Source organism: Miscanthus floridulus, chromosome 17 (assembly GCF_019320115.1).
Source record: "Miscanthus floridulus cultivar M001 chromosome 17, ASM1932011v1, whole genome shotgun sequence".
Taxonomy (NCBI): Eukaryota; Viridiplantae; Streptophyta; class Magnoliopsida; order Poales; family Poaceae; genus Miscanthus; species Miscanthus floridulus.
In genome coordinates, this window is record NC_089596.1 from 10,966,701 (window position 1) to 11,038,789 (window position 72,089).

The window sequence follows — 72,089 nt, forward strand, 5'->3', positions numbered from 1 at the left end:
TTAAGCCCATATAGTGCCTTGGACAACATATAAACATGATTAGGATATCTAGGGTCTTCAAACCCGGGAGGTTGATTAACATAGATTAGTTCATTAATAAAGCCATTTAAGAATGCACTTTTCACATCCATTTGATATAGTTTCATTTCATGATGTGATGCATATGCAAGAAGGATACGTATGGCTTCTAATCTTGCAACCGGTGCAAAGGTCTCTCCAAAATCCAAACCTTCAACTTGAGAGAACCCCTTTGCAACTAGTCTTGCCTTGTTCCTCACAACAACACCTTGATCATCTTGCTTGTTGCGGAACACCCACTTTGTTCTAATGACTCTTGCACCTTTTGGTCGCTCTTCAAGAGTCCAAACTTCATTGCGAGTGAAGTTCTTCAACTCCTCATGCATGGCATTGATCCAATCCGGATCTTTAAGAGCTTCTTCTACCTTGGTAGGCTCATAGCAAGAGACAAAAGAGTGATGAGCAATAAATGAAGTAAGTTTTTGAGATCGAGTTATTACTCCCTTTGATTGACTCCCTATGATGAGATCTTGTGGATGATCTTGTAGGAGAGGTGTATTTCTTCTATTGACCACTTGAGGAGGAGGTTGTGGAGCATCAACATCTTGTGCTTATACCACCATTTGCTCATGGGAGATATGAGTATCTTCATTTTCTACTCTTCCATCTTTTTCACCATCTTGTGGTACACTTGATGAAGAAGGTTGGTTAATGACTTGTACATCATCTTCATCATCTTTTGGCTTGATGTCTCCCACCGAAATATTCTTCATAGCCTCTCTCAATGGTTCATCACCTACATCATCAAGATTCTTATGTGCTCCTTGGGAGCCGTTAGATTCATCAAATTCCACATCATATGTTTCTTCAACCAAGCCGGTGGCATGATTAAATACTCTATATGCTTTGAACTTCAATGAGTAACCAACAAGAAAACCTATATCACAACATCTTTGAAACTTCCCTAGGTGTTGCTGCTTCTTGTAGATGTAGCACTTGCAACCAAACACCCTAAAGAAGGAGACATCCGGCTTCTTCCCATTGAGCAACTCATACGGTGTCTTGACAAGGAACTTTTGAAGAAATAGGCGGTTGGATGCATAACATGCGGTATTGATTGCTTCCGCCCATAGAGCTTCGGGGGTGTTGTACTCATCTAGCATTGTCCTTGCAAGAGTGATCAAAGTCCGGTTCTTCCTCTCAACTACACCATTTTGTTGAGTATAAGTTGCGAAGACTTCATGTTTGATTCCAACTTCATCACAATAAGCTTCTATGTTTGTGTTGTCAAACTCTTTGCCATTATCACTTCTAATCTTCTTGAGCTTCACTTCAAATTCATTTTGAGCTCTCTTGGCAAACTTCTTGAAGCAAGATGCAACTTCGGATTTGTCATGAAGAAAGAACACCCATGTATACCTTGAATAGTCATCCACAATCACAAGACAATAGAGATTTCCTCCCAAACTCTTGTATGTTGTTGGTCCAAATAAATCCATGTGTAGGAGTTCTAGCACTCTTGTGGTTGACATGAAAGCTTTGGTTGGATGAGTGTTTGCAACTTGCTTGCTGGCTTGACATGCACTACAAAGCTTGTCCTTTTCAAACTTCACATCCTTCAATCCTCTCACCAAATCATTCTTCATAAGCTTCTTGAGTGAGCTCATTCCAACATGAGCAAGTCTTCTATGCCATAGCCACCCAAGTGTTGTTTTAGTGAATAGGCAAGTCTTCAAGTTTGCATCTTCGGAGGTGAAGTCAACTAGATATATGTTGTTGTATCTAAATCCATTGAATATCACTTGATTGTCATCTACCTTAGATACAACAACCTCCTTCTTGGTGAATAAGCATTGAAAGCCAAGATCACACAATTTCCCAACGGATAGCAAGTTGAAGCTCAATGAAGCAACATAGAGCACATTAGAGATGGAATGATCATTTGATATTGCCACTTTGCCCAATCCTTTAACCTTGCCCTTTGAATTATCTCCAAATGTTATTTTCTCTTGTCCATCTACCTCTTCATCTAGTGAGATGAACATACGAGGATCACCGGTCATATGTTGAGTGCAACCACTATCAATAATCCAATGATTTCCACCGGTCTTGTAGTTCACCTACACATAAGAGATTCAAGCTTTAGGGATCCAAACTTGTTGAGGGCCCTTCACCTTCTCAACAAGTGACTTAGCCACCCAAATCTTCTTAGGCCTACTCTTGTTGGGGGGTCCTAAGAACATGACTTTCATCTTTCCACTAGAATCTTTTCTAAGCATATAGTGAGCATTGAAAGCAAAGGGTCTAGCATGCTTGGACAAGGGTTGTGGTGGTGGAGTTTGACACTCATGAGCAAAGTGGCCTTCTTGTCCACACTCAAAACATCTCTTTGGCTTTGGCTTTGGCTTTGATTGTTGGTGTTGAGCTTGGGCCTTCATCTTCTCTACACTTGCCATATATCCAATGCCACTTCTATCCATCTTCATGACGGTATTCATGAGTAGCTCACTTTGGAGATGCTTGCCTCTAGCAAACTTGCTCAATCCCACCTTGAGATGCTCTTTCTCCATTTTGAGCTTCTTGTTCTCTTCCTTGAGAATATCATTGTTCTTCTCTTCCTTGAGTTTCTTGTTTTCTTCTTTGAGCTTCTCATTCTCAAGGATCAACTCTTTGTCATGATCAAGAGTTTCTAGCACAATGGTGTTGTGACGTTTCATCTCTTCAAGATCTTTCATGAGCTTCTCATTGTCACTCTTGAGCTTGACATACTCATCATAGTCATTGCACTCAACCACTTGCTTGCCTTTGCTACTAGATCCATGCTCAATGCTTTCATCAATTAAATCATCACATGAAGTAGCTATATCAATCTTGACAACATGGTTAGCAGCATCATGTGGCTCATTTGGTAAAAATTCTTGAGCAATAACAAGAGTATCATGATTAATCTTAAGAGTAGTGTATTCATCTTTTAGCTTGTTGTGGCTAGTGATGAGTTCATTGTGCACCCACTCAAGTTTATCATGTTTATCTTTAAGCTCTTTCTTGGAGGATTTGAGCTCCTTGAGTTTGGATGATATAGCATCATTAGTTTCTCAAAGCTCATCATTAGCCTTTTCCAATGTATCACACTTAGCTAAGAGTGAATCATTTTTAGCATCAAGCTTTTCATTTGTAGCTCTACTCTTTCTAATGATCTTAGTGTATTTTCTTAATATTTTGACAAGATCATCATATGTAGGTGAGTCATCATCATCGTTATCGCTATCATCATCACTAGCATGTTCATCATCACTACTATCATCACTCTTAGTTACCTTGCGTTCACCCTTGGCCATAAGGCATAGGTGTGTAGAGGATGATGGCAATGATGGCGGTGAAGATGCAAGATCAATAGCAATGGCGGCCACCTTTTCATCATCACTATCATCATCGGATGATCCACTTGATGAATCAATGTCCGTGAGCCAATCACCGACAATGTAGGCCTTTCCACCTTTCTTCTTCTTGTAGAAGTCCCTCTTTTTGCCATCTCTCTTCTTGTATGGCTTGTTCTTTTTCTTCTCATCTTCATCTTCATTGCTTGAGTCATCTTTCTTTCCCTTGTTCTTGTTCTTGAACTTGTCTTTCTTGGGCTTTGTACATTGATGAGCTAGATGACCAAGTTCGCCACAATTGTAGCAATCCATCTCGGAGATTGGCTTTCTTCTTGAGCTAGTGAAGAACTTCTTTTTCTTGCCGTCAAACTTGATGCCACTCTTGTTTAGCCTTTTTAGCATCTTGGCGGTCTTCTTCACCATGAGAGCAAGGCTTTCTTCATCATCTTCATCACTTGAGCTCTCATACTCAAGTCTTGCTTTGCCCTTATCTTGGCTAGCTTTGAATGCTAAGTCTTTCTCTTTCTTCTTTGTAGAGGATGAGCCATCTTGTGGCGTGATGTGCATGTACATCTCATGAGCATTGATCTTTCCCAAGATTTATGTCGGTGTAGCGGCGGAAAGATCACCTTGATGTAGCACGGTCACAATGTGCCCATATTTGTCAATGGGGAGGACACTCAAGATCTTTCTCACAACGTCGGATGGTGACATTTGAGTAAGTCCAAGCCCATTGACTTCCTCTACAAGAACATTTAAACGAGAATACATTTCATTAGCACATTCTTTGGGAAGCATCTCAAATGAATTTAGCTTTTTAATCACAAGATGATAGCGTTCTTCACGCTCACTCTTAGTTCCCTCATAGAGCGCACAAACGTCCGACCATAGAGCATGGGCGTCTTTGTGATTCCTTACACGATTGAACACATCTTTGCAAAGGCCTCTAAAGATGGTGTTGCGAGCCTTTGCATTCCATTTTTCATAGTTCACTTCATCGCCTTGAAGTTCTGCGGCATTCTTAGGTGTTGGGAACCCTTGAGAGGCAGCTCTAAGTATTCCAACATCTAGAGCTTCTAGGTAAGCCTCCATGCGAATTTTCCAATATGGAAAATTATCCCCCTCGAAGATAGGAGGAGGTCCATCCCCGTGAGACATCTTACTCTAAGCGGTTAAGCTTAAAAACGTGAGCACGAGGCTCTGATACCAATTGAAAGGATCAAGATGCCCAAGAGGGGGGGGGGTGAATTGGACTAATTCTAAATTTTCTTGCAATAATCAAATTCTATGGATAGCCCAATTAACCCCTTGTGCCTAGAAAAGTGTTTCTATCAAATTAACGCATAAAAGACTTGCAACCTATGTTCCAAACTTACTCTAGCATGGCAATTCTATGAATGTAAAGACAAGTATTGAATTGCTCAAAGTAAATACTTAAAGTAAATGCTCAAAGTAAATGGAGAGAGAAACGCGGCGATGTTTTGCCGAGGTATCGGAGAGTCACTACTCCCCACTAGTCCTCGTTGGAGCACCCGCGCAAGGGTGTAGCTCCCCCCTTGATCCGCGCAAGGATCAAGTGCTCTCTACAGGTTGATTCTTCGACACTCCGTCGTGGCAAATCATCCAAAGCCGCTCACAACTTGAGTTGGGTCACCCACAAGCTCCGTTGGGTGAACACCAAGCTCCCAATCACCACCAAGCCATCTAGGTGATGGCGATCACCAAGAGTAACAAGCACGAACTCTCACTTGACCACGCGAAGCCTAATGAGAAGATGGATGCACACTTGTCTACTCTTGATTCACTAATGAGGTTTCACTCTTGGATTCTCAAATCACAAACACCTCACTAGGACCTTGCTCTTCTTGGCACTCACAAACGTGTTTCTCAGCTGTTGAAATGAGCAAAAGTGACTCCACACACGAGTGAAGCTTCTATTTATAAGGCAGCCTAAAAAACGAACCATTATGAGCTTCTGCGGGGTGACCGGACGCTCTAATCGAGTTGACCGAACGCTCTGGTCAGTTCAACCCATGAAACAGTAGTAATGAGTTGACCGGACGCTGGCATGGTCCGGTCAGCACTGACCGGACGCGTCCGATCGCATAAAACCCTTACTGGAACCTTACTGGACTCGACCGGACGCTGAACCCTTAGGGTCCGGTCAGTAATGACCGGACGCGTCCGGTCACACTTTCTCAAGTCTGGACCCTTACTAGAGTCGACCGGACGCTGGCCCTCAGCGTCCGGTCACATTGACCTTCTAGCGTCCAGTCACACTAGACTTGTTCACCTCGGTCAAATGAACTGACCAGACCCTGTGGCCAGCGTCCGGTCGCACCGGAGCCAGCGTCCGGTCAGTATTTGACCCTCCATTCACTTTCAACTCTCGATCATTTGTGAATGAAGTTTGCTCCATGGGATCAAAGGGCTTCGTAGGAGCTACCTAGAGCTAGTTTTAACAAGTGTGCACCACACCTAATTCACTAGACTCAACTAGGTCAAGCTACCCGTCCATACCCCCCTTAATAGTACGGCCAAAGGAAAAACAAAGTCCTAAACTACTCTAAGTGTCTCTCCAACTCCAATCGACACTTAGAACTAGTCATCCTTAACCTTGTCGTCCATCCTTTGAAAACCGAAACGATTTCCATCGTAGGGGCATACAACTTTGATTGCCCGATTGATCTCCATTACTATGACCTAACTTAATTGCATCTGCAAAACACACGTTAGTCATAGTAATCTTGTATTGTCATTAATCACCGAAACCCAACTAGGGGCCTAGATGCTTTCAAGGTGCATGTGGGAGGTTGAGCTGCTTTCTTCAAGACTGGAGGACGTCGGTACCTGCAAAAGTGTTGTCTCGCCGACTGGAGGCATGGCTTTACCACGTTCACCTGGTACGGTGATTTCCGGCGCCCACAATACTGTTGATGCCCAGAGGCACATGGGGGTCTTACCGTACGGGTGTTTTGACTGGCGCCTACAATACTGTAGAGGTAAATGTCGGCGCCTACAATACTGTTTGTGGTAGGGCGGTTGTAAAGTACTGTTCCGCAGGGTATGGTCTCTGGTGCCGTGGTTTGACTTGCGAGCCCCGTCTTGCCTTCCTTTGTACGCCTTCTGGTTCCTTCCGAGCGGACGTCCCTGGTCGGATGCCCCAGTCGGTTTTGGTGCGCCAGTCGGAGAATAGCGATGGGCAGGGTTTTCTATGAACCCCGGTCGGAGACACGGGGTCGGAGTCGGAGGCGGTCCTCGGGTCAGGCTTTCCGAGCGGAGGCCGTGCGAAGGCGGCTAGGGCCTGACGCTAGCGCTCCGATCGGAGGGGCCGTTTGGAGTTGGCCTGAGCCTGAGCTAGTGCTCCGGTCGAAAAGATGGGCCAAAGGCGGCCAGGGCCTGAAGTGAGTGCTCCGGTCTGTTGAATTTAGACTCTTGGGCCGGTCCAGAAGAAAAAAGGCCGTCCTTCTAGGCCGAGCCCTGGCGTGGAAGCCGGTCCCGAGAGACCCCGGGTTTATGAACCCGACAAGACGAATGTGAAAGATGACTCATCCAGTGATTCATACGTGAAGTACTCCTCCTCATGGTTGTTGACATATTTGGGTACGAGCAAACCTTTGGTCCGTGCATCCGAGTCTAGCAGCCAAGGTCTGGATCAATCAGGTTCTTCTTTGAGATGAACCGGCGGTTTAGACCGGTGACCTTGTTCCGGCCTAGCTTGGCGCCAGGAAGCCCGACATCTGTTGGGTAGTCAATTCTGCTGCTATGATGAGGGCAAGATTTCCATTGTCCATGAGAACGGCGGTGGTGGCGGCGGCATTAGGAGTAGTGTTTGTGCTGGTTTCTGCTGTCGACCTATTGACGACAAAGTGAGCAGTGGACCAAAGTATGGACTCAGCAGTGCTGGCATTATTGTTTAAGATGGCGATGATGAGATTGCCATCCCTTGAGAATTTTAGCTGTGTCAACCTTAGCTCAGGATATGTGATGGGCTTGTCCCTATTAGCAATCCAGACAGGGGTAGAGACTGGGATATTGTTGAACCATATGCCAATATACCAGCCAAGGGAGGACAAGGTGGACTTACTGATGATGGTCGTCCCTGGAGCTGGCTGGAACTGGAAGAAGCCAAATGCGAACTTGCCATTTTTTGATATGAGCTTCTCGCCAACGATAAGCGTCTGGCCTACCAAGAGAGTATCACCATTATTTGCCATGGTGGTAGGAGGGGTGTGCAGGGAAGAGAAGAGAAGGAGCCCACAGATTAGCATGTAGCGGGGAACCATCAGATCAGGCATGGAGAAGCAGAAGAGAATGATGCCGGCCTAAAGCGCAGATGGGAGGGGAGAGAGGAGTGTCAGTCTATGAGTTCATGGATGGCTCCGCAGGAGTGCAGCATAGCGTGCTGCTCTGCTGTTGAGAGAAGGAAGAAGAGCATTGCATATATATAGAGAGAGAAAGATGTTGAGCGGAATTCACATGCATGCACACAAGATGTAGATATGAACCCTTAGCACGCTACGAAACAACGTATTCAGAGTTTCAGATTGTTGGTCACGAAAAATAATATAGCAGTTCAGACTGCTGATTAGGACAGTAGTACGTATACCTAGTACGATGTACACACTTGGTCTACGTACCCACATGTACTAGGTAGTCCAGGTAAGACACAGCCCACATGCAGGCAAGGTAATCATGATTCATGCATCAAGCTGCCGTCCAATGCAATCCGCGTGTTCTGTTCTGTTCTGTTCAGACTTCAGACAACACAATTAAACGAGCCACCATTATCCATCAGTTATCAGAGTTGTACTCTAATCGCCACCATTCCTAGAAATCGCCATAGAGAAAAATGTTGATACCCAAATATGGTTGTACTCTAATCGCCACCATTCCTAGAAATCGCCATAGAGAAAAATGTTGATACCCAAATATGAACTCCATGGACTAGATGGGGGGTATCGGAGTCTGGCGGCGCACCTCGCAGCGGTGTCCTAGTGTTCGACGCGCCGCGCCATTAGCATATCGCATCTATCGTCATTTTAGTTATCCTTGCTGCACCGTCAGAGCCGGTGATCTTTGTAAGTGTGCAGCCGTGCAGCGGCCTCGGCATCTCGCCGTCGCTCGGCTATGGCTTAGCCTCTCTTAATGAAGCACGTGCCTGTTAGATCGAAGGATGTGTATGTACCTTTCTGTGTAACCCGTATATCCGGATAGGCTCCTCGCCCTTTCAGTAGATGCACCGCAGCCGGTGCCGCGGTGTAGAAGACGTTCAGCTCCGGCGAGATGAAGTCCAGTGACGCCGGCGGTGTCCTGCAGAGGGAGACGGCGGTGGTTGGGGCACATCCCGTCGCTGGCAGCATCTCTTTAGATCGGTATTAGGGTTTCTCTTTGGGTGGGTGTGGCGGCTCCGGTCAACCTCGTAGTCCGAGCCCTCACCCCCACCTTCCTTTTATGTGTGCTGTGCGACAGGGGCCCTCCAACCGAATTAGGGTTGGGCTCCCCCGATCAGGGAGCAGAGATAGGGCCCAATAGGCCGTTGGGCCTATTGGTGGAGATCAACTAACATTCTCCCCCTTGATCTCATTCCATCTTTCACTTTCATATCATTTGCTTTTGTTCATTCCATTACAGATTAGCTCATAGAGCATGTCTCATCGTCACGGTCCATTGCCGATAGACTTAACAGCTACAACTCACTACTCTGTTCTGAAATAGATACTTATCTTTGGGCCTTCTTTTGTCCAGGAATATTTTAGGCTTTCCCTTAAACCTAAGCTAGCTACATGTTCTCTGAACACCACGTCCTCTGAACATGTTGGGTGGTAAGCCTTTTGTAAGCGGATCCGCGAGCATCCTTTCTGTTCTCATATGCTCAAGACTTATGACTTGATCCTGGACTTATCTTTCACAACATAATACTCTATGTCAATGTGTTTGACAGCACCACTTGACTTATGTTGTGAGCATACTGTACTGCCAGATTATAATCGCAGTATTACTTTAAGTGGTCCATAGATGTCGTCAACCACCTTCAAACCGGGTATGAACTTCGTTAGTTAGTTCACCTGCCCGTTGCCTCATAACATGCTACAAACCGTCATATATTGTGGACGGTATAGTGACAGTTTGCTTTGAGCTTTTCCATGAAATAGCTCCCTTTTGCGAGATGATAGAAAATCCACGTCTGGATATGCATTCACTCTCGCATAATCAGAATCTGAATATCACACCATGTGGAGTGAATCAGATCTTCTATATGTCATCATGAGGCCTTTCGTTCCTTGCAAATAACGCAAGATTTTCTTTATCAATTTTAATGTTCTATTTCAGAGTTCCTCTGGAATCTGCCAAGTAAAACCCGGTAACAAATGCCAAGTCAGGGCGTGTTCATACTTGAGCATGTTGCAAGCTTCCGACAACTAAAGCATATGGAACCACTTTCACTTTATCGATTGAGCTCATATTGGTTCCTGTGGCATTTAAAATTCCCATATCTGTCGTCCTTGACTATAGGAGCAGGTGATGGACTATATTTGTGCATACTGAATTTCTTTAAGATCTTTTCCACGTATGCCTTTTGTGACAGTCCTTATACCCTTTTTCTTCTATCTTGGTGAATCTCGATCCCTAGAACGAACGAGGCTTCATCAAGATCTTTCATATCAAGTTTTAAGGACAAAACTTCTTTGTCTCCTATAGTAGACTGACATCACTACTAGCAAGTAAGATATCATCCACATACAGGACAAGGAAGATAAATTTCCCATTCTTAAACTTTGCATAGACACAATTGTCCTCTACATTCTCTTTTAAAACCCAAAATTCTTTATTGACTGATCAAACTTCAAGTACCACTATCTTGAAGCTTGCTTTAATCCATAAATGGATTTCTTTAGGCGGCATCTCATTCGTTCTTTTCCTTCCATGACAAAACCTTTCGGTTGTGCCATGTAAACATTTTTCTCTAAGTCGCTGTTGAGAAATGCCGTCTTTACATCCATATGATGTAATTCTCAATCGTAATGTGCCACTAATGCCATTATGATTCTGAAGGAAACTTTACATGAGACTGAAGAAAATATCTCATTGTAATCAATCCCTTCTCTTTGCATATAGCCTTTTGCCACAAGTCGTGCTTTATATTTCTCTATATTCCTTTGAGAGCCAAGTTTTGTTCTGTAGACCCATTTACAGCCTACTGTTTTGACTCCTTTAGGAATTATTTCCAAAACCCAAACTTTATTGACATTCATTGTTTTCATTTCATCTTCCATGGCTTCAAGCCACTTTGATGAATGATCACTTCTCATGGCTTTTTCAAATGAGGTGGGATCATCCTCCATTTGAAATTCCTCAGTGTTGTACACTTCATAATCAGCAGGAATAGCTGATTTTCTAACTCTTTGAGACCTTCTAGGGGCCTCCACATTTGGCACATCTTCTGTTTGAGGCTGTTGTTGCTCCCCCTCATGTGTGGCTATTGGTTCTATTGAATCCTGAAGAACAGGTTCCTTATTTTCATTCATTGTTGCCACAGGTGGGATAACAACTGGTGCTGGCACCACAGTATCTAGCACTGTCGGTGCAGCTACAGCAGGTAGTGAGAAAATTGGCTCATGAATCATTGGAGTGGGCGCTTGCACCCGCTTCACTCTAAGGTCAATTTCTCGAGCTACCATGCCCCCCCTCATTAATTCGTCCTCTAGGAAGACAGCATGTCTCGTTTCCACAAACTTTGTATGTCTCTCTAGACAGTAGAAACGAAAACCTTTTGACTTTTCTATGTAGCCAAATAAATGACAACTTACTGTTTTGGGATATAACTTCCCAATGTTTGGGTTAAACACTTTAGCCTCAGCAGGGCTCCCCCCACACACGCAAGTGGTTAAGTGAGGGTATTCTTTCTGTCCACAACTCATACAGTGTTTTGAGCACCGACTTTCTTAATACTCTATTGAGAATATGAATAGAGGTTTTAACGCCTCCATCCACAGGCTCAACTATAAGGTGGAGTAAATTATTATACTACCCACCATATCCATCAGGGTACGATCGATTCTTTTAGCTTCTTTATTCTACTGAGGTTCGCCCGGTATTGAATACTGGGCTACTATACCATTCTTTTAGGGTATGTCGACCGTAGTACTCCACCACGGTCAGACCTGACTGTCTTTAATCTTTAATATCTTAAATTTATCCAATACATCTTTTCTTTCTTTGATTGGATAAATATAGTCATAATGGGAGTAATCATCTGTGAATGGATCATAACCATCTACACTCTTTACAGGAAACTGACCACAGATGTCTGTGTGAATAATCTATAAAATTCCTGCGCTTCATTTAGCATCTTTCTTTACATACTTTTCTTTTATGCATTCTCTGCATTGTTCTTAATCTGAGAGCTCTAATGGAGGAAGAACATCATTCTTAACTTGTCTTTCTATTCTCCCCCTTGAAATATGGCCTGAACGATAGTGCCATAATTTCGACAACGCATCGTGAGCTCTCTTATGCCACCATTTCCAGAGTTACACTCTGTCACCAGCTGCTTTATCAGCTGAGTAGCATATGTCTTTGAAGTGTCAGTGAACTGACTCTTTATTCTATCGAGGTACTCGGTGACCGTGTCACACTTTGAGATTTAGCCTACAATTGCAGGTTCAATCATGTTCTTTATCACAGCCAAACTTTTTCTTGTTGGTAGTGATTCATTTCCTATGCCCAAGGAGTCATAGGATATCTTTTTGGGATTCAAAATCCCTCTCTTTAGTTGCCCAAATGGCATCATTCACTTTTGTCTCCCTCACCGGTGCCACAAACTCAGTGGAATACGGTGAGGTGACTACCCAGTCCACCTTAGACAAGATGAGAAAACCAGGTTAAAACTTTTCTTAACATAAAATAACACATCATTTGCATGCCTTGATTCCAACGTTGGTCAAAATCAAAACATACAATTATTCTTATACACTAATTCTACATCACCGTTGGGTAGAAATAGAATTAATGCATAAATCTTTAACTTTCACAAGTGTTCTTACACACTAATTCTACATCACCGTTGGGCAGAAGTAGAATTAATGCATAAATCATTAAAATTTAACATCTGTTCTTATACACTAATTCTACATCACCGTTGGGCAGAAGTAGAATTAATACATAAATCATTAACATTACGATATTGTTATTATCAACGTTGGTCAGAAAATAACAACATCATAATCATGTCAAATCTCTTTTTCTCTCCAATTAAATACCACATTGGTTCAAAATAACTGGAGAATCAACGTTTTCTTTAGCAGCGGAATAACTTTCTTTTTCTCCGATTAAATACCACGTTGGTACAAAATTAATTGGAGAATAAACAATTTCTCTTTAGCAGTGGAAAAACTTCTCCTTTTCTTGAATTTTACCCACAGGGAAAAAATGTATTTTCTATTTCCTTTAATCTATTAATCAATTTCCAGGGAATAAACGTTTTCTGGAAAATCTTTTCTTTTCTCCAGTTAAATATCATGTCGGTTCAAAATCACTGGAGGATGTACTTTTCTTTCGCAGCGGGAAACATATGCTCAATTTCTTGAATTTTACCCATAGGTAAAATCACTTTTCATATTTTCTTTGATATATTTTTCATTTTCCAGAAATTAGCAATTACTGGAAAAGAAAAAAAACTGATCTTGATTCTTTCCCTTTTTTTTTTCCGGCCCAACCGGTAAAACCAGCTCGGCCCAGCTATTCTCCGTTCGCGCTGCCGCACCCCGGCCGCAACCTGGGCCTGGGCCGGCAAAGTGACTCGGCCGCGCGCGCCCGCTTGGGCCGCATCGCTGGCCCATTCCATCTCGGCCGTCCGATGGAGATCGACGGCTGCGCGTCGATTTTGCGCGAACAAAACCGCGGCCGCGTCCTCTGACTGGAAACCCTAGGCCATTCGAAGTCTCTGCTTCTCTCTCTTCTTTCTCTCTCAGCGCCGCTCTCTCCTCTCTCTACCTTGCTCTCTCTTCTCAGCCGAGCAGAACCGAGCCAGACGAGAGCGAGTGGTGGAGCGAGGCGGGCATCCATGGCACCGCCGCCGGCCCCCTCGCCGGCGTGCGCGCTCCCCCGCGGGTGAGCGCGCCGCCGTCGAGCGGCCTGGCCACGGTGACCCCTTTGCCGAGCCCGGCGAGCAGCAGCACCGGTTCGGCGGTCTTTCTTCTCCCGCGCCGGCGAAAGGTTTTCGCGATGCCCGGCGAGGTTTTTTCTTTTCCCGTTCTTCCCCGTCTCCTTCTCTCTTCATACCGACGCACATGAATTAGGGTTAGGGTTTGGGAATGGGGTTTTCACTGTTTTCTTTTCGCTTGTTCATCCGAATGGGATTAGGGTTAGGGTTTCAGTGTCCCGACCCCTGTTCTTTTCCCCTTCCCCTTTCGGATTTGGATGCTTTTCTTTGTTTGACCGATTGGGGTTAGCCCTTTCTCCATGCGAGTTAGGGTTAGGTCTTAGGGTTCTTGAGATCTCTTTTCCCCTTTCTTTTCTCTGACATCCGAATGGTTCTAGGGTTCGATTCTGTTTTCTTTTATGTCTTTTCTTTCTTTTGATTCGACCGATTCGGTTTTCCTTTTTGGAGTTCATCCGAATCGGGATCTAGGGTTAGGGTTAGTTTTCCGACCCTTCTTTTTCTCTTTGTTCTTTTCTGTTTTCCTTTCTTTTCTTTGATTTCTTTTTCTCTTTTGGATTTAGGGTTCGGCTTTGTTCATCTCAAGGCCGAAACCTTTTTTCTTTTCATCCATTCTTTAACCCAGTTAGGGTTAGAGTTCAAGTGCCGATGGCCCTTCCTTTTCTACGATCCGAATGGATCTTGTTTACTTTTCTTATTCTTCTCTGATCCGAACACGGATCTGTTCTTTCCTTTACTTTTGCCGTGCGCCGTCGAACGGTGCGGCTCCTTTCCCCCACGCGCGGTGGCGGTGATGACTGGTAGACCGTGAGTCGGTCTCTCTTTCTTTTGCTTTTACCCGGTTAGGGTTAGGGATACACAGAGTTAACCTGGCTCCGATGCCATTGTTAGATCAAAGGATGTGTATGTACCTTTCTGTGTAACCCGTATATCCGGATAGGCTCCTCGCCCTTTCAGTAGATGCACCGCAGCCGGTGCCGCGGTGTAGAAGACGTTCAGCTCTGGCGAGATGAAGTCCAGTGACGCCGGCGGTGTCCTGCAGAGGGAGACGGCGGTGGTTGGGGCACATCCCGTCGCTGGCAGCATCTCTTTAGATTGGTATTAGGGTTTCTCTTTGGGTGGGTGTGGCGGCTCCGGTCAACCTCGTAGTCCGAGCCCTCACCCCCACCTTCCTTTTATGTGTGCTGTGCGATAGGGGCCCTCCAACCGAATTAGGGTTGGGCTCCCCCGATCAGGGAGCAGAGATAGGGCCCAATAGGCCGTTGGGCCTATTGGTGGAGATCAACTAACAGTGCCAAGCACGCTTTGAAAAAAAAATGAACTCCATGGACTGCGCCCATTCATCCATGTGGAGCTGGTGGATGAACACGGCAACCAACCACGCTACCTCCAAGTCCAGGACGAGGATGACATTGGGTAACTAACTAGTAGCGGAAGTACTCCCTCCGTTCCGCACCTCCAGAATTATGCACCTAAACCAATGTTAGGTGTGAAATTACAAAATTACCCCTGCCTCTGTAAAAGTCGGCCCCATCCTTTCACCTGCGTAGCCTGCGCCTCTTCCCGCTGTGCGGTCTGCAGGCAAGGGAAATGGAGGACACGCGGGCCTCGATATGACCAAACGAGTGTGGTCCAGAGGTTTCCACGTACTCCCATCACTTTTCTGTTTTTTTCTATTGCCATTTTTTTATACATATTTGGTTGCTGACCCTTGCAGCTGCTGGACTGGCAGCTTTAGGCCCTACAGACCCTACAGTGACCTTCGATTGTGGGATAAAATTTGAAACTTCGATTGTGGGATAAAATTTTAGAGGTGCGGAGTAGTTGAGAATCTTGACTAGACAGCAGTTAGGCCCATGACATGATATCAGTCTGTTCGATTGGCTGGTTCGTATCGTTGCTGGTTCGTTTATGTGAGAGAGAAATACTGCTGGCTGGTTCAGATGAACAGTGTTTTTATGAGGGGGCTGGCCAGCCCAGCCAGCCAGTTAGCCCCAGCCGAACGAGCCTACGCAGCACTGGCACCAGGGCTGCCAATGAAGTTACCCAAGCAAGATTCCGATGCAATTCATGCATCCAGATCATGCATGGTCTAGTCAACCGAGAGGCCAGTCAGGAGCAGGACAGGACTCAGGAACCCCACATTCCAAACAGTGCGACACTCAATGGGCATGTCCTGTGCTTCCGTGCAGCTCACCAATCATGCCTTGCCCTCGTCATCCTCATATATCTAGCACAGCAATGCAAAGGGTACGGTGCAGAATATAGCTAGAGATATCCAGCAGGCGTTTCTGCCAGACTAATCTCAGTCCAGGGCTCTAGGGAGTCCGATTTCCGTGACGCTTTCATCGTCCAACCATTCAAAGATGGGGGAAGATATTAGTTTTTTTTTTAGAATTTGGAGAACCTTTGGAAACTCTCATTTGCAAATACGACATCTAAACAAAAACGGATGGAGTATTACATATCTGTGCTAAGTGAGTTCACATATGTGGGCACAAGACATGCCTGTGATGACATCAGTTCACAGAAGCGGGTTAATTTATTATAACTCGATCGTCTCTGATGACAGTAATCAGAGACACACTACTATATGGAGACACATCTATGGCAACTGTCATCAGAGACGGGGAGCACAAGTCTGTAGTGACTGCCATCAGAGACGGGACACCGTGTCTGTGATGAGGTCACGTACGTTATAAATGCACAAACTCTCGGATGCAGGATTATTCCCTGTCTATGACGAGGGTGAAGACCCGTTAGGGGCTCCGACATGTTGGAGACAATCAATCCAAGAAAATTGAAGATATATATCACATATATATGTCCATCACATCACAACAAACTTATTCTTCCGACATCAATAATGCAAGTTATACAATACATATATGTGTTAAAAAAATGGAGCACTGCCCCTGAAGGCCTGAAATCATATCCCAGACCCAGAGCTTTTTGAAGACAAAAGAAAAATAAAATAAAATAAAAGGTGCGGTGCGGTGGTCGAAGAAACTTAGGTATATATCCACTCCATGGAATTGGAAAAAGCAAATAGCAAGCCACATCAGCACTTGCTATAATACCACATTGTTACAGCACTGATAATTCGAGGAACCCATGGAGGGGGAAGACCAGCTGGGCGGCGCTCACCTTGCCGTTGACTGTCTCCCTGGACACCTTCACGGTTATCTTTGAAGCTCAGCTCGTGAGGCCAATCAGGTGTGTTATCATTCAGTTGTAGGTCTGGATGAAACTTGCTTCTTTCAAATTCTCCTTTGACGAGTGGACATCCCTCGACGTGCAGGTGCGCGAGCTTACGGCCGCAGCGTTGGAGGCCAACTAACGACCGTAATTTGGGGCAGCGGACGATCTCCACCTTTCGGAGGTTAGGGAACAATACTGGTGCACTGCCACTGCCATCGCTGTTGCCGCCGGTGATGCCCTCCCATGCGACAAGCTCGGCCATGTCGGTTAACACCATCGTCCTCAGCGATGGAAAAGCACCGAGAGACAGTCTGTCGAGCTTCGGGCATTTGATCAGTTGTAGGCACCTCAGCTTCTCCACGCTGACCAACCAGGAAGGTGAGTTGATGCCAACGTAATTCTGTATCTTGAGATCCTCGAGGTTTGGATGAGGTCGGAGGCCTTGGAGGACTTCCAGATCGCTCTGCGACGATCCTCTAGCTGCACTGTCACTCCGCTGCCCCCACTCGAGTTCTAGAGTCTTGAGATGTACCTTGGCCCCGAGGCATGCACTCTCGGCCTCTTTCCTGCTTTCGACCTTGTCAAGGCACTTTATGGTGAGCTTCCGGCGGAGAGAATTGAGCCCCCCCAGCTCCCTCATGTCGTGCCCTTGTTCCGTCCTGCGTGCGTGGAACTCAACCGAGTCCTGCAGCATTCTCATGCTCCCGATGCCAGCTATCTGTGCGATCAGTGCGATGTACTCCTCCTTGTGCCCATATCAAGGTGCCGCAGGTTGATCAAGCGTCTCATATCTTTGGGAAGGCGGACGTCATCACTGCTGAAAATGACACTCAGTGTCTGCAGGGGTAGTAGCTTGGTGACATCGTTACTGAGACATCCGATTGTGCTAGGAAGGCCCAAGTACCTCAGATGCTCGAGCTCACTGATGCCCACTGGTACCACAGTGATGCGTGCAGTGTTAGATAAATCCAACACTATCAAACCCTCGAACTTGCTCTTCAGATCTTTTTTCTTTCGAGGAATCAACTCGTTCATAATCTCATCAGTTGATGTGCTGCTGCTGGCCGGCGAACTAGTTGCAGCAGCTGCACCGTCTTCGTCGTCCTTGTCGAAGACTAGTAATGGCCGAAGCCTTCTCAAACCATAAACTGACTGGAGCTGGCCCAAACACTCCGTGGTCACAGATAAGTGGCCAAACTGTTGTTGGAGGGACGCCACTGCTTCTTCTATCGATCCTATGGTAATAGCTTGAACAGACTGTCCGTATCACGGAGTGGATGTGCTCGTGGATCTCATAGCATGACGTGCCTTCTACTTTTTGGAACAAAGAGCGTTGCACCAGAGCATCAAAGTACTCCTTTGCTACATGGTCCACGGTCCTCCCACCTTTTCTCTGCGGAGCCTCCACAAAACCGAGAGCTGTCCACATCCTTGTCAGCTTTTCCACTTCAAATCGGGAATATGCTGCAGAATGCAAAGCAACGCTGCAGGTGCGAGGGTAGCACCTCAAAGCTTGAGAGGTGATCTTTAACAAGAACATCTTCAATGCGATCTTCGATTGTGATATTCCTCAAAACACTTCTGTTCCCTGGAGAAAAACATGAATATATATATATCCATTTAATATTATTATTGGGCTCAGTTACCAGAAGTATGGAAAGAATGACTAGTAGCGTGAGTGCATCTAGGACCATAGTGCTTTTGGCGAATTGAACGACAACCAGCCTCTGCTCCGTTGCGCTTCTCACAGTGCTGCTGCTGCAACATACTACTAGTACTATACTAGTAGCATACTGCACAAGAAACAGCTACAGCAGCAGCCCAAAAGTGCAGCCGAGCACACCCAACACGATTAAGCGACTAAAACAATGCATTTCAAGAGAACTTCACGTGTTTAGTCCTAGGAATAAATCTGTTGTGCTTGGGATCAATTAAAACAAATGACATGCAGATGAGAAATGAGCCAAGGTTAATTGATGAAAATGACAAGCATGCGATAAGAAGAGCAAAAGGGACATGGTTTGATGGAATTCAATTTATCTACCATATGAAGCCTGTTCATATTGTGCAATGTTCAAAATTGATGAATTGGCAAGCATCTATATATATTGAATAGAAAATAATATATAAGTGATTGCAATATGGGTTGGTCTCGCTCATAAAGCTCGCTAGTCTAAATCAAGAGTTGTGAAAAGGGGTTTTCATGATGATCAATTGATATGGAAGCTTGAATGATCTCAAGATGAACATAATTGAGAGGGAACTTATAGAAACAATCTGGTTAGTCAAGCAAAAGTCAACAATGCAAATGAAATAGTTTTCAATATAATGTGTGCTTGAAGTTGATTCAAGACAAGAAGTGACTTGATGGATTGATATAGTGAAGATAGCAAGGAAAGGGCTTTGAGGTACTAAGCGAAAATGAAGGGCAAGCGATGGCTTAGAGACCGAGGGCTCATGGCTTGGTGAAGAAGAGAGAACTTGCATTGAATCAAAATATTAATCAAGCTATGGAGAGTCATGTTGTATGGTGGATCAAATCATTGTTGGATTATATATAGAAATTAAAGTGACTTTTGGATGGAAAGTGTAGTCTTGACTAAATGGTTTGAGAAATCCAAAGTCACAACTCAAGGTGGTTCATCTCAAAGGCAATAAAAGTGTTGGAAGCCCTCAAATGGTGAAGATTGAAAAGAAAACCATATTTGAAGAATAAGAAACTCAAGCGGTATCAATTATGTATTTTTAATTTCTTGGGCATGGTAATGGCGTACTATCATGAATGTTGCAACACAAAGTGATAGATGTGATCTAGAAGTGCTCAAAATATCCAAGTGAGAAATCTGAGTGAGTAACATCAAAATTAGGATTAATTGGGAGTTGGCTGGGAAAACCGACCTAGGCCAACTTCCCAACTGGCTAGGGACGATTTTGGTAGATTTTGAAGGCTAACGGCTAGTATGGCCAAAAAACTAGCTTGGGTCAGTTTTTGCTGAAAAGTGCAACAGCGACTAGTTTTGTGGGAGGGCTATTCATACCCTCCTCCAACAACCCTTGGGTTGATAATGCTTTGTGCACCTCCCTAACTTTAGAATAGCCTATTGAGCGCTCCTAGTTCACAATAGCTGTGGCATTTGTGTGAAAAGTGAGATATCCTTTGAATTAAAGAGTGTGATTTGAGTATTGTGACTTGTGTGAGCATTAGAGAGCTAAATCAAACCTTGATTGTGTGAAACAACATAAATAACACATGAATCTATATTTAAATTACTCACCTATGCCATTCATAAAACCTAAACATACCACCAGATATTATGATAGATAATCAACGTAATCCAATTTGCATCTAAATTATCACTTTTGTTATTATTAAAAAACTAAAATATCCCCTCAAATCTATACCTAACACTACTACTAAAACGATTATCTCAGGCGCCCACTTATTATTTATAGAGGCCTGGCATCGAACCCGCGACCTGCCGTTCAACAATAGCACCTCTCTACCACTACACCACACACTCATTATTGGTGTATATAATATGCTCTCTTTTTATATCAATATTTTATAATCTTATATTGAATATTTTGGCTATTAATTGAACTCAAATGAAAAACATTTAACTACAAAGTTTTAAATCTTATTGAGCACTACAACTTTGGTATATAATGTCTCTCCATCCGAGATTGAATGAAAAATTCAAAACTTTGAATCTCAAAATATGTGAATTTAAAACAAACATACGAGACTTTAAAAGACTTCATATAAAAAACATATCAATAGAAAACATGTAGCTTAGGTCAGCTACTACAACTTTGATATTAACTATGTGAACATTCGAGGTCGTTTAGGAATTCTAAATTTTGAATTTCAAAATCTATAAATTTAGAACACATATTTGGGACTCTAAACAACTTCAAATGAAAAACTTTTCAAGTACAAAGTTGTAGACTGTATTGAGAACTATAACTTTCGCATAGCCATGTCAAAAATTGTTTGATAATTTTAAATTTCAAATTTAAAAAATCTATGAACTTGCAACAATATTTTGGGACCCTAAATAGTTTCAATTTAAAAACTCTTGAACTACAAAGTTATAGGTCACATCAAGAACTACATTTTTAATATAAAGTTTGCCTTCATCTGAGTTGATATGAAAAGTTATGAATTATTTTTTATATAACTATTTATAGAGACCGACATCTTAATACGCTCACCTCCATAAATCGATTTTAGAAGATGGACGCTTAGAACGATTGCCTCCAAAAATCATCGATAAATGAAGGCGGTCGTCCTAAGATGCCCGCCTCCAAAAGTCGATTTACGGAGACGGACGTCCTAAGAAGACCGCCTCCGTTAATCGAATAAAGGATTTTCGAAGAAGGACATCTTCGTGCGCCCCTGGCCATTTATGGAAGCAGCCGCTAGGTGTCCCTGTCTTCAAAAATGATTTGACTCTATCTCCTAAAATCATTTTTCTAGTAGTGTAAATTATGATCATCTATGACTCTAAACATCTTTTAAATAACCATAAAGAATATATTTGTTTCTACGTTACCAACTTCTATTAGTATTAATTTATTAAAATTTAATTTAAGTAAACATACACGCTGTGCCATCGTTAATATCAAGTACACATGTATGCACGAGCGATAAATATATATATATTATGTTTTAACATATCTATATTGATAGTGTAACCATACTACACATATAATTTCTTGATAATTTAGATATGTATTCCTAGTCTTTGGGATTCCTTTAGAGTAAACAAATATTATTGGGCTTAAATATTAATACCCTGTTGAGGATATCCCCATCCTAGATATGACTTTAAACTACACCACCCATCTTAAGCTACATGATGCATATTTGAAATGACCATTTATAACACCTTAGTATTATAAGAGTGCGTGTATGACCTAAATTATTTTGAAAAGTGCAAAAGGAGAGTTAATAACAGATGCAATAAGCATAAGATCGAGTTCCAACTTATCTTGAGGTAATTTGTAGTACCTAATAGGATTAAAATTTGAAAAAAAAATCCAAATTTAAATTTATGACATCATGAAAGATATGTGCTCAATAAGAGCCACCATAGATTAAGCTAAGTTTTCAACTAAATATATATTGAAGATACATTGAAGGTGTCATAGAAAGGAATGAAACTATAGATATGGGTGAAAAAGCATATAGATCAGTAATTGACACTATTCGCCTAAATGACTGTTTAGATGTGTCTGCCTAAAAATCCATCTAAACCAAGTTTCTCCGGTAAACAGAGGCCACCTATATTATTTAGGCCTTAAATGGATGGATTGTTTAATCCATAAAAAAACTGTCCAAACAGTCTAAATGGAATTGAGTTAAACATGATTAAACGGGTTAAATAGTCATTTAATTCACAGTTTATAGTCAATCGGAGGACTAAAACTACTGTATTGATACCCAGCTAACTACTGTATAGTGAGATTTAGTTTATTTCTTTTTTTTTGCTAGAATACTTATTTTCTATGTGTGAAAATATGTATATACTTTCTAGCATATTTTGACTTTTACATACAAAAATATGTATACTTTGGTGTCACTCTATATAAATTCTGACCCTGTTGCACCCAGTGGCGGAGCTGATCAATTTTTACGCCTAGGGCCATTATTTAAGTATGTAAGATGTCTATATTCAGTCAAATACCAATATTATTATAAAACTAATGTACAAATGCATGATTTTAGATGATGTTTCATTCATGCACTCGACTCCACAACATAATTCATAAAATCCCATTGCAGATCTTGTGTACTGGGTGAAATGCCCAAAAATATTGAGTAATAATAGTTCCAGTTTATTGTTAAGAAACATCTCATTCATTCATTTATGTGAACTGGCATGAGATTGTCTGAATTGGGAAATTCAACATTAAAAATACAGCTTGGGATTTGGAAACGAGGAATTTACCTCCTCAAGTTGCCTCACCGAATGCATACAGTCGGACTGTTCGTTGGTTGGTTTCTGGGATGATAAGCTCGGCTGGTGCTGGTTTGTCGTGAGAGAAAAACACTGTTGGTTGACTGATAAGCCCTGGCTGAAACCAGCGAGCGAACAGGCTGACCATTAAAACATAGTAGCCTGTAGCCTGCCTCTAGCTACTGTTCTGTGAGCGATGCCAGGTTGTCGGCCACACGCACTACTGCCGTGTGCCCGCCGCAGCTCCGAGCCGGCGAGCCCCGCTGCAGCTAGCCGCCCACGGCTCACTCCGCGACGCCAGGTCGCTGGCCAGCGGCTGATCGAGCCTCCCAAATGCAAGCGGATGACATCTCTACTTCAATTTGTTGCTCAGCATGGATCCACTTGGTGGCCTGGTGGGGAATCATTGATTGGAGAGGGCGGAGGAGCGTGCGTGCTGGCTCGAAAGTCGCTAGGGTTTGTCAATTTCGCGATGGCGATTGAGATTTTGAGAAGTGGGCGAGTCAGGAACGAAGGCTTCACGCAGAGCAGGTCGACGGCCGAGACCTAGCAAGCGACGAAGGCATGGGCCTTTTCCGTTTTGCTGGGCCATCCACGCCGTAAAATTTCAGAGGATATTTGGAGTTTCTGGGCCGCACCTCCTAGACCCATATCCGCCAATGATTGCACCGGCAAATTTTTAATGTAATAGGACCAAAACTGATGCGATAGCACGTTATCGCATCAATTTCGTGTTTGATGCGAGCCGATGAAGAGAAAACCATTAGGGTTGTTTAACTCCGTTTTCACATCATCTAAATAGTGTAAACACTAAACGAAGGTAACCAACTGTTTACCTCTTAACATTTAGGATAACACTAATAAAGTAATTAGTGATAAGTTTATCATAACTCAATAGAAGCTATAGGATATCTATTATACTTATTGTTTTTCTTACCCATCCCTTTCTCTCTCTCTCTCTCCTTTTGCTTTGGTTTGATAGATTGTAGAGATGGAGAACCTTATATACTAGTTGGTTGAACATTGTGAAAAGAAATAGAAACTATATGAACTTATTACATGGACCCCATGTATATGAACTACTTATATTGTGGTTACCCTAATGCTTATTATATATATATATATATATATATATATATATATATATATATATATATATGGTGCATTTTGTATACTCTCGGGAGTAGTTACTTCCATAATTAGTAAATCACGTTGCGTACGTGTACATACTCATTAATCAGTTAGAGTATGTTGACGTACTAATATTAAGATACTCTAGATCTTTACTATATGAAAAAAAATTCAAAAGAGCACATATTTTTTAATATATTATATAATTATCGCGTTCATAAACCTAGGGTCTCTCATGCACCGACTTCTCAGCAAAAGCTCGGCCCAGCAGACGACGTTACGAATGACGCGCAACTCCTGGGCCAGCCCAAATACTTAACGACAGGCCAGAAGGACGATCCAAATCTCCGACCGGAAGGCCTGGCCCAAGAGGAACGGCGTCAGCTTCCGACTCCGGCCCGCCTCACCGACCGGAAGGCCTCGCTTCTGACTCAGGCCCGCCTCTCTGACCGGAAGACCTGGCCGAGGAGGAAAAACGCTCACTTTTGACTCTGGCCCGCCTCTCCAACCGGAGGGCCTGGCCAAGGAGGAACGTCGCTTGCTTCCGACTCCGGCCCACCACTCCGACCGAAAGGCCTAGCAAACGCCACTTCCGACTCCGACCCTTGTCTCCGACCAGGGATGCACCGAACCTCTGCTTACATCTCTTCTCCGACTGACGTAGTCGGAGCCGACTGGGACCAACAGACCGGGGACACCCGTTCGGTAAGGACCAGAAAATGGACGGAGCAAGTAAGGCAGAATGCTCAAGTCAAACCGCAAAACCAAGGACCGTACCCTATACACCTGCTAGACAGTACCGACAGGACATGTTAGAAGGGTGCCCAGCAACCTTCCAGCCATGTCAGAACCCAAGCAGTGTTGTGGGCGCCGACGTTTTGCCCTACAGTGTTATAGGCGCCATCAATTCCTATACCAGGCAAACACGGTAAAACCACCCACATGCCTCTAGGCATCGACAGTGTTGTGGGCACCGTCATTTGCCATACATGGTGAATGCAGTAAAACCTCCCACATGTGTCTAACACAAATAGTATTGTGGGCGCCTACTATCATCTTGTACCCGACGGCATGGGCAACAAGACTTAAGTAGCATATGTACTCTCTCTCTCGCTTGTAAGGTCATCCCCTTCATCTATAAAAGGGGATGCGCTCTCTCCCAACAAGGGTTCCATTCATGATCAATCTCCTAAAAATACAAAGCACACGCTCGAATACTTAGCGCACGTAGGAGCTCCCGTCACTCTCGGCCCTTCGGTCTAGAGTCCGACCGGACCTCTTGCACCCCCATCTTATTCCCTTCCATTTGTAATCCCACTGCAAACTTCGAGCACCTGGGCTCAGGAATAAAGTTACCGACTGACTCAAACTGGACGTAGGGCACATTGCTTAAACCAGTATAAACCCTGTGTCATTGAGTGCTAGGCCTCATCCGATCATAACGTACGGCAAAACTACAAATATTTACGCATTGGTCATTTTCTACACCGACAGTTGGCGCCATCTGTGGGGAAGACGTCGTACGTTCATGCTTTTGGTCATCGGATGGCCCACCTTTCCGCCATCTTCGCCATGGTGGGCTCAAGCGACACAACTCGCTTTGGCTCGCTAGAGTTTCCCGCACTCCCACCTGTTGGGATGTGGGTTCCACCCGTCTTCGAGCCATCCCAGGCCTTCCTCTTTGGAAGCCTAGACTTCATCGCTGACCGGCTCGGCGTGCTGCACCTCCACAAGGAGGCACTTGTTCTGACGCCCGTCGGAGGAGGCACGTCCGCCACCGGCCCTGGGACTCTCGACGACTTCAACCGCGAGGCGCCTGCGCTTCGTTCCGAGCATACGCTCTGCTCAAACCCCACTGTGAGTAATGTATGTACTGTTCTTTACTTGCTTTTTACTATTTTCCACCGATTCTCCGAAGGGACCCCGTTGCCCCTGTCGCGACCGCCATGCGACCGGTTCCCCTATGGCCTCGCATCCCCCATGGACGCGTACGCCTGGGGGCTCCAAAGGATGCTAACTCCGCCCCCTCTCACATCCGAATTCATGGGGATGGTGAGCTACGCTTCTGCCTCTTTTCACGACCTCATGGATGACGATGTTGAGAGCGACGACTCCAGCATCGGCGACGTCGTGGCACCTAGCCACCCTCTATCCCATGAGTGCGCTATGGCAGATGCTCTAGGATAGCCGTCGGTGGTGGTGGAGTCTCTATAGACCCACACCCCTCCGGACCCTCGCGCGGATGCCCTCGTGTGTGCGTAGGCGCACGGTGAGGAGCTACAACAAATGCGGTAGAACCAGACACCACTTGTGCCGACATGCTCAGTGCACCACGATGCGCCCCATGCGCGTAACGCGACGAGCGGCGCCTGGGGTCACGCCTGCTAGGTCTAGCGTAACATCATGGACGGGGGGAACGATCCCCCACAGCTCGCTCGGGCTGACTAGAACATCACCGCCATAGCGATGCTTCTACGCGGCCTTCCCGAGCCGGACAACCCCTAGGAACAGGTGATCCACCGGAACCTCCAGGCACTGGTGGAGACCGCCGCCGTTCAACAGGCAGAAAGCTCCACGTCACGCCACCAACTCACGGCCTCTCTCCCCACCGAGGGGCAGAGACGCACCAAACGCATCGCTCCATCCGCTCACCTCTACAGCCACCAGGCACGGAACATGAGGGTGCAGCTGCACCATAGCCTGACCCGGCACCCGCTCCACACCAATCGCCTATGCGCAAATGCCTCTGGCCAAACCAAGACGCTTGCAGCATCATCAACAACCAGCGTCGAGCCTAGCATGATGATGACATCCATCGGGCGGCGGTAAGAGCAGGCGACACGGACTCCGATCGGACTATCGAAGGGACCGGTGAAATGCACCCTAGGCGTGGTCACCAACCCAACGACCGGAGTCCCAACCCAGATGGTCTGGGACCATGGGCCTTTGGTCGGCGCATCTAGAGAGCGCCGTTCCCACAGCACTTTCGACCACCTACCAATATCACTAAATATACCGGGGAGACGAATCCCGGTATATGGCTCGAAGACTTCTAGCTTGCTTGCCAAGCCGGGGGAGTGGATGATGATCACTTCATCATTCAGTACCTCCCTGTCTATGTGGGGGAACATGTTCGAGCATGGCTCGAATTCCTCTCGCACGACAGGATTTACGACTAGGTAGACCTCAAGAGGGTCTTCATTGGGAACTTCTAGGGGACGTATGTCCGCCCTAGGAACTCCTGGGACCTCAAGAGCTGCCAGTAGGAGCCCAACAAGTCCCTACGGGATTACATTCATAGATTCTCAAAGCGGTGCAACTCCCTTCCTGATGTCGTCGACGTGGACGTCATCAGCGCCTTCCTCTCCGGGACAACCTGTGAGTCCCTAATCCACAAGCTTGGCTACCTGAAGCCCCGTACCACCCACGACCTGCTCAACGTCGCCACAAACCACACCTCCAACGAGGAGGTGATTAGAGCAGTCTTCAACAGAGGCTAGGACAAGGGCATGGCCAAGCATGAGGACCAAGACGAGTGCCCCTCCATATAGAGGGGCAAGAAGAACAAGAAGGATCAGCGCCGAATGGCCGACTTCGTGTTGGTCGCCGCAGCTGATTGCGCAAGCAAGCAGCCCTAGCAAGGCTTGCCTGACCACTTCAACAAGCTCATGGATAGCCCATGCACCAACCATGCTTACCCCGTCAAGCACCTCTACAAGGACTATGAGCTCCTCAAACATTTCCTGCGATAGGCTGGCGGGCCGAAAGAAGGAAAGGACAAGGAGGCAGTAGCCAACAAAGGAGGCACGGCGAGCAAGGATGGGGACAACTTCCCTAACCCTAAGGAATGCATCATGATCTTCGAGGGATCCCATGCCATCTACTCCAAGCGCCAGCACAAAGTGCGCTACTGAGAGGCGTGCGTCGCCGAAACAGCCATCCCCTCCTTCCTTTGATGGTTAGAATCTTCGATCACTTTCGATTAGAGGGACCATCTGTCCCATGTCACCAGATCAGGGTGCTACCCGCTCGTCGTCGACCCCATCATTCGCAAGAAGCGCCTCACTAAGGTGCTGATGGATAGAGACAGCGGCCTCAACATCCTCTACATCGACACCCTCGACGCCATGCGCATCCCCCGATCGGAGCTCCGACCGGCGAGCTCTCCCTTCCACGACGTGATCCCAAGAGCGCAGGCATACCCGCTCGGGCAGATCGACCTACCCATCACGTTTGGTGACCAAGCCAACTTCTGCTCGGAGGTGATCACCTTCAAGGTGGTGGACTTCCCGGGGTCTTACCATGCCATCTTAGGGCGGCCATGCTATGCCAAGTTCATGGTGGTGCCTAACTACACCTACCTGAAGCTGAAGATGCCGGGACCAAATGGCGTCATCACTATGGGTAGCACCTTCTTGCACGCCTTCATGTGTGACCACGAGCATTTCAAGCTCACCACTACCATCATCAACTCATCCGAGCTCCCACGGCTCAGGGAGTCGGTGACCCCAGCAGTCCTGGACTGCAACAAACCAACCTCCTCGATGTCCTTCTGCCCACTCGAGGAAACTAAGGTGGTGGGGATCGACCCCACTGACCCAACCAAGATGTGTAGATCAGGACCCAGCTCTCGACCAAATAGGAATGCGAGCTCATCGACTTCCTGTGCGCCAACCGTGATGTCTTCGCATGGAAACCATCTGACATGCCAGGCATACCGTGGGAGGTCACCGAGCATGCACTGCACCTCATCCTAGGCTCGAAGCCCACCAAGCAATGCCTGCACCGCTTTGACGATGAGAGGCGCTGGGCCATAGGTGAGGAGGTCGCCAAACTCCTGGCAGCTAGATTCATCAGAGAGGTATTCCACTCTGACTGGCTTGCCAATCCTGTTCTTGTTAAAAAGAAGACTAGGAAATGGAGAATGTGCATCGATTATACTAGCCTCAATAAAGCGTGTCCAAAGGATCACTTTCCTTTGCCACGCATGGACCAGATAGTCGACTCCACCTCGGGATGTGAGATCCTATCCTTTCTGGATGCCTACTTAGGCTATCACCAGATTGCGATGAAAGAAACTGATCAGCTCGCAACCTCGTTCATCACCCCATATGGTTCGTACTCTTACATAACCATGCCCTTTGGTCTAAAGAATGCTGGCGCCACCTACCAAAGGTGCATGCAGCAATGCTTCGCTGATCAAATCGACCCGCTCGATCAGCCTGATCAAGTCGAGTGGCCAAAACCAATAATCGCTGTCTATGTTGATGACATAGCAGTCAAAATGACTCAAGCTTGCGACCTGATCGTGAACTTGGCCGCGACATTTGCGAACCTCCGAAGGTTCAACATCAAATTAAATCCCGAAAAATGTGTTTTCGAGGTTCCGAAGGGGAAGCTGCTTGGATACATTATGTCCGAATGCGGTATCGAGGCCAACCCCGAAAAAATCACGGCCATCTCCAACATGGGCCCTATACGCAATGTCAAGGGCATACAAAGGCTCACTGGCTGTTTGGCCACCTTGAGCCGGTTCATCTCCCAGCTCGGCGAGCGAGGGATGCCTCTCTACAAGCTACTTAAAAGGACAGACACATTTGTCTAGACTAAGGAAGCACAACAGGCTTTGGAGAGCCTCAAAGCGTCACTGACATCGGCCCCAATCCTCGTTGCTCCCGAACGAGGAGAACCCCTCCTCCTCTATGTCACGGCAAGCAATCATGTGGTAAGCGCCGCCCTAGTCATCGAAAGGGAGGAGCCAGGACACCACCTTAAGGTCCAACGACCCATATACTTCATTGGAGAGGTACTCACCGACCCCAAGGTCCAATACCCCTAGGTGCAAAAACTCCTATACACCGTGCTGATGGCGACCCGAAAGCTCCTGCACTACTTCACCGACAACGAAGTCGTGGTCGTCACTTCATACACGCTTGGAGACATCGTCCGCAACTGCGATGCCATAGGATGGATCTCCAAGTGGGCACTCGAACTCATAGGCCACGACATCAGGTATATCCCCCATACCGCTATTAAGTCTCAGGCTCTCACGAATTTTGTCATTGAATGTACGGAGGTCCATCTGAAAGGACCTTGATGTTGCCTAGGAGGCCTAGAGGGAGGTGAATAGGCCTGTAAAAATTCAACTCAAAACTCTATCAGAACAGAGAGCGGCACTGCCGGCCTTATAGGGTGGCACTGACGCTCTTCAAAAATAAAGTAGATAGCGTTGAGATTTCACAGATAGTAACCTGGCCCTCTCAACTGCTCAATTCTACAACAGAAAGATAAAATCCAGTTCGAAGACTAGATACCACAGAAATCTCACACAAGAGAGGATCGAGCTACCAAACCCTAACAACAGCTAGCAAAGAGCTGAACCAGCAAGAACACAAAGTGAAGCACGCGAGACACAAAATTTATCCCGTGGTTCAGCTCGCCACCAAGGCTTGCCTAAGTCCACGTTGTTGAGGCATCCACAAAAGGATTGGCTCGCCACCAAGGCTTGCCTTGCCCTCGTTCTCAAATCAAGAGAATGAACTCTTAAAGTGAGGGGTAATTTCTTAGCTGCAGGATGAGGTTACAAACCTCCCAAGGCTGCCACACAAGTTGGCAAGCACAAGGGTGACACCTAGCCAGCTAGGAGCAAAGCTCCAAGAGTAACAAACCCTAGAACAGCCGGCCAAATATGAACCAAATGCTCTTAGACTTTGGGAATCAGTGGATCTGCTCTCCAATCGAGTTTTGCTGCCTTTTCTCTCAAGTTTTGATGGTGGAAATCAAGGATTGCTTGAGAGCTTAAAGGAGCAACAATGGAGGAGAGAGATGAGCTTTGGTCTATTCAGTTTTGAACTGAACCGTTGGAGAAGAAGGATCTACGTTGTGGGCCGGCCCAAATGGTATTTATACCTCTTGGGTCCCAACGGTCGTTTATGGGCGGCACTGCTGCCCTAGCCAAAACAGGTAGAATCTAGAGATTTTTGGCTGGCTGCTTTGGCTGGGTAAGAGGATATAGATCTATAGTTTTGAGCATCTGGTTGTACAGTTGACCAACTGTACTAGAATCCCTCTTTATAGTATGGCTTTTCCTAAACTCAAATTCAAAGCATAAAAGAATGTAAATGCCTTTGAGCTGGTTGCCACTTCATTTGGCAATTTGAGGACTTCTATTATCGAATATGTTTTCCTCATTCTCATTATACCTTAATTATGTGACTTGAACCATTTCCATACTTATGAGTTCACCTTCATGGCTTTAAGTCACTTCCACTAATGATTTGATCCTTAACACAATATGACTCCTTATAGCTTGATTAGTACCTCGACTTAATGCAAGTACTCTCTTCTTCACCTTAGCCATGGTACCTTGGTTGCCAAGCCGTCGCTTGCCCTTCACCTTCGCTTAGTACCTCGAAGCCCTTTCCTTGCTATCTTCACCCTATCAAGCCATACTTAAGTCACATTATATTAAGCATCCATTGAAAACCATTTCCTCAATATTTTGATCCTTGCTTGAATATTTTCTAGATATGAATGTTGAGATCAATCAAGCTTCAGTTTGTCTCACATAGAGACATACATGGATCAACATCAATATGGTCAAGCTAATTCATGATTCCTTATTTCATTCTCATTTTGGCTTGACATTCCAATTGATCTTTCATATATTCATCCATGTAAGCAAACCAATGTAGAGACCGACTTATATCCACTATACATTGTCATCTACCAAGTATGTTTGATTTCACATGATGCTATGATATCCCACAACATAGAAGCCATTTCATTGATTCCATTTGCATTGTTGTCTTTTGCTTGAACTAGACTGCTTCCATAAACTTCCAATACAACAATACACAGTTTGGCATTCACTTTAATATAATGTGGCATATCATCAAGTTTGCCTACTAGTTGAACCTTGTATATACTTGTTAATACACAACCCACAAGTATATGCAATAGACTCAATTTCCTGTTCAACACTTAGCAAACTTATTAGACCTTTAATTGTGTTGTCATTCAATTTACCAAAACCCACTAAAGGGCTAGATGCACTTATACCAGCTACCGACCCTAGACGTCACCCATGAGTACTGGACGGTGTACTTCGATGGGTCCGTCATGGCGCCCGGCTCAGGGGCTAGAGTGGTTCTAATCTCTCTAGACAAGAGTAGGCTCCGCTACGCCATCCGCCTCCACTTCTCAGCCTCAAACAATGCCGCGGAGTACGAGGCCCTCATCAACGGACTACGCATCGCCATCAAGCTTGGCGCTACATGACTCTATGTTCACGACGACTCAGAGCTGGTCGTCGACCAGGTCATGAAGGGGTCCTCCTACAAAAGCACACTCACAGTAGCATACTGCCAAGAGGTGGGCAAGCTCGAGGACAAATTCCAGAGGATCAAGCTACATCATGTCCCCCGAAAGGACAATGATGTCGCTGATTTTCTCGCAAAATTGGTCACCAAGCGGGATCCGTCTCTGAGTGGGGTCTTCATCAACGACCTCCACGAGCCATCTACCCGCATCCTGGAAGGTCCGATCTAGACACACCCTGACGCCAACCCGGCGCTCGAGGGCTCCAACCCTGATGCCAAACCGGCGATTGGGGGCTCTGACCCCAGTGCCTCCATGATGACGTTGCCGTATGGGGGCTCGATCAAACCAACTAGAGAGCGCCGCTACTCACCTACCTCCTCGAGGAGGTTCTCCCACCTGAAAGGACTGAAGCTCGATGGATCGCTCGATGCGCCAAGACGTTCGTCGCCATCGGTGATGAACTCTACAAGCGAAGTCCATCAGGGGTACTCATGAAGTGCATCCCTACCAACCAAGGGAAACAACTCCTCCTTGAGGTCCATGCTGAAATCTACAGACATCACGTAGCCCCAAGATCACTGGTCAGAAAAATCTTTCGTCAAGGTTTTTACTGGCCCACCGTACTACGAGATGTAGAGGAGGTCATCCACAGGTGCGAGGGATGCGAGTTCTACGCTCGACAAACTCATTTGTCGGCACAAGAGCTCCAAACCATCCCCATCACCTGACCGTTCACGATCTAGGGCCTCAACATGGTGGGACCCCTCAAAAAGGTCCCAGGCGGCTTCACTCACCTACTTGTGGCGGTCGACAAATTCACCAAGTGGAAGAGGCCAAGCCCATCACCAACATCCGCTCGGAGGAGGCGGTCAAGTTCTTCCTCGACATCATCTACCGGTTCGGCGTTCCTAACTGTATCATCACTGACCACGGGACTAACTTCACCGGGAAGAAGTTCCTGGACTTTAGTGGTGGATACGACATTAGGATCGATTGGGCCTCGATCGAACATCCACATACTAACGGCCAGGTCGAACATGCCAATGGCATGGTCCTCCAAGGACTTAAGCCATGCATCTTTGACCGACTCAATAAGTACATTGGGCGAAGGGTTGCAGAGGTCCCAGCAATCCTCTAGAGCCTGAGAACAACCCTGAACCAATCCACAGGGTTCACACCCTTCTTCCTGGACTACGGAGCTGAAGCAATGCTGCCCTCCGACATCGACCAAGGCACCCATGAGTGAAGGCCTTCGACTGCGACCGAGCCACCGAGGCTCAACAAGATGCAGTCGACCTACTCGAGGAGGCCCGTGAAACGACCATTATTCGCTCTGCTCGCTACCAGCAGACTCTCCACAGGTACCATGAGAGGAAAATCAGAGGAAGGATCCTCGAGGTCGGAGACCTCGTGCTTCGAAGGACCCAATCGACCAAGGAGAACCACAAACTCTCTCCGCCATGGGAAGGACCCTATACGGTGACCGAAGTGATTCGACCGGGCGCCTATTGACTAAAGGACAACAACGGCGATGTTCTCACCAACACTTGGAACATTGAACAGTCACGTTATTTCTTCCCCTAAAATTTGTCTTTACCGTTTTCTTTCATTCAACGTTCGCTCCTGTAAAGCACCCCGACCCAAACACTTTCAGCCTAGGTCACTCAGGGGCTCCACGAGGATACGATACCACCTCTTTTTTTACTATCATATGGTAAATACATTTTTTACCTGAACGAAAGGGTAGTCCATTCCTTTAATTATCTTACGTAACTTTGCTTCAACATTTCGACCGATCGCACCCCGCCTCTACCTACGGTTACGAGTAGCTAAGCCTCACGGGCCATGCCTGGGCTCTTAAGGTTGCAGCCTATGGGACGAATGGGCAAGTGTGAAAAAGAAAGAATAAAAAACAAAGCTATGCTAAGGTAAAAATAAGGAACGGACAGGACAAGCTTCCCCGAACGAAGTAATTCATCACAAAATGAAAATTGATGTATTCGTCAATACAACTGTTCACACGGGGGATCCCCCACAAACTTAAACTATTACATCTGCTGGCTACTTCTACTCTAGCCACTCGGTGGCATCGGCTGACAACATGACCGGCGAAGATAAAGGCTGCTCGCCCTCCGACGAGCAACGCTCGGCTCGGATGAAGCGTTTACTGCCACCAGACTTAACCACCACCGCAAGGGCCCCACCCGGTTCCGTTCCCTCAGCTTCAGCGAGCACAACGGGTACCTCAAGGGCGTCGCACCCATAGATGCTCAGCAGAAGAACATGGAGCTCCAGACTTTCCCATACAGACAGGGTAGCTCCTGGATAGGGCCGCCGCCTACCGTAGTATGGCCGCCATGGCTGGAGGATGTCTCTGACATCTTATCAAACTTTATGAATTGATCGACCTGAGCAGCTGCAAGGGCAAAACCCTCCACCGGCATGGTCCTGAACAGCTTCCCCTCCGACAAAGCTCGCCTGGTGAAGATCCACCGAAAAAGTCCACATGCGGCTCCATCCCAAAGAAGGCCTCACAGATGGTGATAAAGCTAGCGACGTGTAGCACCCCAGTCAGATTGAGGTGCTGCAGCTCCAGGCCCCACACATCAAGGGGCCCACATAGGATCCAGTGCATCACTTCCTTCGGCAGAAGCCGCCCCTTCTCGACGAAGGTGGCCAACACCGCCTCAGATGGCCTCCAGCTCGACATGGCGCTCTGGATTCACGAAACAGATTTGTGAGTTCTCCCCCTCACTTACCCTCTCTCTCACTAAGGAACCGCCATGGCACACAAACACTCTAGGTGAGAAGGAACAAGGAGGAGAGGCGGTAGATGGGGAATAGGCGAAGGAATGGGATGAAAGCCCTCTCCCTTCCCCTATTTAAGGAGGAGGCACAGCAGTTGGGGAAATGCGAGGTATTGGGACAAAACCCTCTCCCTTCCCCCATTCAATGCGGATAGGATACGACGGGACGCACCCTGCCCAATGAGACGGCGCCTGGTCAGACAGGATGTGGCCTAGGTATGGCCCACCACTACCGCACATCGGGTGTGAGAAACAAGGCTCAACTATGCACAGGCGGCTCTCCGCCTTCCCAGGCGGGACTTAGAAAGACCCAACTGTGGGATCTCCACCTTGGAGAGACCAACGGGCTTCCTGAGTCGATCGGATAGCTTAGGCGAACACTGAGAGATAGGTAAGGAGCAGAGGCACGCCCCATGTTGGCCATGCTGACTCTATCATGAATGATGAGCGCAGATCCCGGTCGGACATATTCGATAGAAGCTCCTCAAACCCTGTCACTCGAGTCATCAAGGTAACATTACCAACGTCCACTATTTCTTTATATGACCATTCATTCATCTGTTGTCTTTCATACATTCATACACGCATTCACACATTCATTCATACAAATCATTCATTCATCCCATACATTTGAAGCATCGCATATGCAGTTAAATGCATCACAACGCTCCATGTTGCGTCACGAAGCGGCTGTTGCCTCATTCAGCATGAGCAACGACCGACCGGGGTTTGAAGGCTAGCCCACGAAGGGCTCGAGGCCGCCCCACGTCAAACAGAGACATGGGAGAAAACGTAGATGAGCCTTGAGCGGCCCTCGCCTAGTCTGCTCCGAAGCAGACAGGATCATCTCAACCTTCTTGTTCGATCCTAACCTTGAGCCATGCCCATAGAATCTTCATCAAGGGGAGGCCAGCGGGCCACCCGGGTCGGTCTCCGGAATGACCCAGGCATCTACCAGGACACGGGTTAAGGAGGAGTGGAATGCCACATGAGAGCTATGCTGACCCCGTCATGAACGACGGACCCAGATTTCACTCAAATGTGCCCGTTAGCGAGCTCATCGAGCGCGTCACTCGAGCCATCTAGGCATGCGACGTTAGCTCAGCCCCTCCTGTTGCAAAAACCGTAGACGGGGTAACGCATGAAAACTCAAAACGACCCCTACCAAGCCCAACGGGGCTCAGGGGCTCAGGACACCCAAATGCCTCGGCACGTCCGACACCTAGATCCACGACTCCAACTCGCTCGATCCCTCATTGCCCTCGGCATGACCAAAATGCCTTGGCACGTCCGATGTCTGGATCCGCAACTTCGACTCGCCCGATCCCTTGTTGCGCTTAGCGCCTGGATCCGCGACTCTGACTCACCCAATCCCTCGACACGTCCAATGCCTGGATCAGCAACTCCGACTCGCCCGATCCCTCATTGCGCCTAGCGCCTAGATCCACGACTCTGACCCGCCTAATCCCTCGACATGTCCAAAATGCCTCACGTCCGATGCCTGGATCCGTGACTCCGACTCGTTGGATCCCTCGTTGCGCCCAGCGCCTAGATCCATGACTCCAACTCGCCCAATCCCTCGGCACGTCTAACGCCTAGATTCACGACTCCGACTCACCCGCCCGAGGCCTGGGTCTACGAGTCCATCTCGTCTGATCCCTCGGCCGCCCGATGCCCTGGTTGACGACTCTGTCTCGCCCAGTCCCTCGGAACGCGACCAAACTCCTGGGACCACGCTCCTAGAAATGATGGGTCAGAAATGGGAAAGAGGAGGCTACGCCCACCAAGGTGCACACACTCACGCTACACCCGCGGCTGCGCGTGCGCAACCGCTGACGAAACAAAAAAAATTCTCTCGCTAGCAACATGAAAAACCCCTAGATGATTCTACCCAAATCATCCGGGGGCTCGGGGGCTACACCCGCGGGTGTGCTCGCGCGCACCCACTGTCAAGACAAAGATCCCCCAGATGATTCTACCCGAATCACCTGGGGGCTCAGGGGCTTCTGTCGGGTTCATAAACTTGAGGTCCCTCATGGATCGGCTTCACAGCAAAAGCTCGGCCCAGCAGACGATGTTGTGAACAACGCGCAACTCCTGGGCTAGCCCAAATACCTAACGACATGCCAGAAGGGTGATCCAAATCTCCGATCGGAAGGCCTGGCCCAAGAGAAACGATGCCCGCTTCTGACTCCAGCCCGCCTCTTCGACCGGAAGCCTCACTTCCGACTCCGGCCCGCCTCTCCGACCGGAAGGCCTGGCTGAGGAGGAACAATGCTCACTTTTGACTCTGGCCCGCCTCTCCAATCAGGGGGCCTGGCCAAGAAGGAACGTCGCTCGCTTCTGACTCCGGCCCGCCTCTTCGACCGAAAGGCCTGGCAAATGCCACTTTTGACTCCGATCTGTGTCTCTGACCAGGGATGCACCGAACCTCTGCTTACACCTCTTCTTCGACTGACGCAGTCGGAGCAGACTAGGACCAACCGACCGGGGACGCCCGTTCGGTAAAGACCAGGAAACGGACGGAGCAAGTAAGGCAGAACGCTCAAGTCAAACCACAAAACCAAGGACCGTACCCTGTACACCTGTAGGACAGTACCGACAGGACATGTCAGAAGGGTGCCCAGCAACCTGACAGGCATGTCAGAACCCAAGCAGTATTGTGGGCGCCGACGTTTTGCCCTACAGTGTTATGGGCGCCATCAATTCCCATACCAGGCAAACACGGTAAAACCTCCCACATGCCTCTAGGCATCGACAGTGTTGTGGGCGCCGTCATTTGCCATACATGGTGAATACGGTAAAACCTCCCACAAGCGTCTGACATAAACAATATTGTGGACGCCTACCATCATCTTGTACCCAATGGCGTGTGCAATAAGACTTAAGTAGCATACGTACTCTCTCTATCTCGCTTGTAAGGCCGTCCCTTTTATCTATAAAAGGGGATGCGCTCTCTCCCAACAAGGAATCCATTCACGATCAATCTCCCAAAAAACATAAAGCACACGCTCGAATACTTAGTGCACGTAGGAACTCCCGTCACTCTCGGCCCTTCGGTCCAGAGTCCGACCAGATCTCTTGCACCCCCATCTTATTCCCTTCCGTTTGTAACCTCACTGTAAACTTCGAGTACCTGGGCTTAGGAATAAAGTCACCGACCGACTCAAACTGGACGTAGGGCACGTTGTCTGAACCAGTATAAACTCTGTGTTATTGAGTGCTAGGCCACATCTGATCACAACGTATGATAAAATTACAAATATTTACGTGTTGGTCATTTTCTGCACCGACAATAATACTATGATAGTAGCATATAAAATAAGTATAACCATATACTCTAAGTATACATACATACTTACCATACATAGTACCCTAGATGGTCTAGTATAATGATATACTCCATCTACATACACTTTGTCGAGCCATATGCGTCCTAAATTTAGAGATATACACATGGGAGTAACTACTCCATAGGAGTAGAAAATAATTTCCATATATATATATATATATATATATATATATATATATATATATATATATATATATATATATATATATATATATATATATAGAACTACTATCCTGTAGCTGGCTACAGAATAACTTATTCTGTAGCCACTTTGAGTTATGATAATTACTATGTTAATTTACGAGATTATAGTAACTCCTTACTAAGTGGTTTAATATAACGTTATGGTAAATATCCCCCGTGTGTTATAGTAACCCAACTATCGTAAATATGTATTGACATTACGGTAAATTAGTATATAAAATTATGGTAAATGGAGGTGGCTACAGAATAACTTATTCTGTAGCCGGCTACTGAATAGCCTCTCCCTATATATATATATATATATATATATATATATATATATATATATATATATATATATATATATATATATATATATATATATATATTCCGTGCAAGAGCATGGGTTAATAGCTAGGCCAGTGGACACAACTCGATCTGAGTTGCATCCTTTTCTGGACGAAGATATATATAGTACTTATATATGCCAATAACTATGGAGTGTATATATGTATATATAAAAGCACTGGAAATATATATTGCCTCAGCTGTATTGATTTTAAATAGCACTTACCAGGGGAAGAGAAGTTGACAAATTGGGTAGAGAGGCTGACAAATTCGCGAGCTGCCAACGGGGAGCCATGTAACTTGCCAACATTTTTCTCAAGGTGTTCCTTCAGTTCCTGGGGCACGGCCTTCCTTCCAGTTTGTTTTCGCGCTTCCTCCATGAGCAAGAGCTTGAGTTGTGCAGTGTCGTTGATCCCATTGAGGACGATTTTTATTCGTTGCCGTGCCTTTGCATCCATACACGTACCCAGAGTATCCAAACAAATCTGAGCTCGAGATGTCAAAAGAATCCGGCTCCCTTTATTATCGTTTGCACCCTCCTCCTCCTGCTGCATGAACGGGGCCAGCACCCTCTCCCAGGTCGTCTTCCTTTGCAACTCATCACTGGTTTCGTCGTTGCATACGTCGTCGAGCACAAGGAGGTACGGCCGCCGGGCGTCTTCAATCTTCTTTGTAATCATTTCCTCAATAGTACTGGCAGAAGGAGGAGGATCCCTTCGAAATGTGGACTTGAAGATCTCCTTTAAAAGATCTTCTGGTTTGACCATGCCGGAGACGCACACCCATATGCGGTGCTTGCCGAACTTTTGCTTAGTCTCAGGATGGTTGAATGCCCAGCGAGCAAGCTCTGTCTTCCCAATCCCACCATGGCCGATGATGCCCACAACTCTAGTTCCTCCTGCACCGACAGTGGTGAGTTTTGATACCAACTTTGTCTTTAAAACAACTTTATCTTTAAGTACGGAGGGAGTAGATGGGATCATGGGAGGATGCATGCATATATAGATCGACGCTGTCGATCGACCAACAAGAGGCACGCACACACACCAGCTTTAATTTGACACACAGCCACCTCAAAAGCTAAACAGATTGCATATCGCTTTAAATTAAATTAGAGCTACAGTACATATATACTCACCCGCGCCCTGGGGCCTGCGCTTCCGGAGAACCAGCGAAATGCACCGCAGTTTGACGACGATGTTGAGATGCTACCCGGCGTCCATGGCCGCCGGATGCATCTGCGGTCACTATGTATATACGCTATATATAGTATAGTTCGATCGATACGATCAACGCTAGCGAGCTGTTCTGAATCTAGCTAGCTTGCTTGCCACAGGGGCGTTCAAGTATTAATTCGAGATTCAGAGAGTCTATATACTGCAGCTCAAAAGTCAAAACTTTGGGTTCCTTGATTCTTTAAGTATTTGCATTAAATATAGAGGCCTCTTAAATATACTAGTGTTGTGAACGGCTACTTCTTTATCGGCTCAACCACCTCCAAACCATGAACCTAGGACCTTTATTTGGTCCATCATCTGGTCTCTTGTACTATAATATATATAGAGAGAGAAAAAAATGATGCATGTGCCCTCTGTCTATTTTCTAAGGGCGTCTGCAATGGTGTTAGCTACGTAGCTATCTTACGTGGAGGTGAGAGACAAAAGTAAAGCCTATTTTATATAATTTTATTTTTTTTATGTACTATTGGACCCACATGTCTCTCTCTTAAATTCTTGGACTACGTGAAGTAGATCAACTATTTATTCGTCGATAGTGACTGCTCTCTCTCTCCTACGACTATAAGAAATATGTCATCTTTTGACATTTGATATTTGTCATTATACCTGAAAAATAAATCATAGGTCGTCATTTGTAACACCAAGTTGACGAAAACTGGAATGTCAAAAGATGAGTTTTTTTAATGACAACTTGTGACGTTTAGATGTTAAAGTCATAACATTGTGACGTTTAGTGACGTTTTGATCAGATGTCATGCCATAATCGTCATAAGATGACATATTTCTTGTAGTATACTTTTTTTCTGTCCACATCGTCAGAATAGCTAGCTAGCTAGCTGTCAGGGACACCCTAATTAAGGGCGTCTGCAGCGGTGCAATAAGTGCCAGGTGCAATAAAGAAGTAGCATTATATGAAAAAATAACCGGAGGCCAACGCTCTGTTCGTTTGGCTAATAAGTCATGGCTGAAAGTATTGTTGGCTGATTTATTGTGAGAGAAAAATACTATTCGTTGGCTGAAAAAATACGGCTTATAAGCCGAGCGAACAAGGCGCAACTTACGTTAAAATAAGTGGCTATTATCTTAATCTGACGTAAGGTTAAGAAATGTGGAATACGACCCACGTGCCCGAATGTGCAGAGTCGTGGCACACACGAGCTTGAGCAATCATGTCATTGCATTAGCATGAGTGGTGTTGGATCACTACCGAAGATTTTGTGACTCCAAACTGTACTGGACGAGGATACTCAGTCTACCTCTAGATGGAAGGATGGGAGGGTTTAAAAAAAATTCAGAAAACTGAAAAAAATTTCTTAGAGCCTTGTTTGGATGCATGTGTATTCACTTTAATCTATATGTATTGAAGTAGATTTGAGCGAATGCATACGCAAACCAGACTTAAAGCGATCGAGACAAGAGGGACATTTTGAAAAAAGCAAAAAATAAGAAGTACGCAAAGTTGGGCGCAGCCGCGTAGGGAAATGGGCCATGGCCCCAGTGGCGCCCTCGAAAGGCACACAAACGCGAAGGCAGCACAAGCCCACGAGGGGCCACGGGGGCCCACGGAACCACGCGAACCCCTTGCACGGCCACGGCGGCGGCGCGGCGCCGGCTCTGCCCCGTCGCACATCCTCCTCCCGACCGTCCCTGCCGGCTGCCGGCGCTCTGCGTCAGCCTCCTTGCTTCCAGCACGCGATGCCAAGCCCGTCTTCCGCCCCGCGGCCGTCCGCGGAGCACGCCGCTCTGCATTGACCGCGGCCCGGCGTGCATTGAGAAGGAAGAAGCGCCGCCACCTCGACAGGCGCGCGGTGAGTAAGTGGATTCGAGGCTTAACTTCAAGTAAGTGATCCCAACACGAAATCACTATGAATTAGCGGTTCAGGACAGTAATCACTAGCAGTTTCAAAATCTGAAACCATTTGAGCTGTCAGCTGTGTGTGCTGCATCTTCTTGTAGAGCTAGCTAGCTACTCGATGAACCGTGTGTTTGTGCTCCACCTCGTTTTGGTCAAAATTGGCAGCAGCCGTTACCTCGGTGGAAGCCTCGGGATTAACACTGACCTGATCATGGCATGGGCAGCTGCCGTTGGAATTGGAACGGATGGAATCCTAGCTCATCACTGAAATGGCAAGTGGCCGGGAGATGCTTTGGATTAGGTCGGCTGCATTATAGCCTGCACTAGACTACTAGGAGCCACTGTCTCCGACCAAAGTTGACTTGAGGCCCGCACCGGCAGACTAGCCCGAGGTTTCTCCGGTGATACCACCATTGTAGCCTAGAATCTAGTCTAGAGTCTAGACTAAAGAGAGGGCGTGGTTGCACACTTGCAGTGCCACTACTCAGTTAAATATGTAGTTAATACTTATAGCACACGGTTTTTGGTAGTGCTGTCCTAATCAGCAATCTCAATTTTAACAACATGTCCTGCTTGTGTTGTGCTCAACCTATCTCCTTCTTTATATATAATAACACCGGAGCAGAGCAGCACCCCACACATATTTGCCATTTCTTCATCCATCCATAAAAACATCTTCAGTCAGTCAGGATTGCCCTCTGTTCTCCAGTTCAGGCATCCTCTTCACCATGCCTACCCTCAGCGCATTACTCTTTTGGCTTCTCCTAATGTTCTCCTCCCTGCACGCTCCCGTTTCATGTTCTGCCGCGACTCCAAATGATGATACTCTCGCGGTAGGCCAAGTGCTTGCCGTCGGTGGTAAGCTCATCTCCAGAAACGGCAAGTTCGCGCTCGGGTTCTTCCAGCCAGGATCAGCCATCACCAGTAAGTACACAACCACCGCCTCCCCTGGCTGGTACCTCGGCGTATGGTACAATATGATCCCAGTCTTTACCACTGTTTGGGTTGCTAACCGGGACACGCCAATCGGTGATCATGTGGTCAACCTAACAGAGCTGAAAATCTCAGCAGATGGCAATCTTGTCATCTCAACCCACAATGCCACTGAACCCATCATTTGGGCCACTCACATAGTCAATAGGACACAAACAAGGATAGCAAACACTACTGCCGTTCTCTTGAACAGCGGGAACCTTGCCCTGATAGAAACCTCATCTAGTGCGGTTCCGTTGTGGCAGAGCTTTGACTACCCAACAGATGTTTTTCTCCCTGGCGCCAAGTTTGGCCGGAATAAGGTCACCGGTCTGAATCGTCAGTTCACCTCTAACAAGAGCCTGATTGATCCGGGTCTTGGCTCGTATACCATTGAACTTGACACCAATGGGGGAATGCTTCTAAGTAGCCGGAGCCCATACTTAGTGTATTGGTCTTGGTCAGGAAGTTCATTAGCCTCTCAACTAGTACCGCTACTCATGACGATTCTGGACATGAATCCACAGACCAAAGGGTTGATTAGCGCTGCATATGTTGATAACAATGAAGAGGAGTACTACACGTACACCTTACTGAATGAATCATCTTTGGTATATGCGCTGCTAGACATCTCTGGTCAGCTCAAGCTGATTGTTTGGTCGCAAGCCACACAATCTTGGCAAACACCATATGCCCAACCTGCTGTTCCCTGCACCGCTTATGCTACATGTGGACCTTTCACTGTCTGCAACAGCAAGGCGGACCCGTTCTGTAATTGTATGGACAGATTCTCTCTGAAATCACCTCGTGGTTGGGAAGTTGATGACCGAACAGGCGGGTGCATCAGAAATACTCACTTAGATTGTTACAGAAATGGAAACACAACAGTTTCAACAGACATGTTCCTGCCCATAACTCGTGTTACATTGCCCTATAACTCACAAAGGGTAGAAGATGCTACCACTGGGGCCGAATGCGCAGAGGCTTGTCTCAATGACTGCTCCTGCACTGCTTATTCCCATAACAGTAGCAGATGCCTTATTTGGCATGGGGAATTGCTTAATGTAAAGGAGAATGATGACATTGATAATTCCTCAGAAGATGTTCTTTACCTTCGCCTATCTGCACAAGATTTTCATGGTGTGAGAAAAAGCAAAAGAAAATCAATCATTGGAGCCGTTAGTGCTGCAATTGTTATTAGTTTTGGGTTATTAATGCTCATGCTGCTGTCAGTGATTTGGAGGAACAAATTCAAGTGTTTTGGTGGACAGCTGTACAACAGTCAAGATATTGGTGGTGGAATTGTAGCCTTTAGATATGCTGATTTAGGTCATGCTACTAAAAATTTCTCAGAAATGTTGGGAGGAGGTGGTTTTGGTTCTGTGTTCAAGGGGGTGTTAGGTGACTTGACTCCTATTGCAGTGAAGAGGCTTGATGGTGCTCGTCAGGGAGAGAAGCAATTCAGAGCTGAGGTGAGCTCGATTGGAATGATCCAACATATTAATCTTGTCAAATTGATTGGTTTCTGCAGCGAAGGTGATAAGAGGCTACTTGTATATGAACACATGTCAAATGGGTCTCTTGATGCACATCTATTTCAGAGCAATGCTACTGTCCTAAGTTGGAGCACTAGGCATCAAATAGCCATAGGAGTTGCTAGAGGATTGTCCTACTTGCATCAGAGTTGCTGCGAATGCATCATACACTGTGATGTTAAGCCAGAAAACATACTTCTGGATGCATCATATGTTCCTAAAATTGCAGACTTTGGGATGGCTGCAATTGTAGGAAGGGATTTTAGCCGAGTTCTCACCACATTTAGAGGAACTGCAGGGTATCTTGCCCCAGAGTGGCTTAGTGGTGTTGCTATTACACCAAAAGTTGATGTCTACAGCTTCGGTATGGTACTGCTGGAAATCATTTCAGGAAGGAGGAATTCACCTAATCAAGTATACACTAGCAACAGCAGCCATGTTGATTTTTTCCCTGTACTAGCTGTCAGCAAGCTTCATGAGGGAGATGTGACCAGTTTGGTGGATCCACAATTAAATGGTGATTTTAATTTGGAAGATGCTAAAAGGCTTTGCAAAGTTGCATGTTGGTGCATCCAAGATGACGAGTGTGGTCGGCCAACAATGGGTGAAGTTGTCCAAGTTCTTGAGGGCTTACAAGAGCTTGATATACCTCCGATGCCAAGACTACTTGCAGCTCTAACTGAACGCTCTGATGCATTTTCAATGTATAGTAATTCATAACTGCATCGTAGTCAGTGTTCCTTTTTTTGTAGCGAAGTTTAGAGTTGTAATATGGATCAGGTGGAATAAAGCAACAGAAACTTGCAATTAATGAAGGAAATATTTAAATGGCTAATTTTACGTATGATGCATGTGGGTTTCTCATTTTCTTATTACTTCTTTTAACGACCCCAATTATGGCAGGACTAAAATAATGTGTTTGTTTGATGGGGCAGTTGATGTATATCGATCTTTAAATTTAAGGAAGAAGATATGCCACTTTTATATCCTGCTTTACAGAGATCATACTTCTAAGTTGCTTATTGAAATTTGCCATAAGTTAATTAGATTGTCTGTTGTAACTTGTATGACATTTAGGAGGGCTACCGTCTATTTCTTCCTAATATGCCCCCTTTATCTGGCATGTTCTTTAGATATGTCAGTGCTGCTACCAAATTCAGAAATTCTTGATTCCAATTGGCTTGACCGAGCAAAAATTTGAAACATTACTTCATTCCATTCATTCTCCCTACCTGTTCACTGTTTACCTCTGACGGAAAAGTTTCATGCCTATTCTTCTACCAAGCTAAGAAGCATCAAAATATGTTAAAGAGGTGTGGTACACAATATTTGAAGTACCCACATCATAGTAGTGCATAAATGCAAGTTGTCATGCATACTGCGCCACCTAGCGATGAAGTTTATTCTGCTGACTCATCAGTGAGCAGAAAGGCCAGAGGGCACCCAATATGTGTTAGAATTATTTGCTCCTTTACTGTAATCTCCTAGCTATCTGTGCAGGCGCCAGCTATACTGGCCCTTTCACACTGCTGGCCCCTTGGGCCATCCCCTCTCTCTCCTATATAAGTGTAATCCCTTCTGTAATCCATCATCAAGGAATATACAAAGCCTAATGGCCTTTGTCTAATATGGTATCAGTCTAATCGTATCCCCTGCTTCCACTACTCTCTGCCGCCGCCCAGCCCCGACCCGCGCGCGCGCCTCTCCGGCCGCCGCGCTATGGCTGCTGCGCCCGCCCCAACGGCCGCCGCGCGTCCTCCTCCGGCCGCCGCGCGTACCCCGCCAGTTCCCGTACCCATGGCTGCTCTTTCCTCCGGCGGCGATTCCGGCTCCGGTGCCTCGGCTGCCGCCGCCGCGACCAAGCTCTGCGACGAGGCGCTCGCCGCCGCCAAGGCTCTGGAAGTTGAGGCCGCCTCCCTGCGCGACTCCAACCAGGCGCGCAACGCCCAACTCAAGGAGGAGGCGGACCTCCTCAAGTCCGCCGCCGCCGCCCAGGAGCGGGTCCGCGCTGCTGCCGCCGCTCTCGACTTGGAGCGCGAGCAGGCTGACCTGCTGGAACAGCAGGCCGCGGCCCTCCGCGCGCGGCTCCACCCCGAGCATCACCGCGACGCCGACTCCATCGCCACGGAGACTGCGGCTGTCGCCCATCTTCATAGCCAGGCGGCCGCTGTGCAGAACATCAAGAACCTCATTCCTATTGTTCTTGATCTGCAAGCCTCAAACTACTCCAAATGGCGCGGTTTCATCCTGCTCATCCTCGGCCGGTTTGCCCTGAAGGACCACGTCCTCAGCGACGCCATCCACCTCCACGATGCGACATGGTCCCGCATGGACTGTGTTGTCGTCTCATGGATCTTCAACACCATCGCCCCTGACCTCCTCGATGTCGTCCACGAGCGTGACGGCATCACTGCTCGGGCGGCGTGGCTCGGCCTCGAGCAGCAATTCTTCAACAACCGTGAATCACGTGCCATGCTCCTCAACGCCGAGTTCCGCACTCTCTGCCAGGGTGCTCTATCTGTGGATGAATACTGTCGCAAGATGAAGCACATGGCGGACGCGCTCGCCGACCTTGGCGAACCCGTCCTGGACCGGACCCTGGTGTTGAATGTGCTGCGCGGCCTCAACGAACGCTTCCAGTTCATGTCGCAGCTCGTCACGCGGCAGAAGCCCTTCCCATCCTTCGTCGACGTCCGTGCTGACCTGAGGCTGGCCGAACTCAACATGGCGTCACCTTCAGCTCCGCCCTCGGCCCTCGTCACCGCTTCGTCCAGCAAGCCGCCTGCTCCGTCCCCTGCTCCTCAGCGCCCTCCACAGCCTGCTGGGGGACAATAGCTCGGCCACACCCCTTCTCCTTCACGCCATCCTCAGGCTGCTGGGGGCCAGCAGTCCGGCAACGGCAATAACCGCGGACGACGTCGCCGCGGTGGACGCGGCCACGGCGGCGCCCAAGCCGACACTCAAGCCGGCCCACCAAATGGCCAACAGTGGCCATCCTTCTTCAACCCATGGACCGGGTCCATCCAGATGTGGCCCGGGTCCAACCCAGGCGGCTCTCGCGGTCCACCGCCACAGCAAGCTCTCATGGCCGGGGTGCCCCCGGGTTACTTCGCTCCTCCGCCAGTCCCCGGGGCATACTACCAGGCGCCCCAGCAGGCGCCCACCTCGCCGTCGCCCTGGACTACTGAGGGTCTCGCCAACGCTTTCAGCACCGTCACCCTCACTCCGCCGTCAAGCACCTCGGATTGGGTCTTCGACTCGGGTGCTTCCTCTCACATAGCCGACACTCCTGGTATGGTCACCATGTCACCAACCTCCTCCTTTCCTTCTTCAATTGTTGTGGGAAATGGCGCCACTCTTCCGGTTGTTGGCACCGGCTACTCAACCCTCCCTGGCCCATTTCGCCTCAACATTGTTCTCATTGCCCCTGACATTATTAGAAATCTCTTGTCAATTCGGAAATTCACCACTGATAATCTTGTTTCTGTCGAGTTTGACCCTCTTGGTGTTTCTGTGAAGGATCTTCGTACCAGGAACCTCCTCCTTCGCTGTGACAGCTCGGGACCCCTTTACACCTTGCAGCTCCCGACATCACCATCCGGTTCCTGCGCTCTCGTGGCCACTCCCTCCTCCACTACTTGGCATTATCGGCTCGGTCATCCCGGGAAGGCTACTCTTCAGACTCTTGCCAAGTCGTCCTCCATCATCTGCAGCAAGCCCGACGATGACACTCTCTGCCATGCTTGCCAGCTTGGGCGTCATGTCCGCTTGCCTTTTAACAATTCCTTGTCTCGTGCAACTAAAAATTTCGACTTGATACATTGTGATTTGTGGACTTCCCCAATCATCAGTGTATCCGGTTTCAAATATTATCTAGTCATTATTGATGATTGCTCACATTTTGTTTGGACTTTCCCTCTTAAACTAAAGTCTGACACCTTTAATGCTCTCTCCAATTTTTTCGCCTATGTGCTCACTCAGTTTGGTTGCACCATCAAGACCATGCAGTGTGACAACGGGCGTGAGTTTGACAACTCCGCGTCGTGCGCTTTCTTTTCTGCCAAAGGTGTCACCCTTCGCATGTCATGCCCCTATACCTCGCAGCAAAATGGCAAAGCCGAGCGCATGCTTCGCACCGTCAACGTCACCCGCACCTTGCTCTTCCAAGCATCCATGCCCCCCTCTTACTGGGCTGATGCCCTTGCCACCGCCACTCTCCTCATCAATCGCCTCCCAACCAAGACCCTGAACATGAGCACTCCCTTCTTTGCCCTCCATGGCACTCTCCCCTCCTACCATGACCTTCGAGCTTTCGGGTGCACCTGCTACCCCAACCTCACCGCCACCACTCCTCACAAGCTCGCTCCACGATATTCCTTGTGCGTCTTTCTTGGCTATTCTCCTGACCACAAGGGGTATAGGTGCCTTGACCTCGCCACAAACCGCGTCATCATCTCACGCCACGTTGTCTTCGACGAGACAACGTTCCCTTTCTCCCTCCGTCGACCTTCGCCACCCACACACGAGCTTGATTTTCTAACTAACGACGATTCGTCGTCAGTTTTACTTCCACCTGCAGGTACACCGTGGGCTGCTGGCCCTCTGCCCGCCCGTGTGCTCTCCCAGCCGGTGCCCACCTTGGGCGCACCAGCCCTCCGGCAGCCTCCGCCGGGCTTCGTGCCCCGGCCGCCGGGCTCCTCTCCAGCTCGACCTGTACAGGCGCCCATGGCGCCCTTTGTACAGACGCCCACTTCGCCGACGCCCATGGCGCCCTCGGGACAGGCGCCCTCTTCGTCGGCGCCCATGGCGCCCTCTGCAGAGGCGCCCCCGGCGCCCTCTGCTCCGGTGCCCACGGGTCCTTCCGTACAGGCGCCCGTGGTGGCACCCCCTGTACAACTACCTCTGGCGTCCTCCTTCAACAAACCACCGGTCATTCATGTCTACACCCGGCGTCCACCCGCCCCCAGCTCGCCACCTGCGTCCCCTGTTGGACCACCTCCTCGACGCTCCAACATGATTCCTTCACCGCCGCGCTTCGTCAAGGGTGACCCTCCTCTTCCAACAGGAGCTGTCCCCATCCCGCCAGTCGCCAACACTCATGGCATGGCGACCCGCGGGAAGTCCGGTTACCGACAGCCGCGCCTCGCGCTGCACACTGAGGCTCTGTCACCTCTACCACGCTCCTGTCGTGACGCCCTCGCCGACCCACACTGGCGTCGGGCCATGGAAGAGGAGTATGCTGCCCTACAGGACAACAACACTTGGGATCTCGTTCCCCGTCCTGCCAAGGCAAATGTGGTCACCGGCAAATGGATCTTCAAGCATAAGTTTCATGCCGATGGTTCCCTGGACAGATACAAGGCTCACTGGGTGCTTCGTGGGTTCACCCAATGTCCCGGCGTTGATTACGACGAGACATTCAGCCCCGTCGTCAAGCCTGCTACCGTCCGGACTGTCCTCACCTTGGCTCACTCCCGGGATTGGCCGATTCATCAACTTGATGTGAAAAACACCTTCCTCCACAGGACCCTGTCAGAAACAGTCTACTGCTCACAACCCACTGGTTTTGGTGATCCTGCACTTCCTGGTCATGTATGCAAGCTCAACAGATCCCTCTATGGACTAAAATAGGCTCCACGGGCATGGTACAGCCGGTTTGCCTCCTTCCTACTTTCTTTGGGTTTCAGTGAAGCAAAGTCCGATACATCCCTCTTCATACTTCGCCGTGGCACCGAGACAGTCTACTTGCTTCTCTATGTCGACGACATCGTCCTCACTGCCTCCTCCGAGCAGCTCCTGCATCGCCTGATTGCAGCACTCAAGAACAAGTTTGCCATGAAGGACCTTGGCCCCCTTCATCATTTCCTCGGTGTGGCAGTTCAGCGCCACAAGGATCACCTCACTCTGTCACAGCGTCAGTACATCCTGGACATTCTTGCTCGCCATGGGATGAGCGACTACAAGCCTTGCTCCACTCCTGTCGACACCTGTGCCAAAGTTCCTGCAGATGCCGGTCTTCCTGTTGCTGATCCCACTGCCTACCGCAGCCTTGCAGGTGCACTCCAGTACCTGACATTTACTCGACCCGACATTGCGTATGCTGTCCAACAAATCTGCCTTCACATGCATGATCCCCGGGAAGTTCACCTTGTGGCTGCCAAGCGGATCCTTCGGTACCTTCAGGGCACCCTCAGCTTCGGTCTGATTATTCCTCGGTCTACTCCAACGCAACTTGTTGTGTATACTGATGCGGATTGGGCCGGCTGCCCTGACACTCGACGCTCCACCTCCGGCTATGCGGTCTTCCTCGGGGGCAGTCTCATCTCCTGGTCCTCCAAGCGGCAGCCCACTGTCTCTCGGTCGAGTGCCGAGGCTGAGTATCGGGCTGTTGCCAACGGCGTTGCCGAAGCATCCTGGCTGCAGCAACTTCTACAGGAGCTGCACCACCCTTTACAGACTACCTCCCTCGTCTACTGCGACAACGTCAGCGCCGTCTACCTCTCCTCCAACCCCATTCAGCATCAGCGCACCAAGCACGTGGAAATCGACCTCCACTTCGTCCGAGAACGCGTTGCTATTGGTGCTGTTCGTGTGCTTCACGTTCCCACCACCTCACAGTTCGCAGATGTCTTCACCAAAGGGCTTCCGTCTTCTGTGTTCATGGACTTTCGCTCCAATCTGAACGTTCGCTCCACCGACGTTCCGACTGCGGGGGGGGGGGGGGTGTTAGAATTATTTGCTCCTTTACTGTAATCTCCTAGCTATCTGTGCAGGCGCCAGCTATACTGGCCCTTTCACACTGCTGGCCCCTTGGGCCATCCCCTCTCTCTCCTATATAAGTGTAATCCCTTTTGTAATCCATCATCAAGGAATATACAAAGCCTAATGGCCTTTGTCTAATAATATGCCTGAAGCCCTGAATGATGACAAAAATTGCCAATTTAAGCTTGTTTAGAAAATCCAATCCCTAAAGACACCTAAATATTAGGTGAAATGCTTGAATTGTCTGATAGAGATGCACCCAAAGTGACCATCACTCCTGGTACTAGCAGTAAAGATGGTTGGAAGACGTGGAGTTACTGTGAAGATTATTCAAGTCAGGTGGGTACAAACATTGGCTACAAGTTAGATTATATACTGTGATTTGTGAGCAAAAAGAAACTGGAGTTAATTTCTGATGTTTACATTAAGAATAAAACTTGTATAAGAATAATTTCCCTATTTCTGCAGATTGTAAGGAATGCACAAGATACGAATTGTTTGGTAGGTGGGAGTTCTATCTCCATCATACATTCAGGCTTAATTTATTATTTTAGATAAAATCTATGCTGTTCATTTATTTTGTTTGCACTATTTATGGATCTGCTGATGATTCACTATCTCAAGAACTTGAGTTTTTATAATATATAAAAAAAAAAAACTTTTCACTAGTAATACATCGACTTGATACAAAGCCTTGAAACAAAACTTCTGGCCTCTGCTCCAAAGTTACCTTTATTTAATGGATGAGAGGTATATACAGGACATGATTGGTGAGGCATTTGATTTCTGAGCCTACATAGATGATTGGTAAGTGAGCTCACATGTTTTTCCGAGGGCTTGAAATCAAGTGCATCAAAATGCATACTGTACTACTCTTAGACTGAATCATGGTTCAAGTCATCAGGTCCAGGAGACCTGGTTAGTACCAAGTAGCACTGTGTACTACTCTTACATGCGTAGTTTCATGTTACATTTTACTCAGTTTAAGTAACTATTGAGCAATTTGGTCAATGATGGAGAAGTGCTTGGGTTATGATCAATCTTCAGAATTGCATAAGTAGGAATTGGTAATAGGGTTGGGAACCGAAAACTTGCTTGTTGGTTATCTCAGCTTTCTGTTTCTTTTCAGGTTGATTGGTGCTGATCTGTTCAGTTCTATTATCCAGTGGGCAGCAGGGAGCAAGCTTTAGGTGAATACTGGAAGCTCAATTGCTGGAGATATATGGTATGATGAATTGATTTTATTTTCCAATGTGAGGTTGGAAGCTGTACTGTTACTTGCACTGCGCATTATATTGGGCAAGCTGGCCGGGAGGCGTCAGCTCCACCTGCATCTTGGTAGGAAGCCTCGTGATCAAGCAACGCTGGCACTTGCTCTGCCTGTTTTGGTGGAAGGTTCACTCAAAGTTGTAAGCAACGGGGTACTTGTTCTGCCTGTTTAAATTACATATAAGTTGCCACACAAATCATACAGATGCAGATTGGGAACATAAGGCTGATGATGTTAGATTAACTATGGATAATAGAAACTGCTAAACAAAGTGTCGCCTCGTCAATGCCCTAAATGATTACTTATAGTCTTATATTATGGTTTATAGAGAGTAGATACTACTATACACTTGAAATATGTGCTTTCAGCGCAACATCTCCTTACTGCTTGGGAGAATGGAGGCTCGTCAGCATGCCGGAGGCAGCGGCCCGGCCACGCTTGTAGGCGGTGGGCCAGCGGCGGCGAGCCAGTGGTAGCGGCTCCGCAACGTGGCGGAGAGGCAGCGACTGCACGACTGGGAGAGGGCAGACGCGCACCACGCCATCCTACAGCAGTGTCTCGGTGGTGCGGAGCTCGCCGCTCTGGTGGAGAAGGCAGGCGGGAGGCGCGGTGGAGAGAAAGGCGAGAGGGAGCGCGCGGTCAAGAGGGAGGTGCAGTGGAGAGAAGGTGGGCAGGAGGCACGGTGGAGATGGTGGGCGGGATGCGCGGCGGAGCGCGGTCACAGACTCGTCATACTGTGGCTAGTTTTTTCTTTTTCTTTTTAGAAAACTACGGTGGCCGGAGGTGAGTGGATAGGAACAGATAGGAGAGTCTTCTGGGCCTCCTGACCTGCCAGTGGGGCTCTAATAATACAAGATTGCCGTATTATTTATCTATACAATAGTCGTGCTTTGACTTGCATTGACCATGTAATGTGCATGCTGCATGGCAGTCGGAATCTTCTCCTATGGCTACAATTACTACCGGCACCGATAGTAGAGTAGATGCCTGCAGGCTGCAGCTCAGCGCAAATTAAAAATCTGTCGTTGGCTCGATCGAGGGACCAGCAGAATAATTGGCCGGCCGGCGCATATTGTTCTTGGCGCATGCTCCGGATGTGCCGACGCGACGATGGTCGGGCGGCCTCTGGCCTTGCCTTGCTGTGTCGTGGTCGTCTTGCTGTGTGTGACCACGACGGGACAGCGCACCGACTAGCTAGGCGACGACCTGGCGTGGTCACCGGCCGGGTCCTTCACGCCGGCCATGCATGTCTGTCCCGTCGCGTTCCTGTTCCGTCAATGCAAGTCAAAGTTCCCGTCTTGCTGTTCCCGTCCCGTCACGTTCGGCGGGGCAAGGACTGAGTCCACGACACTGTTTGATGTGCTTGGTTAGGACGGTCCTGTTTGATTAGGACAGCACTGGGAAAAAAATGGCAAGAAGAAAGCTAGCTAGAAACTTTTCTGAGTCACCATGCTGCATGCGTGCACCGCGTATATTTAAGACAGTAAATTTCATTGGTTGTTATTGAACTTGTCCCAAATTCTCGCATAGATTTCGATACTTTCAAATTACACGTTTAGCTCCCTAAACTTATCTCGAGTTCTCGTTCAGGCCCCGGTGCTTTCAAACTGCGCATTGAGGTGAGTGTGGCAACGTAGGTGCGGCACCGCATCGACGATGCAACATAGCCATAGGTAGGCATGGGGGTAGTAGCTAGGGCGAGCATGGTGCAACGCTACATGGCTACGTGGGTAAGGCAGGCGTGTGCGCTGTGGTGGAGATGAGGACGGTGGTGTGGACGTGGATGGACCATGATAGTACATAATACAACTTTAGGGATTTAAGTGTGCATTTTGCGAGTATCGGGACTGAGATGGTACCAGAATGAGAACTCTGGACAAGTTTAAGGAGGAGCTGAATATGCAATTTAAAAGTACCATAACCTGAATGAGAACCTGGACAAATTTGAGAACCGCTAGTGAAATTTACTCATTCCAAAATGTTGGTCTCAAACCAATTTTGTCCCCGTTTAAGTTTCTCCAACTTCGATCACAAAAATAGTTTGACATCCGCAAAATACTTACTACAATACTAAATAAATTAAATGGACCATCAAGGTAGTATATTTCATGACTGATGAATTATCTAGCGAAACTAATTTAATTGTTATTGATTGTAAATGTTTAGTGTATTTTTGTCATAAACTTGATCAAATTAAAGTCAGCTGAGTAGTTTATTTGACTTGGAAACAAAACAAAAAAAACGACTTACACCATGGAAGTGTAGGATGCACTACTTATTTGCCATGCAAGTGCATGCATTGTCCTAGTGAGTGGTCTTGACTAATTTGACTAGTTGCACTGCATATCCATGAAGCATTGCTTGGAGTTTCTTCGTATCCTTGGCCTGCACCGCTGTAGTGCTCTTTATCATCACTTTTTTCTTTATATAGTCTCATCTCTCCTCCTCCCAACATCATATCGGTACCACTATAGCAAGTATGCATATATGATACATACTCGATAATTCTGCAATCTCCCTGTTGATTGGCAAAGCATTAGCAAGCATACTCCAGCCACATGTTTCCCCTCTACGTGACACTGCTGGGTCTCATCTTCTTTTCTTCGCTGCACGCTCCAAGCTCCGCTGCAACGGCGATCGGCGACACTCTTGCGGCAGGCCAAGCGCTTGCTGCCGGCGACAAGCTCGTCTCGAGAAACGGCAAGTTCGCGCTTGGCTTCTTCCAGTTCAAGCAAAGCCTAAACCGCAGCCGCACCGCCGGTGAGTCCACCATCACCATCACCACCGTCGTCTCCTCCCCTGGCTGGTATCTCGGCATATGGTTCAACAAGATCCCCGTCTTCACCCCTGTTTGGGTAGCTAACAGGGAGGGGCCCATCACTGAATCTGAGCTCAAGGTAGCCCAGCTCAAAATCTCAAGAGATGGCAACCTCGTCATTACCTTGAACAACACTAACACCAAATCCACTGTATGGTCCTCCACTGCTGTCAACAGCACAAACAGCACTGTCGTCAGTGCCGTTCTCATGGGCACTGGAAACCTTGCCCTTGTGACAAAAAACACATCCAGTGCAGTCCCGTTGTGGCAGAGCTTTGACTACCCAACGGACGTCGGTCTTCCTGGTGCCAAGTTCGGCCGGAACAAGAAGACCGGTCTGAACCGATTTGGCATCTCAAAGAAGAGCCTTATTGATCCAGATTTTGGCTCATACTCCATTGAAGTAGACATCAATGGGCAGATCCTCCTCACGGGTCGCAAACCCCCCTATGTAGTGTACTGGTCCTGGACAGCAGGAAAACTAGGAGAGCTTGTACAGGTTCTCAATGGACTGATGGACTCGGATCCACGGACCAAGGGCTTACTTAAACCCACATTTCAAGAAAACAACGAAGAGGTGTACTTCTCGTACACCTTAATTGATGAATCGGCTTCCGTGTTCGTCCCAATAGATGTCTTTGGCCAGCTTCAGCTGAACATTTGGTCGAATACCACAAAATCTTGGGAAACTGTATATGCCCAGCCTTCTGATTACTGCATAGCCTCTGCTGTCTGTGGACCTTTCACGGTCTGCAACGGAAATTCACGTCCAAACTATTGTGACTGTATGGAGACCTTCTCTCTGAAGTCGCCCCGGGATTGGGACCTCGGTGATCAAACAGGAGGGTGTGCCAGAAATAGTCCCTTAGATTGCATAAGTAGCAACAAGAGCAAGACAAGTTCGACAGATGTGTTCCATCCAATGCCTAGTGTTACGTTGCCCTATGATGCTCAGGTAATAGAAGGTGTTGCCACACAAAGCAATTGTGCCGAAGCCTGTCTTAATGACTGCTCTTGCACCGCTTATTCCTACAGCAATAGTAAGTGCTCTGTCTGGCTTGGGGAATTGCGTAATGTGAATCAGGATGATGGCAATGGTATTAGTTCACAGGATGTTCTTTACCTTCGTCTTGCTGCAAGAGATTTGCAGAGTTTGAAGGAAAAAAGCAAAAGAATACCAAGACTTGTCATTTCTGCGAGCATTGTTGGTGGTCTTGTGTTACTAGTGCTCATGCTGTTGTTCTTCATGATTTGGAGGAACAAATTCAAGATGTCCAATGCGGCATTACACGGCACTGGAGGTAGTGGTGGAATTGTAGCCTTTAGATACATTGATCTAAGTCGTGCTACTAAAAATTTCTCACAAAGGCTGGGAGGAGGTGGTTTTGGTTCTGTTTTCAAGGGAGCGTTAAGTGACTTGACTACAATCGCAGTGAAGAGGCTCGATGGTGCTCGTCAAGGAGACAAGCAGTTTCGGGCTGAGGTGAGCTCAATTGGAATGATTCAGCATATCAATCTAGTCAAATTGATTGGTTTTTGTTGCGAAAGTGATAAGAGGCTACTTGTGTATGAGCACATGGTAAATGGGTCCCTTGATGCCCATCTATTTCAGAGCAACGGTCCCATCTTGAATTGGAGGTATCAAATAGCTACCGGAGTTGCTAGAGGATTGTGCTACTTGCACCAAAGTTGCCGCGAATGCATCATCCACTGTGATATTAAGCCTGAAAACATACTTCTCGATACATCGTTTGTTCCTAAAATTGCAGACTTTGGGATGGCGGCAGTTGTAGGAAGAGATTTTAGCCGAGTTCTGACTACATTTAGAGGAACTGCCGGGTATCTCGCCCCAGAGTGGCTTAGTGGAATTCCTATTACACCCAAAGTTGATGTTTACAGCTTTGGTATGGTATTGTTGGAACTCATATCAGGAAAGAGGAACATGCCAGAAGTAAACAGTAAGAGTAGTCATCATGTTTTTTATTTCCCAGTGGAAGCAATTAGCAAGCTTCATGAGGGAGACCTACAAAGTTTAGTCGATCCGCAATTACAAGGCGACCTTGATTTGGAAGAGGCTGAAAGGATTTGCAAAATTGCATTTTGGTGCATCCAAGATAATGAATGTGATCGGCCAACAATGGGCGAAGTGGTCTGGGTTCTTGAGGGTCTCCATGAGCTTGATATGCCCCCGATGCCAAGACTACTTGCAGCTATAACGGAACGCTATGATGATGCTTCAATGTAATAATTCAATAGTAGCTTGGAAGTTGATGCTTTATTTTTCTTTTGTTTCGTAAGTTCTAGAGTTATACTGTGGAGCTGAAGGAATAAAAGGGCAATGTTGTCATGGATAATTGTGTTTCTTGGTGTACGCGGTCTCCCATTTTCTTATTTAGTTTCTTCTTTTAATGTCTAATTGTAACAAAGCCTAAAAGTTCTTTTTATTCAAAACCCATTTTCTTTTCTATCTATTCATCTTGATACTACATTTTGCTACAGAATGGACTGGGCTAAAGGGAGAGGGATATGGCTTATGATATTTTGCAACACCAGAGTATATATTGGACAAAAGGCTAACACTGTCTCTATGCTTATATGACTGTAGAAACTATAGATTCATATGTTGAATTATTTGATCTTAGCTAGCATGCAAGAGCATGTGTGTAATTTGTTGGGTCTTAGAAACTAAGCACCTGTTGCCTATATATGCAGTTTAATACACTACTACAGATCTAACATTCACTGTTGGCTCCATTACTGTCAGTTTTTAAGAAACCCGCAGTGATAGTGCCTCCTAGCACATCACTGTCGGTTTTTTGCTAATACCGATAGTGATAAGATCAACCGACACTGATATTGGTTCATCACTGTCGGTTCTTAGCTAAAACCGATACTGATACTATCACTGCCGGTTTTAGCCAAGAATATTGGATCATCACTGTCGGTTTTTGAACCGACAGTGATATGCTGCAAGAAAACTTCATAACTTTCTCATGTGATGTCCGATGAAGACGAACTTTATATCAAAGTTGTAGTACTTGACGAGATCTACAACTTTGTGGTTCAAACTTTTTTGTTTTGAAATCATTTGTATATCCAAATACACACTACAATATTTTATAGAGTTAATACCAAAGGAGTCAATATGCTCTATAGTCATAAGAGAGTGTGTTGTGGTAATTAAGGATCTCGGATGGAGAAGCGACCAAAACAAAAGTTGTAGATGTTGAAAAGTTATGCAACTTTGTAGTTTACATGTTTCTTAGTTGAGGTCGTTATATTATGATGTCACTCTATTTGATTCGCAAGATTTCATAGAAGTTAATACCAACTAAAGGCATATGTTGCATAGTCATAAATGAGTGTTCTCAGATGGAGAAGCAACGAAAACAAAAGTTGTAGACCTCGAAAAGTTATACAACTTTATAGTTGACAACCTTTTCATTTAAAACCATCTATCTAACGAAAATTGCGTTTGATTTCTCAAATTTAAAATTTGAATTTTTCAAATGAGCTGGAATGGAGAAACACCTAAAACAAAAGTTATAGATCTCAAAAAGTTGTACAACTTTGCAGTAGACAACTTTTTCATTTGAAATCATCTATCAAGGAAAATTACATTTGAATTTTCTCACATTTGATATTCAAATTCTTCAAATGACCTTTGATGGAGAAATGACCAAAACAAAAGTTGTAGACCTCGAAAAGTTATAAAACTTTGTAGTTCACAACCTTTTTATTTGAATTCATTTAGGATTCCAAATACTCATTTCAAAATCAGATGAACATAAAATGGCTAGGATGGATATATCATTTGGACACCAGCGTCTTACAGGTGTAGTGGTTAGGGAATCAATATGGGAAGCAGGAGGTCAGGGGTTCAAGTGCCCGTGGCCGCTGTCCAGTTGGGTCTCTTAGAATTAAAAAAAATTCCCCATTTTTTATCTCATTTTTGGGATTTTCTGTAAACCACATGACTGCCATTTTACCTTTGTCGTTTTAAAATCTGGCAGTGAAGGGGGATTTTGAACCAACACTGATTTAAAGATTTGGGGTAGTGATAGAACCTATAAGATGTCATAAGATGATGTGTGTGTGATATATAACACCCTGACATTGAAACTTATTTTTGTTTCTATAATTTGTCATCAGATATACTAGTAGTCAAAAAGTGTCGGGGAGCAATACTAGGGTACCCGAAGAGGAGCTAATAACAATCAACATTGATTCGTCCGAGCAGTCAAGAGCGCGACTACAGCTCCAACCGACCCCTAGGTGCGCAAACTCCGCCTCGTCCGACCCCTAAGGGTGGGCTCCACCTCGCCCGACACCGAGGTCACAGGCTCCGCCTCGCCCGGCCCCTGAGGGTGGCTCCGCCTCGCCCGACCCCTGAGGGTGGCTCGGCCTCGCCCGACATTGAGGCCGTGGGCTCCGCCTTGCCCGACCCCTAAGGGTTGGCTCTGCCTCGCCCGACACCGAGGCCACGGGGTCCGCCTCGCCCGACCCCTGAGGGCGGACTTAGCCTCGCCCAACCTCTGGGGGAGGTCCCCGTCTAGCCCAACACCAAGGCCGCGGGCTTCGCCTCGCCCAACCCCTAAGGGCTGGCTCCGCCTCGCCCGACCTTTGGGTTTGGGCTCCGCCTCGCCCGAGCCTTGGGTTTGCGCTCCGCCTCGCCCGGCCTCTAGGGAGGAACTCCGCCTCACCTGACCCCGAGGCCGGAGGCTATGTCTTGTTCGACGAAGACCCATACCGCCGCCAACCACTCCAGGTCCAAGCGTATGGGCCTAGGTCAAAGCTCTGACACCAGGGAAGAGACTGACATGCCTCGATATAGCCCGCGACCTACGACGGGCCATACCTGGGGGGTCACGTTAGGAACAGCGTCAGGCGTATCGGTGATGTTCTGCCTAACCCCCGTACGAACACTGACGGGCGCGTCAGTTTACCACGACGTCCGCCAGGACAGAGTGGGGCGCCATGACCAACAGATGATGCCTGCACATGGCGCTAGTGATAGATAGGGCCACGACAAGAAGTTGTTCTTGTTGACGTCTACAGGGTCAGCGGGACCCGCATAGAGGAGAAGAAGGACCCGACGATCCTAAAGGACTTCTTCCTCTCATTCTCTTCTCTTCCTCCATGGTAACCCGTGCTTTCCCTTGGCCTATAAAAGGGAAAGCAGGGTGTCCCACAAGGGACACCGGAACTCATCGCAACACACCACGGGGGATTGGGACCGATCGGATCAAAACACATTACACCGATTCGGACTCGAATCCCGAACCGATTATAACACAAAGCACATAGCCAGAAAGTGACCAAGCCCTTGGCACCCGTTCGCTCCTCTCACCAAAGACCTAGTACCTGTTGCCGATATATGCAGTTTAATACAATACTACAGATCTGACATTCACTGTCGGCTCCATTACTGTCGGTTTTTAAGAAACCCGCAGTGATAGTGCCTCCCGGCACATCACTGTCGGTTTTTTTGTTAAAACCGATAGTGATAAGACCAACCGACACTAATATTGGGTCATCACTGTCGGTTCTTGACTAAAACCGATACTGATACTATCACTGCCGGTTTTAGCCAAGAACCGACAGTGATATTGGGTCATCATTGTCGGTTTTTTGAACCGACGGTAATATACTGCAAGAAAACTTCATAACTTTCTCATGTGATGCCCGATGAAGATGAACTTTATATCAAAGTTGTAGTACTCGACGAGATCTACAACTTTGTGGTTCAAACTTTTTTGTTTTGAAATTGTTTGGATATACAAATACACACTACAATATTTTATAGAGTTAATATCAAATGAGTCCATATGCTCTATAGTCATAAGAGAGTGTGAATGTCCGAGTGCTGGAGGGCAGACTCAAGCACCTCGAAGAGTGCCGGCAAACCATGAAGGCTCCGTTCGCTTCGCTGAAAAAACAAGCTGAAACACTATTCTGACTGATTTATTGTGAGAGAAAAACACTGCTTCGACTGAAAAGATAGGCCGAAAAGTACGAATTATAAGACAAGCGAACAGGGCCGAAGTCTTGGCTAGAGAGCATTTGCCAACGGTAGGATAAACTCTTGGCTCAGAGCATCGCGCGCATCCTGGCGTCCTCCTTCCCCGGCAAAAAGACTGAAGCTACACCATAGTTTAGCCACATTCACGGTGGCTAGGAGATTTATTATTTCGTAGTATTATCCCTTTTAGGATTATATATATATATATATATATATATATATATATATATATATATATATATATATATATATATATATATATATATATATATATAGAGAGAGAGAGAGAGAGAACTACTACTATGTAGTTAGCTACAAAATAACTTATTCTTTAGCCACTTTGAATTATGTTAATTACTATATTAATTTATGAGATTATAGTAACTCCTTACTAAGTGGTTTGCGGTGTGTGTGTATATATATATATATATATATATATATATATATATATATATATATATATATATATATATATATATATATATAGGGAGAGGCTATTCAGTAGCCAGCTACAGAATAAGTTATTCTGTAGCCACCTCTATTTACCATAATTTTATATACTAATTTACGATAATGTCAATATATATTTACTATAGTTGGGTTACTATAATACACGGGGATATTTACTATAACGTTGTAGTAAACCACTTAGTAAGGAGTTACTATAATCTCATAAATTAACATAGTAATTATCGTAACTCAAAGTGGCTACAGAATAAGTTATTTTGTAGCCAGCTATAGGATAGTAGTTATATATATATATATATATATATATATATATATATATATATATATATATATATATTACTTGAAGTTTAGTTAAAGCATGTATGCCCACCCTGCTGACCCTTGCACTCCGTATGCTACATGTGGACCTTTCACTGTATGCAACGGCAATTCACGTCCCTTCTGTGACTGTATGGATAGCTTCTCTCAGAAGTCAACTTTGAATTTGGGGGCTCGGTGATCGAACAGGAGGATGTGTTAGAAACACACCATTAGATTGCACTAGCAAGAATAACACAACAAGTTCAACAGACATGTTTCACCCAATAACTCGTGTTGCATTGCCCTATATGATCCCCAGAGCATTGCAAGCGCTACCACTCAAAGCGAATGTGCAGAAGCTTGTTTTAGTGATTGCTCTTCCACCGCTTATTCCTATAACAATAGTAAATGCTCTGTTTGGCATGGGGAATTGCTTCATGTAAATGAGAGTGATGGAATTGACAATACTTCTGAAGATGTTTACATTAGACTTGCCACCAAAGGTTTGCAAAGTTTTAGGGGAAACAACAAAAGAAAACCAAACCATGGGGTTATTGTTACTACTGCAAGCATTATTAGTTGTTTGATGCTAGTGCTCATGATGTTGTTAATTATTTGGAGGAACAAATTCAAGTGTTGTGGTGTACCTTCACATGACAGTCAAGGTTATACTGATTTAAGTCATGCTACAAAAAAAATTCTCGCTTCATGAGGGAGATGCAGTTCCCCTGTGCAAGCCATCAACAAGCTTCATGAGGGAGATTGTAATGCCCCGCATTTTCACTACCAATGTAAAAATGCTGGCTTAGGGATTATTACCCGGCAAAGCGATGCCTTCTCGAATAATGACTCTAATTAAAGTGATGCAACAGAACGATAGTTATGACTTTATAAATTTTGTTACATTTATAAGAAAAATAGTTAATAAACATTACCTAGAACAAACATAATAAGAACTCCATCACGTTATACAAGAAATTATGTGTATATTGTATTTCTCCCATGACTTCTGTAGATCGTGCGCTTGGTACATCATATCATCATAAGTTGTCTCTTTTCATCTGAAGGGGGAGGGTTAATAGCAAGAGTGAGTACAACGTACTCAGCAAGCATATAATAAATCAAATGAAATGCATTCCTAGCCATTTGTCATATCATTATCCATCATAGATCATTTATCAAAAGTTGCATATTTTAGAAAATAAGTTAAGAAATCTATTATCACCCATAAGTGAGACAAAGCCTTCTATAGGCTCCCGTGGCCTCCAATCCAAGAGACATGACGTGAATTCACGGTTTAACCCTGCGCAGGTTTGTATCGCTTTACCCATGATTACCTTGACCAATTTTTCATCACACTTCCTTAGGTGTGACTCATGATCAAGATACCGGACTTTCCCCACTTCTGTATATTATATACATCCGCATCTATCCACGTGCGCTAATATATGCGCCTGTGTGCACTTCATCGACACCTGATTAAGGATTTCATCACCCAACCCTCTCCTCACTTACCATAGGGAGTATATAACAACATTCATGGGTACCAGACTTGGCCTGTCCCAAACGAGTTCACTTATCGACACGGTTTCATACGGCCCACATAATGAGTGAGAAGGGTTTGGTCCTTATATATTCGTAGTCGATGTAGAGAGAGCTCGACCCCATCATCACATTCCATGAGCTCTCTATACACCGAATAATCAATTATCATCAATTAACCATTATTTATCATCATCATTTGTTCATTCAATTTAATTTAGAAAATAGATTTTGATACAAGTATTTTGGAAATATGCTCGTTTTATAAAAATCGATGTTTCATCTACATGACTTGTCTGGGCCTTAAAAGGTGACACCAATCCGTTCACATTCTCCGGATATCATTCCACTATCGTACCAAGCTTCCTCTCTCTCTCTCTCTCTCTCTCTCTCTCTCTCTCTCTCTCTCTCTCTCTCTCTCTCTCTCTCTCTCTATATATATATATATATATATATATATATATATATATATATATATATAGAACTACTATCCTGTAGCTGGCTACAGAATAACTTATTCTGTAGCCACTTTGAGTTATGATAATTACTATGTTAATTTATGAGATTATAGTAACTCCTTACTAAGTTGTTTAATATAATGTTATGGTAAATATCCCCATGTGTTATAGTAACCCAACTATCGTAAATATGTATTGACATTATGGTAAATTAGTATATAAAATTATAGTAAATGGAGGTGGCTACAGAATAACTTATTTTATAGCCGGCTATTGAATAGCCTCTCCCTATATATATATATATATATATATATATATATATATTGATACTTAGAAAATAGAAGACCACACAAATATATATACACAACACTTGCGTGACAATTAGGCCCATCCTACAGTCAACGTGATGTTAATTATACTGTGATCTTTAGAAATTATATTGCACATCTGTAGCTAGTCAAATACTAGATTAACTAATATTGTTAATACCTTCCTGTGCACACGACCACCCTGAGCTGGTTCAGCACTTAAATAAAAACATATATCCCTCATCTATACTAGTACTGGCAGCAAGCACGGTCAACAGACCCAGTGACGCCTTTCTTTAACCTTGTGCAACCATGGCGCCCAAGGTAGCTGAACCAAATCCACATCCATGGCTGGATCCCCTCAACGAATGATACCCCAAATCAAATCATCAGCAACTCTAGTTGTTATCTAGCCATTTTGCCCCTTCGATTAGGACTCCTGGTGTCCTCTATTTTGGGAACTTAGCTTCAATACCCACCCGGACAGGATTTGTCCCTGGTCGTGGTGCCACAATGGGGCTTGGGGGCTTCCGCGTGCGCTGAGGCGCACATGGTGGTGCTGTTGGGCGACGGCGCTCGGCCAGGGGCACGGCCGTGTGGTGGCGCTGAGCCGACGCTGGCTCTGTGTGTGCTCCTGCTTGTTGCTGTGTACCTCCCCCCTTCGATTTCTCCTTCTCTAGTGTGTGCAGGTTGGGGGCGGCGGCGGCGTCCTGCTCTACCGTGGCGCCGTGCTCGGTGGCTGTGATGCCAGGATGGGCCAAGAAGACCCGTGCGTGCAGACTCGACCCCCGGCACCAACCTCCATAACCTGACAGTGAGTGCTCCTATTCTTGCATCTCCATATTCATGCTTCTTAAGCTACAGCTAAGTAACTCTAGACATGGAAGTTTCTTTTAGTGATGTTTTAGCCCATATTCAAGTATTGATGTGTATATTTGCACCAAAAAAAAAAAGGAATATTAGTTCTTCTGATAACAACAAGCACACATTTGTCCTTGCCCAAAACATGTTACCTAGTATTTGCTAGCTGTGCTCTACTAGTACAGTCAAGATATCTATCTCCATGGCAGTTGTTTCGTGCTCTGTGCTCTTAGTTCTACTAGTACAGTCAAAATGTTTAAGCTAGGTATGTGAACTTCACCTTGGGAATGTTTACTTGAGCAGCTCCTGTACTTTAATTATCCCACACAACTCCTCCTTCCTGCAGATCGTGACTACTTGATTTCCTCCCCTGGCCGGCTCCCTTCCCACCATATGCTGATCTCCTTGATCGCTCAGGTCACCATGGTGTGCTTGTGAGAATGGTTGATGAATTTCTCACGAAAGGATTGAACAGAGGTATTTCTTGGTAGGCCTCAACCTGAGTGGAGAGAGTCAGGAGCTGGTTTATTACTTCGATGGGGGTGTCACTCTTTTCACTTCTACCGAGTGCTTATACTACTACTACTCTCCTCCATCCCTGCCCGTGTGTGTGTGTGTTTTCCCAACTCGTTAGACTGGTCAAGACTCTGAACAGTGTGGTTGCCTAGTTGTTGCCACTGGATTGGATGGCCCCCTTCTAGAAGGGTATGACAACTCTTGTAGCTGCAGTGAAATGTACTACATTGTAACTGGACGTGTGTGTGTGTGTGAGAGAGAGAAGGGTTTTGCGTTATTTTGTGAAGCTATATTGTTCTGCATGTGTACATAATTAGCTTCAAAAATTAACACATGATTTTGTGCATTTTCATGTCAAAGTGTATCAATCTCCCAGCTTGATTTTTAATTAAGAAGTTTCTTGTTCTCATAAGTAAGATTAGATATTTTTGAAAATGGCGGGTCGTCACAGAGATGTACACAGTTTGGTGGATCCACAGTTACACGGTGACTTTCAGTGATTCAACTGGTTTAAAGATCAACTTCTCCATTTCCATGATGGTGCCAATCAATCTGAACAATGAAAAGCTTGATCACCTGGCTAGAACTTTTGGCTGTCAGACTGGTTCTTTCCCCTTCACATATCTGGGATTGCCCATGGGACTAACTAGACCAAAGGTGGATGACTTTCTTCCCCTCATAAGCAAGTGTGAAAAAAGATTGAATTACATCTCTCCTTTCCTCAGCCAAGCTCGTAGGCTTGAACTCACCAACTCAGTTTTGTCAGCCCTTCCAACTTATACAATGTGCTCAATTGTCTTACCCAAAACAGTGATAAAGCAAATTGATAAGTATAGAAAGCATTGCCTCTGGAGAGGTGCAGAGGCAAATGCAAGGAAAGTGGCAAAAGCAGCTTGGCCAGTTATTTGTATTCCCAAGGAAGAAGGGGGTCTGGGTGTTCTCAACCTCCAAACTCATAATGAAGCCCTGATTCTCAAGCACTTACATAATTTTTTCAACAGATGTAACTTGCCTTGGGTTGAATTGATTTGGGACAAACATTATAGATATGGGAAGCTACCTAGCTCTACTGCCCTAAAAGGCTCCTTCTGGTGGCGAGATGCCTTGAAACTAATTGACAAGTACAAAGGATTGGCAAGTGTGATAGTGTCTAATGGCCAGACTTGTCTTCTCTGGGATGACCTTTGGAATGGGCAGGTCAGAAATCAACAATTCCCAGAACTGTACTCCTTTGCAAAAAAACAAATCAATAAGTCTAAGCAAGGCACTTGACACTGTTGACAACATCAATCTTTTCAGTCTACCAATGTCAATTGAAGCTTTCAATCAGTTTCAAGATTTTCAGCTTGAACTCTCAGCCTTGGCACTTAATCAGCTGAATGATAATTTGTCATATATTTGGGGCTCTACTCTTTTTTCATCCTCCAAAGCTTATAGATCTTTAGCAGGCCACTCTCAGGTAGAACCAATCTTCAGATGGCTTTGGAAAACTTCCTGTCAAGGAAAACATAAAAAAAATTTCTGGCTTATTCTAAAAGATAGACTAAGTACCAGAGACATGATCAGAAGAAGAGGAATGCATCTTGATGACTATCATTGTGTCCTGTGTCAACAATCCACTGAAGAATCAACTATGCACCTACTCTTTTACTATCCCTTTGCCAAAGACTGTTGGAACTTAGTCAATTTTCAATTTACTGATCATCTTTCAGTTCTAGAAATTTTTCAAGCTTGGAATTCACTTTGGAAGGTGAAATTATCCCTTGACTTATTCACCCTGTTTTGCTGGGGAATCTGGATGGTGAGAAACAACGTCATTTTCAGAAGCAAAAACCCCGCTGTGGATGGCTGCAAAAGATATGTAACATCAGAAGCTCTCTTGCTGCTGCACAGAGCAAAAATCAGAATTGTTCCCCTTTTAGAATCATGGATAAACTCCTTTCTGTAATGCTTTGGATTTTCTCTCTCTCCTTTTCGGTTCCCTGAACCCGTTAGCTCCTTTTAGCTTCCTTTAACTTCCTTTGCCTTTCTGTTTCTCTCTCTTGTTTTTGTAACTCGTACTTTGGTTATTTATAAAATTTGCAGTAGGAGCCTCTGGCTCCTCCTGATTCATCAAAAAAAAAAAGTCATAATTCTCATGTGCTGGGCAATCTGGATGTCCAGAAACAATAAAATCTTCAAGAATGCTTCCCCTTCGGTTAAGTGTGCAGAGCAATTTTCAAGATGGAGATCACTTCACTCTTTTGGCGAGCAAAGCAGAAAATCCTACCTTCACTTCAAGAATGGGTGCAATTTCTCCATTGACAGACAGCTTCACCCCGTTCCTTCTTTACTTCCTACATTTTTTTGTTTCTTAATCTGTCCCAAGTCTTTTGGGCCTTTCTTGTAATTTCTTTTGTTCTGAAACTTTTGCCTTAATAAAATCTCAGTAGGGGCTAAAACCCCTCCTGTCTCTTTCAAAAAAGTTGTATGATCTATCCACTCTCTTAGGGCTCTGCCAAAACTTTGACAAGGTATATTAATGTGTTTGGATGCAAAACATTTTAGAGTTTTATAGGAAAATACCATATTTTTGTGAAATACCACTTTGATTTTGTAGCGAAGTGTTTTGAAAACCATAGTATTATTTACGGTAGTGCTAGTGCCTGGACGTCCGGACGGACGCGCACGTCCGGATGCCTGCGCCTGCACTTCGCCCTGTGCCAGCCCGACGAGTGAAAGGCCATTGTGTGGTTTTGGTAATTGAGTGACAACCCTAGGTGGACTAATTGTGTTTATGTGAGATACACAGGTGATTAGTCCACAAGTATATGTGTGTGAGTAACATATGCCGTGAAGGTGAAAATGGCTTGGAGATGTTGCAAAGCTCACACATGTGATAATGAAGGAGCTTATTGCACATGAGACATAACATTGAGTCATGTGATCAAGGTGGAGAAGATCAAGATAAGACTTGGCTTGATGGACCGGTTGCAAGCGTGAAGGGCAAGTCGGAGGCTTTGGAGCGATGGACCGCGTGGCGGTGAAGCTTAAGCAAGACTTGGCACCGATGGACAAAGGCAACGGTGAAAAGCAAGTGAAGTCAAGATCAATGAACCAATATGATCACATGATGATATGAAGTGGATCATATCATTGTTGATCGTGTTGGTGCATGTGTTGCATCGACATTGAAGGAGATGGAATGGAATGCGCAAGGCAAAGGTATAACCTAGGGCATTTCATTTCACCGGTCATAGGTGTGTAGAGAAGTTTATGACTGGGTTTAGGATAGATGGCCGTACTATCAAGAGGGGCAAACTTGTTTGCATATCGGTCATCTAGTGCCACTCGAGTGATCTAACTTTACATCGTCGCTAGGATTGAGTGGCGTGGCAAGTTGAGTGGCTAATCCTTTGGAAAATAATTGTGAAAATGCTAACACACATACACATGATGGTGTACACTTGGTGGTGTTGGCACATTTATAAATGTGATGAAGTTGGAGTTGATGTGGATCAACTCGGCGATGAAATGGAGGCGAGAAGGGTTAGGAACTCCACCGGCGCCCTATACAGAAAAGACAGGGTCTCACAGTGTGGACCGAACGCTGGTCACGTGGTGACCGGACGCTGGGTCCTGCGTCCGATCAGTGGCGGCAGAGAGCGTGCAGGCATTGGTCTTCGACCGAACGCTGGCGCTGAAAGTGACCAGATGCTGGCAGGGTGCGTCCGGTCAGGCTGACGTACGGTGACGAAGGCGATGCAGAGAAGGTGGAGAAGGACCGTGTCGTAGAACCGACCAATTTATAAGAGCACAAGTATAATGGCGGCCCGCGAGCGGTCGCACGGTCATACTTGAACCCATATAAACCCGGTAGTCTGTCAAGTGCCACAACGGGTATCGATAAACGATCCACAAACAACCAAGATCGTACATGATTCAACATACATGTCACATATTACATAAAGTTCACAGATACATTTCCATCATCAGAGTATGAAACAAAGTTATTACAAACCAAGTTTGATAAACACAAGCGGAAGCAAATTAAGTTTGAAAGTAACATTTGCCAACAAAGTTTGATACTGTGCCAACATACGATCGCAGTCCACAAAAGCATATAGAGGGATTAGTAAAGAAGCCTGCCCAAGGCTTACTCCTCATCCACAGCGGGATAGAAGCAACTCTTGCAATAACCATGATACACAGTGCCATCTGCAACAATGGGAAAATAAAACCCTGAGTACGAGAAGGTACTCAGCTAGACTTACCCGTCATAAACCAGAAATAAAATGACTCCAAGGATCATGCAAGGCTGTAAAAGTGGAGATAGCTAGACAACATTTTTCATAAAAGCGATTAACTCAGTTATACAATTATAATTATGTTATCAAGTTAATTATGACTATCCATCCCTAAATTAGCAACTATCCTGTGACAAACATGTGGTATATCATTTTAAGAGCATACAATAGTAACTATAGCAGGTATAGCAATTCCATGTTTATCCGAACTATCATATTCCATAATACAATTACTATGATGTTGGTACTAGCCAAGTTTCTCACTATCTAGGAGAGACGGCGATTCGAATCGATTTCAACCAGCTGGAAATTTATTCCTAACACAAACTCAGCCTTAGGTCACCTTTGGTACAATTCAGGAACCAAATTCGCAGGTTCGTACAGCACCGCACAATCAGGGACACCAAATGCCAGGACGTTCAGGCCTAGCCTACCCTTGGGCTCAGTCTGGCTCCCCGCAGAGAGCGCACAACAGAACGGGGTCTGACCTGAGTTAAGCTACTCGGCTTTGCGGTCGGAATGAGTTATCTGGCCAGCTAAGTGATAGGCATGCGTTCAATCTTGTCAAACAGCGCCAACAACGGTATGGTCCTTAATCGACACAGACGGGGATAGATCCACACCCAAGACATCCATGTCTTGTTGCTTCTCCATCAACATCCCGCCCGGTCTCCATTTACATTACCCCATGGTTCTTTTTCACGATAGCAATTACAGCCAACCGTACTTCGGTATCCACCTATATCTCGCAGGTGACAGGAAATCACCCGACTTCTACCGGTCTAAGCATGGCTAAGCATATATTCGATCCAAGACCTACACAGGGTTAAAGGTATATTTCTGGATAAGGAATTTATATGCATCAAGTAGTTCCAACCAACTCTTATAACCTAATGCATCAATCATAAATGACTCGAATAATATTTTATAAAACACTGGGAGACTTAAAATGCTCCGGGGCTTGCCTTTCAGAAAGGAAGTGGGACGGTGATCAGGGCACTCCGGAAGCTCTTCTGGGGTCTGCTCCTCGTCTTTGGGAGTTGCGGCTTGAGGAATCTCCTGCTGGTCCCCTTCCTCTCCTTCATTGAATTCCAGCAACGTTATCTCCTCTGTCTATCCTATATGCATGAATATGGCATAAGGTATTGCGAATGCATACATGCGTACAAGTATAGTATGACGACACATGATGAATGCATTGTATAAGTATTCTTAACAACATGGTGTTAACAAATGCATCATAATTTTACCGAGTAGGTGTATATCTCTTCTTGATTACTTAATCAAACATATTTACAATTCATTTACTACGCCATAAAACAGCAGCTGCTTGTTTTACTAATAACTAGAGTTATATATATCGAAATCATATGATTGTGGACATTCTGGAAAGTTTATAAAATTTTCTACAACTCTTATTTAATCACTAAAAGCAAATTCACACTTTATCCTAATCAAAACAGACAATAACTTCAGCGCTGTCCAGAAATTCTAGAAAGCAAGCAGTTCGGAAATACTAACTTTAAACAGCTATAACTCCTAAACCCGTTGGTCTATTGTCCTGAAATTTTAACACAAGATATATGAACAAGTTACCTACAACTTTGTTATTAACCATTTTTACAGCAACCATCATTTTTACTATGCAACACACCAACTACAGAATCTGTCCAAAAACCCTTTCAACTCGAATTATAAAGCAACAATATTTCTACTACATATAAAAATTCGAAATTTGACCTCACCAATCATACCAACAGTACAAGGACATCAAATACACTCAAGAAAACATAATGACCATGACCAAACTATTTATTTAAATGCCTTTATCAATTTACTAAGATACTTAGGTTAAATAATAAACATATACCAAATGTGCATTATAAATTATCAGAAATTTACAGTGGCTTACTAGTGCTACCAATAGACTACTATAAAAGTTTCATGCCATTTTACCAAGTAAAACATCCTATACAAAAATGACAAGGCATAAAGGCTTAAAATAGCATAAATA

At 46.1% G+C, this 72,089-nt stretch overlaps 2 protein-coding genes and 2 pseudogenes across 2 annotated transcripts; 2 read left to right on the forward strand and 2 right to left on the reverse strand.

The window, feature by feature from the left end:
* Positions 1 to 7,031: 7,031 nt before the first annotated feature.
* LOC136515210 (G-type lectin S-receptor-like serine/threonine-protein kinase At4g27290) lies at positions 7,032 to 7,693 on the reverse strand (annotated as a pseudogene).
* Positions 7,694 to 16,618: 8,925 nt separating this feature from the next.
* LOC136515211 (putative disease resistance RPP13-like protein 1) lies at positions 16,619 to 41,851 on the reverse strand (annotated as a pseudogene).
* On the forward strand, positions 41,658 to 45,184 carry LOC136518153 (G-type lectin S-receptor-like serine/threonine-protein kinase At2g19130). Its single transcript, XM_066511821.1, has one exon. The coding sequence runs from the start codon at positions 42,686 to 42,688 to the stop codon at positions 45,182 to 45,184; it is 2,499 nt and encodes an 832-aa protein (XP_066367918.1). The 5' UTR covers positions 41,658 to 42,685.
* A 9,642-nt stretch (positions 45,185 to 54,826) lies between these two features.
* LOC136518151 (G-type lectin S-receptor-like serine/threonine-protein kinase At2g19130) lies at positions 54,827 to 57,760 on the forward strand. The gene has a single exon (XM_066511820.1). It carries the CDS (start codon positions 55,055 to 55,057, stop codon positions 57,557 to 57,559), a length of 2,505 nt encoding a protein of 834 aa, XP_066367917.1. The 5' UTR covers positions 54,827 to 55,054; the 3' UTR covers positions 57,560 to 57,760.
* Positions 57,761 to 72,089: the final 14,329 nt, after the last annotated feature.

What these genes read in the sequence shown, in the direction of transcription:
- LOC136518153 (XM_066511821.1), top strand. Translation starts at nt 42,686, where the DNA reads ATGCCTACCCTCAGCGCATTACTCTTTTGGCTTCTCCTAATGTTCTCC.
- LOC136518151 (XM_066511820.1), top strand. Translation starts at nt 55,055, where the DNA reads ATGTTTCCCCTCTACGTGACACTGCTGGGTCTCATCTTCTTTTCTTCG.